The 70,473-nt window shown below is 47.0% G+C and overlaps 4 protein-coding genes and 1 long non-coding RNA gene across 7 annotated transcripts in view; 2 read left to right on the forward strand and 3 right to left on the reverse strand.

Moving 5' to 3' along the window:
- Positions 1–2,802: 2,802 nt before the first annotated feature.
- Positions 2,803–24,437, reverse strand: TROAP (trophinin associated protein). 3 transcript variants are annotated; one of them, XM_033138795.1, is made up of 17 exons: positions 24,378–24,437; positions 23,406–23,653; positions 22,030–22,225; positions 20,105–20,262; positions 18,567–18,648; positions 18,274–18,350; positions 17,663–17,787; positions 17,080–17,123; positions 15,501–15,601; positions 13,170–13,263; positions 11,795–11,919; positions 10,687–10,746; positions 9,088–9,162; positions 7,399–7,497; positions 5,984–6,344; positions 4,730–4,902; positions 2,803–3,707 (listed from the first exon to the last, which is right to left on the reverse strand). In XM_033138795.1, the coding sequence occupies exons 2-17, from the start codon at positions 23,598–23,600 to the stop codon at positions 3,642–3,644; spliced, it is 2,031 nt and encodes a 676-aa protein (XP_032994686.1). In that variant the 5' UTR covers positions 23,601–23,653; positions 24,378–24,437; the 3' UTR covers positions 2,803–3,641. The 3 variants fall into 3 exon arrangements, with proteins under 3 accessions (XP_032994686.1, XP_032994684.1, XP_032994685.1); XM_033138793.1 differs by having other exon boundaries at positions 4,730–4,905; XM_033138794.1 differs by having other exon boundaries at positions 4,730–4,905; positions 24,382–24,423.
- Positions 24,438–24,647: 210 nt separating this feature from the next.
- LOC117040792 (60S ribosomal protein L35-like) lies at positions 24,648–27,402 on the forward strand. Its single transcript, XM_033138798.1, has 2 exons — positions 24,648–24,722; positions 26,943–27,402. The coding sequence occupies exon 2, from the start codon at positions 26,964–26,966 to the stop codon at positions 27,333–27,335; it is 372 nt and encodes a 123-aa protein (XP_032994689.1). The 5' UTR covers positions 24,648–24,722; positions 26,943–26,963; the 3' UTR covers positions 27,336–27,402.
- A 1,366-nt stretch (positions 27,403–28,768) lies between these two features.
- LOC117040794 lies at positions 28,769–32,319 on the reverse strand. The gene is made up of 2 exons (XR_004425897.1): positions 31,155–32,319; positions 28,769–29,063 (listed from the first exon to the last, which is right to left on the reverse strand). It is a non-coding gene; the product is annotated as an uncharacterized LOC117040794 (long non-coding RNA).
- Positions 32,320–32,389: 70 nt separating this feature from the next.
- PRPH (peripherin) lies at positions 32,390–48,421 on the reverse strand. The gene is given in 10 exon segments (XM_033138799.1): positions 32,390–33,024; positions 35,250–35,329; positions 35,989–36,038; positions 38,740–38,960; positions 40,434–40,559; positions 42,101–42,265; positions 44,888–44,983; positions 45,363–45,423; positions 47,760–48,255; positions 48,258–48,421. Coding segments are annotated over 10 exon segments (1,410 nt in total). The 5' UTR covers positions 48,325–48,421; the 3' UTR covers positions 32,390–32,976.
- Positions 48,422–68,503: 20,082 nt separating this feature from the next.
- Positions 68,504–70,473, forward strand: part of LOC117040795 (tubulin alpha-1C chain-like) — a 9,064-nt gene continuing 7,094 nt past the window's right edge. Inside the window, exon 1 of the mRNA XM_033138800.1 lies at positions 68,504–68,609. Within this exon, the coding sequence (XP_032994691.1) occupies positions 68,607–68,609 (3 nt within the window). The 5' untranslated portion in view covers positions 68,504–68,606. The remainder of the gene's footprint in view (positions 68,610–70,473) is intronic.

Here is a 70,473-nt window from a genome sequence, read left to right on the forward strand (position 1 = left end):
TGCTCTGAACTTAAAAATGGAAAGCATAATGCTGGTGGTCAACAAAAGAGGTTTAAAGACTATCTAAAGGCAAATCTTTTGAATTGATGCTTTTGAATTATGGTGCTGGAGAAGACTCTTGAGAATCCCATGGACTGCAAAAAGATCAAACTTATCCATCCTTAAAGAAATCAGCCCTGAGTGCTCACTGGAAGGGCAGATCCTGAAGTTGAGGCTCCAGTACTTTGGCTACCTCATGAGAAGAGAAAACTCCCTGGAAAAGACCCTGATGTTGGGAAAGATGGAGGGCACAAAGAGAAGGGGACGACAGAGGATGAGATGGTTGGACAGTGTTCTCGAAACGACTGGCATGAGTTTGGCCAAACTGCGGGAGGCAGTGGAGGATAGGGGTGCCTGGGGTGCTGTGGTCCATGGGGTCACGAAGAGTCGGACACGACTGAACGACAACAAAGGCAAATCTTTTAAAAATGGAGTATAAACACCTACAACTGGGAAACACTGGCCTGCGAGTGCTCCAATTGGAGAACAGCCTTTACCAAAGGTGTCATGGGCTTTGAAGATGCTCAAACTCAGGATGGAAGGGAGAAACGTGCTAAGAGGAAGGCACGCTTGGCAAACCCTCACCGTGATCAATTCCCACCCTGAAACCTATATCCCCACTGTGGAAGGACATGTGGATCCAGAATTGGCCTCCACAGTCACTTACGGATTCACTGTTAAAACTGTGTTCATGGAAGACAATCTTACTCAGCTACGAGTGATCACCAAAGAAGACTTCTCATGACCTGTAACCTTTCCTGACGTATGTGAAGTTGTGTTTTATGACTCTGTTTGCTGTGTTTGAACTTCTATATTGGCTTTTGTTCTGAAGTGCCTCAGGGCAGACCTTCTCAACTGGCAAGTTGAGTTGAGTGAGCTCGGTCCTATTGCAATAGCTATAATAAACGCTGGGTCCCTAAATCTGAACACTGGACTTGAAAATAGTTTCCTTGGTTTTGTGATTTATTCAAAAGGTGGTTGTTCCTCACCTGGGAAACAAACAAGGTGGTGTGGAGATTCTTTTTTTAAAAATGATTTTCAATTTTATACATTTGAATAATTTTACAATCATTTTACCATTTCAAAACTCAACTTCCTTCCCCCTTTTTGCACTTTCTTGTTTTTTTTAATATTTTCTGCATATTCCAAATTTACTTAATTTTCTCATTTATTCATCTACTTTAAATACCTGCATATACTTTTATAAAACTACAGTTTATTACATTAATCCTGCCAGTGTTCTTACCTGTTTACAATTGATTTGCAAGTATACAATAAACCATTTCCCTTCTTTTATATGTTGTCTTGATTTCTTATTCTTCTGGCAAGTTTCGCCATTTCTGATTATTCCATAAGTTTTTGTATCCATTCTTCTTTCGCTGGGACTTCTTCTTCTTCCCATTTTTGGGCAAGTAACATTCTTGCTGCTGTAGTCGCATACATGAATAAATTTCTATACTTTGGGTAGTTCTGTCCCTATAATTCCCAAAAGGAGGTGAATTCTTACCACAAGCTTTCCCACCACCCCAAGTAGTCCAGGAAAACCCAGACGTATGGAAACCCTAGCATATGCAATCAGCAAATCACATACACTTTTCCTTTTAGGCCAACAGTAGTCTGGGTGTTCAACAGTATGCAGATGATACCCAGCTCTACCTCCCTTTTAAATCAGAACCAGTGAAGACAGTGAAAGTCCTATGTGAGTGCCTAGAGGCGGTTGGAGGATGGATGGTGGCTAACAGATCAAGGTTGAATCCTGACAAGACAGAAGTACTGTTCTTAGGGGACAGGGGGAGGGCAGGTGTGCAGGACTCCCTGTTCCTGAACGGGGTAACTGTGCCCCTGAAGGAGCAGGTGTGCGACCTGGGAGTCATATTGGACTCACAGCTGTCCATGGAGGCGCAGGTCAATTTTGTGTCCAGGGCAGCTGTCTACCAGCTCCATCTGGTACACAGGCTAAGACCCTACCTGCCCGCACACTGTTTTTCCAGAGGGGTGCATGATCTGGTTATCTCCCGCTTGGACTACTGCAATGCGCTCTATGTGGGGCTACCCGGAAACTACAACTAATTCAGAATGTGGCAGCGAGACTGGTGACTGGGACTGGCTGCCGAGACCATGTAACACCAGAAAGACCTACATTGGCTCCCAGTACGTTTCCGAGCACAATTCCAAGTGTTGGTGCTGACCTTTAAAGCCCTAAATGGTCTTGGCCCAGTATACCTGAAGGAGCGTCTCCACCCCCATCGTTCAGCCCGGACACTGAGGTCCAGCTCCCAAGGGCATTCTGGTGGTTCCCTCACTGTGAGAAATGAGGTTAAAGGGAACCAGGCAGAGGGCCTTCTCGGTAGTGGCGCCCACCCTGTGGAACACCCTCCCATCAGATGTCAAGGAAATAAACTACCTTTTAGAAGACATCTGAAGCCAGCCCTGCTTAGGGAAGTTTTTAATGTTTGATGTTTTATCATGTTTTTAATATTCAGTTGGGAGCCGCCCAGAGTGGCTGGGGAAACCCTGCTATATTTATTATGTAATAAATAATTATTATTATTATTATTATTATTATTATTATTATTATTATTAGCCTCTCAATTTTGCATACCCCAGCAAATAAAAGACCCCAGGAAGTGAAACCAACCACCATTCTGTTGCCAGGTAGTGTTTAGCAGAGTTTGCCCCAGGTATCAGTGCTTGAAATAAAACACCTGCAACAACTCTAGAAGTCAAACGAGCTGAAAAGGTTTTCCTTTTTAAAAAGTCTGTATTTACATCATCATTTATTTATATTGTTGTTTATGAGTCACCTTTTTGGCCAAAAAGGAAATCCCAAGGAACTTACAGTTTAAGAACTTTTAACTTAGAAGCACCGCTGCCTTAAAAAAAAAAAAAAGAAAAAAGAAATTCAGTCCATTAAGTGTTCTAAACCCAAGGACACTGGAAGATGTTACTAACCGGATCACAGCCAGAGCTTGACACCAAACCCATCTTTCAAACTTCACCCTAACCCACCATCTGTGATCAGAAATTACAGAAAGCCCCTCTCTGCCAACTATTTCTCAAAACTGTTACAGGCATTTACATACAAAGAAGGTAAAACACCCACAAAAAAATTGACAAATTGAGGCAGTTCATTACAAAGTCTTGCTCACTGGAATAATCCTTCTCATCCTTGGGGGAAGAGTTGTGCTCTTGCTTGCAAAAATAGCAATTTAAAGCAATTAGGAAACGTTTTTAATTTTTCTCCTTTCTTCCCACAATAGGTATGTTTCCTGCATACCATATTAGCGTATTGCCTTTTGTGCCAATGCTTTGCAGTTCAATGAAAGCTGAACTCCAGGTCAGCTTTCCCCTTTCACGTGCACTAGATGCTCTCGGAAAAGGAGGGGAGATTTCGGCTCCTGGTCCTCCCAGGCAACCCCACTGAGATTCAGAGTCCCAACAAGATTCGTCGGTGGTCAGGGAGTGAGCTTGAAAGGTAGCAGCTGGGGGTGGATCTTCTAAAGTTTAGAAGACAACAGAACATCGTGCGTTGGTTCTAAGGAACTTCACCACACTGTCTCTGTAATCGTGGAATTGGCAAGCAGGCATCATAACCCAGACCTTCACGAGGGCAAAACCCTTTCTGCTTCCATGGGTTGGGATGGGGTTGCAGAGATAGGTATAAAGTGCTGGTGGATAAAAACAAGAGCAAGAAGTGTTATGCAATGAGACACGCATGAGCTAACCAGGAAAAAAATATATGTTTCTCTGCACATTTGACCCAGAACAGACTGGAGGAGGGTGGCCAACTTTTAAATGCTACATCTCAAGTAAAACTTAAAAGAGTTTAGGCTCTCATCAACCTGAGCTCAGGATCCAAAGGAAAATGCCAAGTCACAGAGCTCTGATCCACAATGACAGCTCCAGCATTTAAATTTATTATTATTATTATTATTATTATTATTATTATTATTATTAATAATAATTCAACTTATAGAACTAAACCCAGAGGTCTCAGGGCGGTTCACAAGACCACAACATATAAAATCAAACCATAAGCAGTAACCCAATAACACCTCCCCACCCCAGAAAAGCCACATTCTAAAAGGCTGTTGGATGTCAATCAGATCAACCAAAGGCCTGGTTAAAAAGAAATGTTTCTGCCTGCTGCCTAAAGGTGTGTAATGAAGGCGGCAGGCGAACTTCCCTGGGGAGAGCATTCCATAGACCGGAAAAACAGTCTGTGGACAAACGCCAGCTCCCTCGGCCAGCAAAGCAAGATGAGCGCCGCAACCCCAGAGTCGTTCGCGACTGGACTTAACTGTTGGGGGTCCTTTACCTTTTTACCTTTATTTATACCCCACCCATTGGCTAAGTTTCCCAGCCAGGATCTGGAGACCTCCAGTCTGTTCACGGAGCTATAGGACATTTAAGCACTTCATGGTACATATTCCAAGTCCTGGGAATGCTGCCAAACGTTCTGGCTAAAAGCAGAGGACTGGTTCACACGGGGCAGCTTGCTATGGCACGGCATGCAGCCCATTGGCAAACCGCAATCTTCCAAACAATTCCGTCTGGTGAGAAGTGGTGCTTCCATCATGCGGTGGCACCAGAAGGTGCCGCAGAAGGTTTGACAGACCGCTGTGGCACACTGCTTGGTTCAAAAGCAACCTCGTTTACCCCTTGCTGAAGGGGACGTTGAGATGCTTACCATGGCTTCCTGGACCTCCAGCATTTTGGCCACAGGCTCTTTGCATCGCTGTGCCGAGGGCTGCGTAACACAGGCGAGGCGGGCAGTGTAGAAGGCACATTCAGCATTTAGGCGTGCCTCATGGAAGTGCATAGGTGCACTAAGGAGGTCATCTAAGCGCTGCTTGACTTGGTCTACTGGGGAAAGGACAGCAATGGCAAAGACTTAATTAATTAATTAAAATAAAATAAAATATTAATATAATAATAATTATTATTTATTTACTAGTACATTAATCCCGTTAAATTAACGGGCGCTAGAACATATGTGGTCAAACTGTTGCCCTAGCAACATCGGGGACATGCGCAGAGCTGACTGAGCGGCTCTCGCTTATCTCAGTTTTTTTTTCTAACAACGCGAGAGCCGCATGACGTAGCCAGCTCTGCGCATAGCGTCCCTGTTGCCCTAGCAACATTGGGAAAACGCGCAGAGCGTCTCTGCGCTCCAAGTCCCAATGGCTGTCCGTGGGGCACATGCGCAGTAGCGCAATCTCACGGACACAGGGACTGGACGCAGAGACACTTTATTATAGGTGATACCCTGCCCATCTGGCAGGGTTTCCCCAGCCACTCTGGGCAGCTCCAAACAGAATATTAAAAACACGAGAAAACATTAAACATTAAGATATGGACTATTTTGTAATCCAGCTCCAAACAGAATATTAAAAACACGAGATAACATTAAACATTAAGATATGGACTATTTTGTAATCCATGATTAGTTGCAATTTATTACTATAACACTTTTTAAAGTGTCCTAGCGGCAAATTTTTATGGACTATGGCCAAATAGTTCTTAACATCTGCATAACAGGAAAGGCACACAAGGAGAGCCAAGTGGAAAAGCAGGACATTTAAATTAATGTTCTTATTTTATAGAGGATCCCTACCACACCAGTTTGAAATACAGGGGAACCTCGGTTTTCAAATGTAATCCGTTCCGGAAGACCGTTCAACTGTCGAACCATTCAAAAACTGAAAACTGAAAGCAGAAGCCTCAATACAATAGGAAAACACAAAATGGAAGCTGCGTAGCATGTTCGGCTTCCGGAAATCATTCAAAAACCAGAACAGTTACTTCTGGGTTTTTGGCGTTTGTCAGCCGAAATGTACGACAATGGAGGCATTCAGGAAGTGTGGTTCTACTGTAAAAGGATATTATCACTTGCCTTAAAAAAAATTAACATGAGAATCAAGTTAATCTATCAAGGTCTTACCTGCACTATTTCCACAGGACGACATGAGCCCGAGCAAATGCATGGAGGTACCACTCCCACCGGATGCCGGGAGCTGGACCGAAGGCATCCGAGAGATGGGACAGACAGGTTGCTGGCTGGAGGTGGTGGCATGTGTCATGCCAGGTTCGGGTGCCACAGCAACAGACCCTGGCGCCAGCTTGCAAAGGTGTGGTCCGGGAGACAGTACAGGTGTAGCGAGGGGACCAGGCTTGGGAGCGTCCCGGGCAGGCGAGCAGTGAGCCGACAACAGTTTGTGCAATTCCCCCAGCGAGGGGGCAATGTCGTGATTGATGCCGTCATTCACCTCCTGTTGCAAGAGCTGAGCAAGGAGCTTGATGCGCTGGGGGAAGAGGAGGACAAGGGCTGAAATGGGGCAGGTAACTCTAGCTCAGCCGCCCGATAGGCTTTGTCTTGTCTATTGTGGGACACCGTACCCCACGAGTCCCAGGCTGAAAGTAAACCAGACCTCCCAGGACCACAAAAGCTACCCAGGGGGTCAGCAGGGACTGAGATGTTCCACTGCAGCAATGAAAGCTAGATAAGCACAATTTAAGCACAACTGGATGCCGTTTCCAATATGATTCCAAGCTCTCGTAGTAATAATAATAATAATATTTTATATATACATATCCCGCCCATCTGGCTGGGTTTCTCCAGCCACTCTGGGCGGCTCCCAACAGATTAAAAACACGATATAACATCAAACATGAAAAACTTCTCAAAACAGGGCTGCCTTCAGGTGTCCTCTAAAAGTCAGATAGTTGTTTATTTCCTTGACATCTGATGGGAGGGCATTCCACAGGGTGGGCACCACTATCGAGAAGGCCCTCTGCTGGGTTCCCTGTAACCTCACTTCTCGCAGTGTGGGAACCGCCAGAAGGCCCTCGTAGAACAGTGCTTCCTTTACAGCAGACTATTCTGTTCCAATAGCTGCCTGCTTTTCCTTCTGCAATACTCTCAGCTTCACCACCTACACCAACCCTAATAATAATAATAATAATAATAATAATAATAATAATAATAATAATAATAATAATTTGTACCCCGCCCATCTGGCTGGATTTCCCCAGCCACTCTGGGCGGTTTCCAACAAAAATCAAATACATTAAAATACTACAGGTAAAGCCAGATTTAGAACTTCATCCTTTCATTTCTTTGGGAAAATGCTTTATTTTCCATCTTTCTCCAACCGCCTCTCTGCAGTAAACTCACAATAGAAGAACAATCAAAAGTTTGAAATGTTTCAGAAAACCACGAAAGGGAATTGTGTTTAAAGTAACCACCCCATCCTTTTCGTTATCAGAATTTGCAAGCAGGGCCGGTTTAAAGGAATAGCCGAGTTCCGTGCTCGAAGCCCTTTTCTACCTGGGAGAAAAATTAACAAAGATGCTTACCTGGAGTTTTCCCATTTCTGGGGTGATCACAGGAACACCTGCCACCTTCTTTGCCGATGCTCCCATCTCATCCTTAAAGAGGCACACAGCAATGCTTTCCTGCGGGGGAAGGAAAACGTCAACTCTCCTCCCTGGGTTCTGCTTCCACTCCACTAAAGCTACCAACCATCGAGAGGGCAAGTGAGGACAAGGAAAAAGTGGGAAAGAGAGTGGGATCCCAAACCTACTGCTCCCTGCATGCCGGTACCAACAGGTGTTCTGGCTATATTCTAGGAATACAATTCAGGGGTAAGTTTAAAGTTCAGGGAGGAAAAAGCCCCACAAAAACATATCAAGCCAGGAAAATGACCATTGCATACTTGTGGGTTAAGCAAGTCTGCTGCTACTGGCAAATTAGGCAGCATGCATATAAAAATATACCCCATTTTACAAACTTTCAAAGCCGTAGCCAGGAGATATGCCTTTGAGCACCTCATAAAAATGGGAAGAGGAAACAAAAGACCTTCCCCATAACACTTTCTCCATCTCTTTACTATGGTGCCCTCCTAGAACCGCTGCTTGCAGTCTAGAGATGTAATGCTGCAAACACCTTAATAAAAAAAAAAACTTACAGAGAATTAGATCTGACAAATAATCCTCACAACCTATTTTACATGGGGGAGGGGGCAGAATGCATGATCTGTTTCAGGGTTTCCCAAACTTGGGTCTCCAGCTGCTTTTTAAAAAAAATAATATTTATTAAGGTTTTTACACCAAAACATACATATAACATACAAATAACAAAACTACATAAACAACAAATAAAAACAATACATAACAACATACATGATTCTTATACCTAATATTACTTCCTCACATTGTAGTGGGACTTCCTCATTCCTCCTCCTCCTGCGTCCCTTGTGAATACCTTTTCGTAACTTCCTAAATTCCCAATATTCATATTCTCATTGTTTGCATTTTATGGATCAATAGTCTCATTAGATAGTAAAATTCATGTTAAATTGCTGTTTTAGGGGTTGTTTTTAAAAGTCTGGAACAGATTAATCCATTCTGCATTACTTTCTATGGGAAAGCGTGCCTTGGTCTTGGAACGGACTTTCAGAACAGATTAAGTTTGAGAAGCAAGAACTCAAACAACAGAAACTGCCAGGCTATAAAGATTTACGAATCGCTAAGAAACCACATAGGGACCCAGGTGGCGCTGTGGGTTAAACCACAGAGCCTGTGGCTTGCTGATCAGAAGGTCGGCAGTTCAAATCCCTGCCACGGAGTGAGCTCCCGTTGCTCGGTCCCAGCTCCTGCCCACCTAGCAGTTCGAAAGCACGTCAAAGTGCAAGTAGATAAATAGGGACCGCTCCGGCGGGAAGGTAAACGGTGTTTCCGTGCGCTGCTCTGGTTCGCCAGAAGCGGCTTAGTCATGCTGCCTACATGACCCAGAAGCTGTCTGCGGACAGACGCCGGCTCCCTCGGCCTTATAGAGCGAAATGAGCGCCGCAACACCAGAGTTTGACACGACTGGACCTGATGGTCAGGGGTCCTTTTACCTTTACCTAAGAAACCACATACAAGGCGTTCATAAGCAGGTGCTCGAGCAAAACTTAATAAGTGACTGGAATGCATCAGAGCAACACGAATACAAACAGCTGCTCCCATGGGAAAGTGCTGCCAGTTTGATCCACATGAATTTACCCATTCCACAGCAGCGTCATCCTCTTTGGAGTCCACAGAGTCCTTCAGTGAAGTGATCTTGCTTGCCAAATTAACCTGGAAAAAGCAAAATGGACAGAGAGGTTTTTTTTGGTACCAACAGGTTTCAAACCCTGCTGCATTTTTACGGCCAGCCTAGTCACACAGCCAGAAATTAGTTTCTAGTTCTATGACCAAGGAACCTTTAGGGGAAAGTAAGAGAAATCTAAATCCTGGGAGAATTTTTGTAAGTAACACACACCAAAGTTACCACAAAGAGGGAATTTTTTTACACAGTACAGCATACCTTTGGCAACAGCTCATTGCCATGACTAATGGTAAAATACACACGCACACACTTTTGCATTTAAAGAAGGAAGCAAAAATTCAAGTACACAGCAGATGGGTTTGCTGGTGGGCAAAAATGAGGGCAAAAATACAGCCTCCATTAAGTACTCCCACACTCCAGAAAATATAGAAAAAGGGCTATACACCCTCATGTATCATGTGCTGCTGTGCTTGTGAGCCGGCTGAGGAATCTGCCCACCATAGCAAGATTCTGCATAAGAATGGATAAGGACTTGCAACAACTTGCAACAACTATTCAGGATGTTGCATTTCATTTTCCCATTCCCCACAAGGTCTTCCGCTTCAATCCCCGGTCAATCACTCATCATTCCGCAGCCACCGAGCATGTTCAGTCTTCGCGGGGCTGTTCCACCAACTCTTGTAGGTTTCTTTCTTTTTCCTTTTTGTATTTCTGCCAACGCTCGGGCTCCTTTAAACCTGCTAACATGTCCTTCTTGGGCACCTATGCTGCTGTTTCAGCTGCATAACGACTGACCCCCAGAAAACTGAGATTGTCTCAAGTATATATGACGCCTATTCCACAACCGCAAGTCTTCTGACTTACCCAGGAATTGGTATGGTCAGTGGGAACCAGGGATCTTTAAGAAGTAAAAAAGCAAAGGACCCCTGGACGGTTAAGTCCAATCCAAGTCGACTATGGGGTTGCGGCACTCATCTCGCTTTTAGGCTGAGGGAGCTGGCTTTTGTCCAGAGACAACTTTCTGAGCCATGTGGCCAGCATGACTAAACCGCTTCTGGCGCAAGAAGGACTGTGACAAGTATCAGAGCACATGGAAATATCGGTGACCTTCCCGCCGCAGCGGTCCCTATTTATCTACTTGAGCTGGTGTGCTTCGAACTGCTAGGTTGGCCCTGAGCCCGGTTTGACGGGGAAGGGCGGGGTATAAATAAAAAAATTATTATTATTATTATTATTATTATTATTATTATTATTATTAGGTTGGCAGGAGCTGGGACAAAGCGACGGGCGCTCACCCCGTTGCGTGGATTCGAACTGCCAACCTTCTGATCGGCAAGCCCAAGAGGCTCAGTGGTTTCGACCACAGTGCTGCCCACCTCTATCTTTAAGAGCATCCTACTTACTAAGGATTCCAATAGCTGCTCACAACAGTAGGAATGGGACATTTCAGAGGGTTTTTGGTAAAGGACTCTCAGATAGTTCATTATCTGAGCATTTTTAGAGTATCAGTTCCTGCCCTCCGACTTGGTTTAGATTAGGCATTGGGCACCCACCTTCTTAGCTTTAATGCCGGAAGAAAGAGCCGCACGGTTCCGTATCCAGGGACTGCGATGCTGGTCCAACATAAGAGAAAGTATTCAGAGGATGGCGCGATGGGAGTCACAGTGAACAGCAAGGCACAGAACTTGAAAAAGGATGGAACTAACAACTTAAAGAAGATGCTCAACGGTAGGGTATACACTCTCCATGCAGAAAGAAGAAGAAGAGTTTGGATTTGATATCCCGCTTTATCACTACCCGAAGGAGTCTCAAAGCGGCTAACATTCTGCTTTCCCTTCCTCCCCCACAACAAACACTCTGCGAGGTGAGTGGGGCTGAGAGACTTCAGAGAAGTGTGACTAGCCCAAGGTCACCCAGCATCTGCATGTGGAGGAGCGGAGACGCGAACCCGGTTCCCCAGATTACGAGCCTACCACTCTTAACCACTACACCACACTGGCTCTCGAAAGTCAATACCTGCCATCTCTAGTTAAGAGGATCCCAAGGGGCAATGCCCGAGACCCCAGAGAGCCACTGCCAGCCAGAGTAGATAACATGGGGCTAGGTGGCTCAGTGGGCTGACTCAGGATAAGACAGCTCCCAGGTTCTTACACCACTTTAAAACATTTCTTTCCCGCTATGCCTTTCCATTCATTTCCAACAATAAGATAATCACGTAAGTTAAAGCAAGAAGTGAGAAATGAAGTTCTGCTGATTAAAAGAAAAACAGAGAAACATGACAACTATTATTATTCACTATGAGCTTCTGCAAATATGGCCATGCAGTCAAAACACAATCGAGTGGGTTGAGAGTCAAGCATTTCTGGGGAGCTTGCACCATAGCTAGTGGGCATGGATAATATATGTTGCCCGTAGCAGGGATGATGCAGTCTGCTGGTTTCAGACTATTAAGCTCAAGACAATAAAGGATAGGGCTAGTAACTAACCTCTGGTCCCAGCCTACCAGAGCTACATTTCCCTCCCGCTTCACCCCAGCAGCGTCAACACAAACGGTGGTTTTCCAGGACATGCCCATAGCTAGCTAGGAAGTGGATGCACACTCCTGGGGGAGACTTTTAGCGACAAAGCGGCAGGGAACCTCGCCAACCCTCAAGCACAAACCAAGGATTGCACGGAAGCAAGGGGAACCCTCTGAGCTAATCCATAGGGGGTATGGTCAGCAGCTGAACATTTTCTGCCTGGTGTGTTGGCTAGCTGGGCTTCGGAAGCTTCCAATTTCTGCAGACCTGTGGAATGGGACAGAAACGGGGGGGGGGCAGTTATATTATTATTTTATGATTTTCAGTTTTATACATTTCAATAATTTTACAATCATTTTAACATTTCAAAACATGACTTTCTTCCCCCTTTTTCTGTGCTTCCTTAAAAAATGTTTCCCTCTATTTTCTGCATATTCCAAATTAACTTAATTTACTCACTTATTCATCTACTTTAAACGTATACTGTACTCTTATAAAACTGCAGGCTATCACAATAATTCTGTCTATGTTTACAGTTTATTTGTAAATATTCAATAAACCATTTCCATTCTTTTATAAAAAGTTTGCCGTCTTGATTTCTTATTCTTCCGGTAGGTTTCGCCATTTCAGCATATTCCATACGTTTTTGTATCCATTCTTCTTTCGCTGGGACTTCTTCTTTCCATTTTTGGGCTAGTCACATTCTTGCTGCTGTAGTCGCATACATGAATACATTTCTACATAGTTTGGGTAGATCTATCCTGATCATTCCCAAAAGGAAGGCTTCTGGGGTTGTTGTTTTTTTAAAACCTTATTTTAAACATCTTTCTCGATTCATAATATATCATTTCCCAGTAAGCTTTAGCCTTACCAGAAGACCACCACATATGATAAGAAACCTTTTTTTCCTTTACTGTAAGGTTCCCAGTTAGTTGCTCATGAGTAACAAGCCAACTCCGATGCTTCTTTTTATAGTTTTATTGTGCAAAACTACTTAGAGTGCAGAGCTAACAAAATACAAATCTGTCTCATCCATCAGCAGAATCTGGGAGTGCCCCTTTCTGGTTGTCCCCCCCCCAGCAAAAAAGACGCGGGGTGCGGAATCTCCTCCTCCTTGCCCTACGTGGCACCCCTCTGCGCAATTGGGGTGACAGAAGTGGCATGCCACCCTCTGCGCCCGCAGGGCGCTCTCCCGTCCTTAGAGCTTTCACTGCCCGTTCCCCTGAGAAACCTCCCCTTCCCCGCTTGAGGTCTCATTGCTGCCCCCACTGGAAGAAGAAGTGCTGCTTCTCAGGTGTTGTCGGGGCTCTCTGCAGCATCCCAAGCCCTAGTCACCCTCACTGCACTGAGCCGAGGACAGTTCCCTGACATTTACATTTCCAACACTTATTTGATTTTGTTTTAGGAAAAATCAGCGATAAGCCAGTTATAAGCCATGTGCTTCAATATCAGGAACTTGCAGCTCCAAGCAGCCGCGAGGAGGACAAACTCCCAAGCAACTCCTCTGTTAAGTATACCTTTAGGACGCTGTGTAGAGCGGCAGGAAACACGCCCAAACTTTTCTGTTGAGCGCGCACTCGTGCAGGGCAATGGCAAACAGGCACTTTCCCCCTGGAGGAAAATAAACAATCAGTTTGCAGCTCTCAACAGTGCAAGCCTTGCTCCCGGAAGGTCTCCCCCCACCCAGATTATTTCCCCAGGGTCACTCTGTACACAACTGATTAAGAAAGTACTTTTGAAGGAAGACGGTGGGGAAACGGGTTGAGCAGACAAAGAATCCAGGAGCCAGCAGGTGGTGGACCAGTGTGCCCAACTGTTTTTATAACTGTTTTTATATCCATTTAGACTGGGGAGGGATTTTTTCAGCCTAAGGGTCACTTTTTATTATACCGTATATACTCGAGTATAAGCCGACCCAAATATAAGCCGAGGCACCTAATTTAACAAAAAAAAAACACTGGGAAAACTTATTGACTTGAGTATAAGCCTAGGGTGGGAAATGCAGCAGCTACTGGTAAATTTCAAAATTTCAAGGGCTGCTTTCGGGCTGCTCGTTCCTCCACCGCCGCTGACAGCAGCCTCTGCTGCTTGCAAAGGCAGGCACAGGAGCCGTGCTTGGTAGCACGAGCAGCGGCAGCAAACAGCTAAGTGGGACCCTCACTCGAGTATAAGCCAAGGGGGGCTTTTTCAGCATAAAAAATGTGCTGAAAAAGTCGGCTTATACTCGAGTATATATGGCAATTATTATTTTAACCTTTGCGATTAACTTGCCTAAGATTCTGGACAAAGCACCATGTTTCAGAAATCCGCCCCCCCCCCCGGTCAATTCCGCCTTTGAAATCCCAGTCATGTCCGGGAAAATCCAGATATATGGATTCGACTGGCCAGCTAAACCAGGTGAGGGTAGCCCAGGGATCAGCAAATGTTTTCAGCGGGGGGGGGGGGGTCGGTCCACTATCCCTCAGACCTTGTGGGGGGCCGGACTATATTTTTTTGGGGAAATGAACGAATTCCTATGCCCCACAAATAACCCAAAGATGCATTTTAAATAAGTAGAATCATGTAAAAACACGCTGATTCCCAGACCGTCCATGGGTCGGATTTGGAAGGCGATTAGGCCGGATCCAGCCCCGGGCCTTAGTTTGCCTACCCATGGAGTAGCCGATGGGTCTCAAATCCCCAGTGAGTTAGGTACTTTCCCTGCATGCGAAGACAGGCTCTGGTGGATTGAGCAGATGAGACCAATAGTGGGCCCAACAGACAAGAAGGCAGTTTCTGCATGGGCTATAGAGCAGAAGTCTCCAAACTACAGCCCAGGGGCCAGATACGGCCTGAGGGACTCATTTATCTGGCCCCCGGCAACCCCCGGCACCTGCTTTGACCAGCACAGCGTGGCACGGCTGCCCACTTCCAGGTTGAAGGAGCACCAGAAATAGCTTTGCGCACATGCGCAAGCATTATTTCCAGTGCACATCCAGGTCGGAGGAGGCCCGTGCACATGCGCACAAGCTACTTCTGGTGCTCCTCTGACCCGGACGTCGCTGGAATGAGTGCATGCACACACGCATTGGCATGCACTCCCCCGCCCTCCAGCCCGCCGTGTGATTGGCACTGGAGACACCAGCCCACAAGTTTGCTGACCCCTGCTATAGAGGGAAGTGAGGGGTAGATGGGACTCATTAGCCTGGGAAAGTAGCCCATCTAGGAGAAGGAAACCTCTGATCCTAAAACTCTACTGCCTTGCGGGATTTCTTGGGGAGAAGAAAAGGCTAAGGAGTAAACCCTACACAAATCCAGAGCAGAGTCCCTATGACGGTTGGATGGCGGCTTGTACGCCTCCTTCTGGCAACTCCTGCAGCCAAGCTGGTGCCCAATGTATTGCTCTGCTTTCCTTTGGAGGTCTTGCCATCTGGGGCAGCCCAGGACCTCCATGTACACTGCTCAGGCTTGTGCCCCAGGGAGGTCGCTTTGGTTCTGCAAACACAGCGGCTTGACTTCACCCCCAGAGGCGCACTCTATTAACTCTCGAGACAGATGGATGCCAGCAGCAGCAGCAAGGAACACAGCAAGGTCCCACTTGTTGCATTCCAGAATGCTAATGGGCATCCTCAGCTGTTTCACACCAGACACCTTCGTTGGGATTGTTCCACCAACCCTCTGGAGACTGCAGCTGCCTCTTGCCACCTGAATGCCCACTAGGAGCAAATCAGCACCGCAGGAAGTAGAGGAGCGGGAGAGGAAGGCCCATGGAAACGGGCGCTGCACCCAGCATTGGTAACTGGGACAGGCACCTGGTGACAGGGAGGGAACTACAGAAATCAAGACCTCCCAAACTGTACTTTGCTCACCCTAGTGCTCAGATCGGCAGTCGCCCTTAGGGTTGAATGGCTCACGCCGATGTTCAGCAGGATGCTAGCTTTGGCAGCTGGGTCAGGCATGAACCCGTCATCTGCAAATACAAGGGACAAAGTTGGCAAGCAGGCAGGCAGCCTCACCATTAGCTCCTGCTGTTCACGCTCCAAAGGAAACCAAGAACAGTTCTCTGCGAAGCAGGTCATGCAGCCTTCATAACCAGTTTGGTTTTGCTCTGTGTTATTCCCCACTTGCATGCTTTGTTCTCAGCAAGACACGAGAATTTCATGAAGCGGCAATTCAGGCACAGTATACGGAATGCCAATTGAAGGCAAGGAATATGGCTGAGATAATTATTATCAAAATGCACATGCAAGCTCTATCTTTCAGGGCTGGGTGATATATCAATATACAGTATCATCGAAAAGCGGTTTGAAGTCTATATTGTGATATCCATTTCATCATCTTTAATCTTACAATACGACGCGAATAGTGCCGTGTGTGTGTGTGCATGCACGCACCATGCAAAAATCACAATGTGGGAAAAACTGAAGCCAGCCAATGCTTCTCTTGATTCTTGCAGCCTCTGTTAATTCTGCTGGCTCAGCAGTCCCCTTTCTCATGCAGGGGGCAGCGAATCACAAGAATGGGGAAAATCACAATGCAGGAAAAACCGTGGAGCCAGCCAGTGCCTTTACATAGCTCCAGCCTTATTTCAGACATTGTAATATATCAGTATATTTCGCTGGTGATATAACATGAAGTTGAAAACCAGCCCTACCGTTTGCCTCCACATAGCTCCATTCTTATTTCATACGTCGTGATGTATCTGTATATTGGTGTATCGCAATGTTTAACTGGCAATATTTTGCAATGTTGGAAACCAGAATATCTCCCAGCCCTACTGCAAACACTTGCAATCACATTTTTATCTACACCCAAAGTGGGCAAAAATGCAAGCCTGTTGGTGCACTAAAAGGGGAGAGTGGACAGTGCTGTGACAAACATATTCTTATGCACGGCACAGGCACTTTAGAAGAAGTGGTTCTGGCTGATGGCACAGTGCATGAATCAGCTGGGAATGGCAGCGTGTATGTTTTTTACATTTTTTATATACGTTAGATTAGGAAGGAAGAAAAAAGGGGGGTTGGGGGATTGGTGGAAAGGTGGGGTCGGGTGGCAATGCTTCTATTCTTCTACTTAGTGTATGTGTGGGGTTTTGTGTCAGCGTCACTTGTGTGGGGGTTCTCTTGTTGTATTTCTTTGGTGGTGAGAGAGGTTGGGGGTGTATGTTAACAGTTTAAACACTAAATTGTCAAATGCGTTATATGTGCCAAGTTTGGAAAATAATCTATTATCTTGTATCACGTCTTGTGAAGCAAGGGTTCAAAGTATCTTTCTCCGATTCAGGTTGTACAATAGGAGAAGGCAGGCAAAGTTGCTACAGCTTCACTGAAAAATGGCCTATTTGTGTTACAACACCAACCAAGCTGTGGGAATGAGTCTGGGGCATGTGCGAAAGGTGTCTAACAAGGCTTTGTCTGGATAGAAATAAATGGCGGTGCGGTCACTCACCTTTCCATGGTGTCCCTGTGGTTTCCTTCCTCTCTGCTGAGTCGCTGTTTTAAGAGCAGACAGCAATGAAAGGTTACACAAGCCTCAAAACAGCCGACATATGTGGAACACAATTCTGCTGGCACCCCCTTTACAAAGACACAACATCACACACAACATCACACACACACACACACACACCGTGGATTTATGCTGGGATGTATTATTAGCAGAGGGTAAAGGCACGATTCGGAGAGGAACAAGTCACAAACTTTTGCATTCTTCCCATACATACCTACTGATTAAGGACAAGAGACACTCTGTAACCTTGGCTGTAGACATCAATCTGAAATGTGCAGGCAAGGTGAGCATCTTCCCGAAAGAAGGTGGAGTACAGAAGAGTTGGAATGAAGGACTTTGCTGTGGAAGCTAGAAGGGAGATGGGGACCCTACCTACCACCACCACCCCAAGAAATATTGGGAAACCAGGGCAAGCAGAACAACAGAATTTTTTATTCGCCATGCCTTGTGGCTTCACAATACCCTTGCCTTTCACAAATGACGCAAACTGCCACCCCAACTGAGCAGCCAGTTCTTTCCTCACCTTTGTGTTGCAATGCCCCCCTCCACCGTGCCATTCAGACCTTTTGCCTCGGGCCTGGGGGCAGAATCTTGGTGCTTGCCCACTCCCGGGTTCTCCGTGGGTCGGCTTGGCTTCGCCACCTCCACCTGAAGCAGACGTCAAATAGAGTCAGAGGTGCAAGGCAAGCAGCCCCCAGGCACTATTCCGGAAAGAGGCACAAAGACAGGAGAGACAGCAATCACACAACGGAGCTAGCCATACGTGCAGCAGCGTAGCTAGCTGCTTGGGGGTCCAGGGTGGTGTGGGCACCATGCATGGGGGGGAGGCACTGTAGTGCAGCTGAGGGGGAGGCAGCAGGCAGAACCAAACCCTCCTGCAGCCAATCAGAAGCCGCATCGGAAATTCGCAAACCGGAACACTCACTCCCGGGTTTGTGGCATTTGGGAGTCAAAACATTTGAGTCGCAAGGCGTTCGTCAACCAAGGTACGACTACTGGCTAGCAGAGCAGCTCCAAAGCAAACATCTTCAGAGGCAAGTTCAACCTTTTTCACACCTTCCCAAATCCCAGCATTCCTTGCCAGGGTTGTCACCAGATTGTCGGAGAAAATGAAGAGAAGCATCAGTTACCCACCTGAGGCCCAGGGTTCTCAAATGTAGCCAACCGCATCTTAAGCTGCTGAGCGTTCGAGGACTGTGGCTGATTCATAGCTGTTTTGGGACAAGAGAGGGTTTTTGTTTTTTTAAGGAAACCAGAAAAAAATGTTTCATTTGTCATTTGAGAGAAATTTCTCTACATCCATAAGCGTTTGTTTTTAATATTTCAAAGTCCCACCAGATTGCAAACAAAAGGAGCTGCATGAAGACTCTGCCTGACCGAACCCTGTTCTCTCAGGTGCCAAGAAAGAAACCCAACTTCAGTCATACCTTCTGGAGTTGATCTGGAGATGTACGACATGCGGGGAAAATTCGCTGCAGGAGCCCCTGTGTATAACGATCCTCGACCAGTCTACAAGGGGAGAAAAATGGAAGTCCAGCATCTCCAAGAAAATGAAGTCCAGCATTCTCAAGTTACTGCAATGCTATGCCTGTTTCCCCACATTACAGTCACCAGGACCCCATGCAATAGCTTGCATAGCTTTGAGAAAATGGCTAACTAGAGGACACATCAAAAGCAAGGCATGCCTCTAGGCTGGATGGGCAGACTCAGACCCAAGACAGAGTAAAATCAGGACAGAGTTATGCTTAATGGTTGTGCGACTTTAGCACCAGCATGGAACACCTTTCCCAATACGCAGACGGACTATTTTGTTCACATCCCTATGGGCCAGCCTGTCAGTACTCGTTATTTATAGAACGCTTCCGACAAAAAATTGTTAAACACGCCTTAAGAACAGGTTTCGACAAACATTTCGGCGAGCCTAAATGCCAGCACACAAAAATTAAACACAAGTGCACAACAGCACAGCACTGAAGCCAAAATCACAAAACGTAAGTCAGAATTGAATCCATACACAGACACAGACAGACAGAAGCAGGTGGTCAAGCAGAATTTCAACTCTCCTTCATCGAAAGCTCCATCTCGTGAGCTAGAAGGGCAGGGCCGGCCCAAGACATTTTAGCACCTGAGGCGAACCACAAAATAGTGCCCCCCCTCCATGCCAGGAAAGAAGGGGTGAGAGAATGTCTACATCAGGAACAAGGGGGAATATCGATCTACACTGGCATCCACTGCCCTGTCAGTGGCAGATCTGGCAAGTCTCAAATTTCAGCTGTGTGATGAAATTTCAGCCCTGTGAGATGCCAAAATTTGGCGCTCCCACCTTACTCTCCATAGTTCAACATAGTGTGCTCCATTGTTCTAAATCATAGTTGTGGCGCCCTCTGCAGCACCCTCAAGACTCCACACCCAATGTGACCGAAGTGTTCGTGCTCTCCTAAATCTGCCTCTGCCCTTGTGGATCCTGCCACCTGAAGCAGTTGCCTCACCTTGCCTTATGAGTGGGCCGGCCCTGTGGAAGATAAACTAAAGACCTCCCTAAGCTCAGAGCTCTTGCCCAGAGCAGGGGAGGGACCCTATGGCTCAACTCCAGATATTGTTGAACTCCCAACTTCCAGCAGCTCCTGGCAACCTGCCCACTGGACAAGAATGAAGTTGAGGGGAGCCCAGCAGTATTTGGACAGCCACAGGTTCTCCACTCTATGCCTAGAGGTATAAACTACATACATGCTGGATACATGCTCAATTCCAGTGTTCGCCAAACTTGGGTCTCCAGCTGTTTTGGGACTACAACTTCCATCATCTCTAGCTAGCAGGACCCGTCGTCAGGGATGATGGGGCTCGTAGTCCAAAAACAGCTGGAGTCCCAAGTTTGGGAAACCCTGATCTATTCCATTTCAACACAGCAGACAAGCACACGCCATACAAATGCACAACAGCACTGATGTATACGGTAGAGACTTACCCCAACGATGGCTGAGCATGCTCTATTCCCTCTTAAAGGGACTCGTCCGGCCAAGCTGGGCTTGTGGGCTGCACTTACCATGTGGTTAGTCAGCCCTGTGTTGGACAGGATGCTGGCAAGAGCTGCTACATCTGGCACAAACTCAACTGTGCTCACTTCTGCAAGGAAAAAAAAATGTTTGGGGATCACAGCAGCAGCAGCACAGAGAAGTAGATAAGTGTCGTCGGTGGTGATGGGTAATCCAATGCAGTTGGTCAACCCACATACCTCAAAGCTGGTCTCTAAAGCTCTGAAATATTCTCCCAGCCCTGCATGGGAAGTGTCCTCAAAATGGCAAGAGCCAACACCCAGAATGATGGGATGGCATTCAATTTTGTTGTACTACAGTGGTACCTCGGGTTACGTACTTAACTGTTTCTGGGTCACTGTACGTAACCCGAAAAGTACGTAACCTGAACATTTCGGTTTGCGCATGCGCAAACAAAAAAAACCCGCTTCTGTGCATGCGCAGACTGCGAAAGTGTTCTGCGCATGCACAAATCGTGCGCGCTTTGGGTTGCGCTTCCGGGTTAGCGGAGTTCGTAACCCGAAAAGTATGCAACCCAAAGTGTATGTAACCCGAAGTACGACTGTATGTACAATGACAATAAAGTATCTGTTTAAATACCAGGATCCCCAATTGGGGATTTAAGTTTAAGATCATCCAGAGTACAGTCTGTCACAAGCAAAAAGCATGGTACAGTGCAGAAGGAGAAACTAGGTGTTTTTGCTTTTTTTTACAGTCTAAAATATGGGTTAGAGATCATTGCAGGTTAAGAAACTGGTTTAAATCTAAATAGCTGAAGCAAATGAACACAGGGAGCTATTAGAGCCACCTTACTGTTTATCCCCACTCATAAGTTGCCTGGTAAACGGCCCTGTTTGATTCCTCCGTCAGATATCCCAACTTAAGAAACAAACCCTTTTTTCCATTTGAAAAGTTGCATTAAAAAAAAAGGTAACCTGGATGGTTAAGTCCAGTCAAAGGCGACTATGGGATTGGGCGCTCATCGTACTTTTCAGGCCGAGGGAGCCAGCATTTGTCTACAGACAGCTTTTGCAGGTCATGTTGCGCAACAGAACACGGTGATGGAAACCAGGGCACACCGAAACGCCTTTTACCTTCCTGCCACAGCGGTAGCTATTTATCTTATTGTACTGGTGTGCTTTCAAACTGCTAGGTTGGCAGGAGCTGGGACAGAGCAACGGGAGCTCACTCCGTCGCGGGGAAGTTGCATTAATCCACTAGTTAAAACCCAAACACGCAATTTTGTTTTCCCTTCAAAGACACTGGCTCTTTCAAAACCAATAGTGAGTCTTCTCAGTTGTGATCAGCCACAGTTTAAGCACCCTGTTGCACCTTCACTTGTGTGTGTGTTTCACTTGTGTGTGTGTTATCCTTGAAAGGAACTGAGCAAGATGGCACATGATTTTTGCAGTAAAACAGTGAATATGCAGAAAAGGCTTATAGCCACGCAACCACCCTTTCTACCTCGAGATATTCATTTGTGCTACTTTAGACTCAAGGACTTTTCACAATGACTCTAAAGCAGCTTATCTTTACCAACAGCCATCAGAGGCAGGTTAGGCCAAGACCACCTACCGGTAACAAGGATATAGAACAATGTTTTCTACATCGAGCGCCATATTCCAGCTAGCCATCGTCCCCAGGCCGAGGTCAATTCGCCTCCCTTACATTTTATGATTTAGCAAGCAACAGAGCCCAAGCAATCAGAGCTCAGCCAAAAACCCATCAGCATGGACCGCTCATTCTATCAAGTTAAGGCCAATTGCAAAACATGGTTCACAATGATTCATCTCTGCCAAAAACGAAAACGAAACAGCAGCAGCACACTAAGAAGTTCCTTTGCTGTTGCAACCAATACCTTTGCCATTGGGCACGCGACCTTCATTCCTGTGACCCGATGTGCTCAGATGCATCTCCCCCAGGGGTTCTCTGGAAAGGATATTGGGCATTAACCCAGATGCAGGTTCCAAAGCAGCAGCAGCAGCAGGTACTAAACCAGAGCAAGGCATCTTGCTCCTCTCGATCCCTTTCCTCCTCGCGTTGGACGTACATGCCTAGAGAGAAAAGAAGAGAGGCAAGGATTCTATTCGTGCCAGTGCTATGTTCCAATCAAAAGGCTTGTCGCGGTTCAGGAAAGGGCAACCGAATTCTGGAAGAGGGCTAGCCTGCAAGTGGGAAGAAGGCAGGCTCCCTGCGAGTGAGGCCATTCTATTGTCAGAGCAATAACTCCTGAGTCCCGGTGCTCAGCACTACCTTTGCTGGACAACCAGACCCCCAAGGTATACAGTGTTTCCCAAACTTGGGTCTCCAGCTGTTTTTGGATTACAGTTCCCATCATCCCCGACAACTGGTTCCACTAGCTAGGGATGATGGGAGTTGTAGTCCAAAAACAGTTGAAGACCCAAGTTTGGGGAACACTGATTTAGATAAAAGGCAAGGAAGGGGAGATGTGATAGATAGATAGGGTATGATTATGCACGCATTGAAAAAGTGGGTGGATAAAAGTTTTTCTTCCTCATAATACTAGAACTCAGAGGCATCTGATGGAAATGAACAATGGAAGATTCAGGACAGACAGAAGGAGGTACTTATTCACTTCCACAAGAAGCAACGATGGCCCCCAAGTTGGAGGGCTTTAAAAGAGTATCAGGCAAAGTCAAGGAGGACAAAGCTATCGACGGCTACCTCCAATATCAAAGGCAGTACATCTCTGAATATTAGTGGCTGGGATTCGCAGGTGGAGAGAGCGCTATTGTGCTCATGTCCTACTTTCAGACTTCCCATAGGCATCTGGTTTGTCGCTTTGAGAACAGAATGCTGGACTAGGTGGGCCTGATCCTGCAGGGCCGTTCTTATGGGGAATGCTGACAGCCGTCTGCACTAAGGCTGTACATCAAAAGTGTTTGGCAAGGAAAGTGCTCTAAAACGGCAAAGGAGGATGCAAGGACTGGTTTGATACAGCAGGGACAGGATCTAGAAATGGGAGATCAGCACAGGGCATTTCCGACTGCTGAAAATCCTACCCAGGTTTCTATTTGCAGCCTTCAGCAGCTACCACCCAGGCCGATCTCAAGCTTTTTCTGAAAACCACGAAGGCTAGAAACCATTTCATTAAGAAGTGATTATCAGCACTGAAAGAGTGAGAGGCTGCAACAAGCAGGATGCAACACAGGTAACCATTTTCTCAAAACGGAGAGGGAATACCTAGCCTAAGCCAAAGGCAGCTCCACTCACCTGCTGAAGGCTATTCTGTGGCTGCTGCCTGGACTGCTTCGCCTCTTGTGGGATTCTGTTTCTGCACAGCACTGGGATCTTGCTGCTGCTCAGGGCACCTGCAGCAAGCGATGCACTTTTCTCCTGTCCTACTTCTGCAGAGGTCACAGGAAGGGGCAAGATTTCTTGCAAGTTTTCCTTCCCAACTCGAGCCATTTAGAATTCCTGTGCTGATCCTACAGTCGAATCCTTTGTGGCAGTATTTGCACCTATGGGTAGGGGAGAGAAAAGGCTTTTGAAGCAAGGAAAGAGCGAGTCGGAGGCACAAGGAAGCCACCCATGGAGCAAGACTCATGCAAATAATATTATTTGTTCCCCACAACAAGCGCTTGGTTTGCTGTTTTTTAGCTGGAGAGCACAGCAGGCTATGTGTGTGCCTTCAAAAGTGTACTGAAGAGCTTTAACACAACCAGGTACCCAAACTGGACTGAATAGCAAACCGTTCCTTCCTTTGCCAGCCGTCACCTGGCAAAATTCTTTTCAGCAGTTTGGTGTTTGGTCACAGAAATCGGACAGTGAGAAATATTCGAACATACAATCGGCATCAGACACCCACGAAATGCTCACAGCTGTGTACGGAGATGAAGCTGTAACTCAAAAGACACTGTAAGGGTCTTTTGTTTTTTTTTGTTTTGTTCTGCCTTTGACGTGACGTTAGGAGTCCGGGAAAATCCGGACGCGTGGCAGGGCCCCCCCCCCCGCTGGATGACCCTTTGCGGCCCCTTCCAACTCTTCAATCTCCCTCCGATACCAAAGAACCAAAGCTTGACTCGCTGGGGATTTGGCTCCCTACCGAATCCCGGAGGCCAAACGCTTCGAAGGACGCTTCGGAGCTCAGTAAAGGCTTCCCATTCATTCATTCATTCCCTCAGTCCCCTTCCCTTGAACCCCGGACCCTCTTCTCACGCGCAGCCCTCCCCTCCCCTCGCCCACCTGCCTCCGGCCAACTCCTTTCCTCCTCCGCCTCCTTCTCCTCCTTCTCCTCAGGCGAGGCCGTTGACGCGCAGCCATCCGCCCCCCTCCGCCTCTGCCGAATCAAGTTCATAAAGCAGCGGGACGAGCTGATTGGCCTCTCCGCTCCCTCACGTGGCCCGGCGGAAGGGGCGGGGCCGAAGGGAGCAGCCGCAGGGAGGGGCCGGAAGCGCCGGCCGCCGAGTTTCGTGGGAAGGAGGAAGCGGAAGTGCGCTAGGAGGGAGTTCCGGAAGGCGCCTCGTTCACGCACGGACACCACGCGCCCCTCAGTTCTCCGCACCGCGCGCGCCTCAATTATCCAGTCAGGTACTGCAGTTTTCACGGGCGGGAGTGTTTCTGAGCATGTATAAGTTCGTTTCCCCTTCGCTACTTTTGTAAGAATTTACAATTCTTTCATATATATATATATTATAATTGTTATTAATTTTCCAAGCAAACAGGCCGCATGTCTGAGGCAGACAGGCCTCACACCATTTTGACTCTCAAAATGACCAAAATGGTCCTCTGCAAGGAAGGAGGGGTGAGGGATTTAATTGTTCCAGGAATTAAAGAAGATTACCATCTCAAAGGAATGGCCAGGCTACTGAGAAGAGGCATCAGATAACTTTTTTGTGTGGTGTAGGTGTGATGCATCTGGGCGATAAGCTTGGGTTACACCTCTTCTGTGATTGATGTTTCTGGGGGTGGGCTAGACTCCAGGAGGGATTTTGAAATGTCTTTATAAGAGCATGGCTGCATTGTTCTGGGTCTTTTCCCTGAAAACACCGTTGTTGCAACAGCTTCAATAAAGTTTGTTCTTGGTATGAGCTTTCGTGTGCATGCACACTTCTTCAGATACCATCTGAAGAAGTGTGCATGCACACGAAAGCTCATACCAAGAACAAACTCAGTTGGTCTCTAAGGTGCTACTGGAAAGAATTTCCTATTTTGTTTCGACTATGGCAGACCAACACGGCTACCCACCTGTAACTGGAGCTTCAATAAAGATCAAGCTTACTAGCTGCTTTGCTTCTCAATCTTCTCTGGTTGGCTTCTGTTTTTTACTCCTACCAATGGAGAACCTGCAAAAGACTTTGCAAGGGCTCTTGTGTACCCCATAAAGGAATAAGGGCAGACTTTATTTTTTCTTACAAGACTACCCAAGTAGTGGCAGGAGAAAGAGAAAGGCAGAGAGGGAGGGAGCAGCTAGTTTGGGTTGTTCATGAAGAGTGCTATTAGCGTGGTGGATTAGCACCATGAATTCCTACCAGGTCTGAGTAGGAATATGGGAAACTGGCAACATGGCTATCAAAAAGAGGAGAAATCAGCACCAAAGCCCATAAAGGGGGACCCCTGTTTTCTAGGCCTATTATCACAAAGGGATAAGGAAGTGATGCAAGCAAGGCTGAAATGGTTATCAAGCAGCAGAACTTGGTAACATGACAGCAGCATTGTTTAAGGGAATAATCCTAAAGAAATGCTTATCTTACAGCCTTACCTCAAATATCTGAGGCAGAGCTTTCCAAACTTTTCATGTTGGCGACACACTATGCATCATCTTGCAACGCAGTTATTTAGTTTTGTATCTTCTCACAGCGCCTTCGTTCGGTTTTGCATCCTTTCGTGACGCCGTAATTCAGTTTTGCATCCTTTTGTGATGCCTTCAGTTTTGCGTCCTTTTGCGACGCAGTAATTCAGTTTTACTAGCAAACCAGAGGTTAAACTAGCCCCTTTCCAGCCCCAGAAGGAGCAGCACAGAGAGCATTCCCTTGACACACATACACACTGCAGCCAACACACTTAACGTGTCGTGACACACAGTTTGGAAAGCTCTGATGAGGGAAAAGGAATAGTTTCATGACTGTAGTCCGACTCTTGGCAGTATCTTATTACATATATTTATATGTGTGTGTTTGGATAAGGTTATTTCATACCCTCTAATATTTCTCCAATGAAAATAGGAAGGTCCTGTTGCCATTCTAGGCAACTTCCAAAATATATAAAAACATCATAAAACATTAATCATTAAAAAAAACTTCCCTGTACAGGGTTGCCTTTGGTCGTATAGTTGTATAGGTTGTATAGTTACTTATCTCCTTGGCTTGGGGGTCGCATAACTCCACTCCATACATAGGTGTACCCAGGATTTTTTAGGGTTGGGTGGGGCAAAACCTCAGATTTGTATTACGGTAATTTGTCTTGATTTTTGCTGATGTAGGGCAGGGGGGCAGCGACACCCATGAGTCCATACCCTCCCAACATTTCTCCAATAGGGACACCCTACATTACCCTCCAACATTTCTCAGATGAAAGGGAAATCCTCAGGAAAAGTGGGACATTGCACTGCACAGTTCCTAGTTTGGGGAAAAAAACATGGCAACAGACTGAGCTACACAGCTGCAAATAAAACATTATAAATGTGTTGTAAAGTGAAATATACAATTGAGATGCTAGGTAGCGACACCGAGCCATGCCAAATTCAATGTCTTTTTCAAAACTTTTGTTTAAAAAGCATTTTCTCCTTTTTTTTTCTTTTCGCGTTGGTAGCCTAGGACCGTTGTGGACGCCATGGCCAAAATCAAAGCCCGTGATTTGCGAGGGAAGAAGAAGGAAGAGCTGTTGAAGCAGCTAGATGACCTCAAGGTGGAACTCTCTCAGCTGCGCGTCGCCAAGGTGACCGGTGGAGCAGCTTCCAAACTCTCAAAGATCTGGGTGGTTCGCAAATCCATTGCCAGAGTGCTGACAGTCATTAACCAGACCCAGAAGGAAAACCTCAGGAAGTTCTACAAAGGCAAGAAATACAAGCCTCTAGACTTGCGGCCTAAGAAGACACGTGCCATGCGGCGCAGGCTAAACAAGCATGAAGAGGGTATGAAGACCAAAAAGCAGCAGCGAAAAGAACGCCTGTACCCGCCTCGGAAATATGCTGTGAAGGCATGATCCCTAACTGCGGCATTCTGGTCCTCTGGCCAGCATTTTCCTATTAAAGGTGTTTTGGCTTTTAAAAGCATTTTCTTCTGGCCAGCATTTTCCTATTAAATGTATTTTGGCTGTTCAAAGCATTTTCACAGCGTTTTTAATATGTGTGTTGATTCCACCTTTGTTATGTTTTGAATCGTGGTTGTAAATTTCATAGTGAAAACTTTCGTTTTCTCTTTTTTGAAAACTGCTTTGACTTTCCAGGTAGCATGGAAACAACAGGGAGTGGAGTGTTGCCGTATTTTTCTATGTATAAGACGAGGTTTTCCCCCAAATTCTCAAAAGTTTAAAATTGGGGGTAGTCTTACACACGGAATGTTGCAATTAAATATATAAATAAATACCATACACGCTCTGGCAGTTGCAGCTCCTCGCAGGGGAGGGGACGGGTTCACCGTGGGGCCTCCGGAGTCTGCCTGCCCCCTCCCACTCACCCGCCCTACAGCTGGGGGGGGGGAGGCAGCACAGGGGTGAGATGACTTCGATCCCCTCGGCTAACTGGAGTGGTGGCGGAGCTGGTGCGGAGCCGGGCAGCTGAGCATGAACGAGCGTGTCCCTAACGGCCAGGAACTGCAGAAGTCAAATTGATTTTTTTCTGCTCCAAGCTCAAACATCCAGGGGAGCGAACTGTACTCTGCCCCTTGGCTACACGCAAGCTCTGTGCTGCCTCCCCCCCCCCCCCAAGCTGTAGGGCGGCTGAGAGGGAGGGGGCAGGCAGACTCTGGAGGCCCCGCAGTGCGCCCCGCCCCTCCCCTGCAAGGAACTCAGTGATGGCACCCAGGGTGGGCTGAGAGGAGGAGCCGCCATTACACAGCTTGCCTCACTGTTTTGATGTTTAAAATATTTATTTCTTAATTTTGGGCTCAAAAAATAGGGGTCGTCTTATACATGGGGGCATCTTATAGACGGGAAAACACGGTAGTCACTTTTCAGTAGTGTGTACTAGTATGCTGCGCATCCATATTGAACCATAGTTTGTTTTGATACGATGCACGAACTGTGTGCCACCTTTTTTATTATGCCCCTTTCCCTTATGCCTTTTACAGCAGTGCAAAAATTAGGCAGCTGAAACTTTTTCCAACGTGCAAACGGACAAATGGTGGGGGGAAGCCTCACAAGCTCAGTTTCCTTGTCAGGCTCCCCCTCGAGGCTCAGGCACAGAGCAATGCATGCCTTTTCTGCATGTCAAAACAAAATAAAAAATACTTTCCAGTAGCACCTTAGAGACCAACTAAGTTTGTTCTTGGTATGAGCTTTTGTGTGCATGCACACATGTTTTCTGCATGTGTTAGAGTAGCTTGAGCAAACAATACATTTGAGTTCAGCAGGGAGTCGCAGGGAGACCACCAAACATGAGGGAACGAGAGAGAGAAAAAGCACAGAACACAGAGGACTTCTCAGTATGTTGTTTATTGGCTGGCTGGAAGCAATACATGGCCCATTTCACACAATGGCCACTTTTCATCAGATAACTGTCACTAGTCAGGGGAGATTGAGAAGCACCAGAAACAGGTCTACTGCAACCATTCATAGAGTCTCCATGTACCCTGTTTCTTCATAGGAGTGTGGGAGACAAGGAATTGTCCCGTGGGGTTGATACTACATCATTATTCCTCAAGCTAGACATCAGTGAGGCAAGCCAAGTTGTAAGGGAAGGATGTTTTGGAAAGCCGGTTGTATGTGCGCATGCTGGGAAAGAGCACAAAATAGTGGGATTACTGGGGAATTGGCATAAAATAGTGGGAAGAGAAAGAGAGAGGAGCTCGTTTGGGTTGTTCATGAAGAGTGCTATTAGCATGGTGGAATTAGCACCATGAATCCTTATCAGGTCTGAGTAGGAACATGGGAAACTGGCAACATGGCTATCAAAAAGAGGGGAAATCAGCACCAAAACCCAAAAGGGGGATCCCTGTTTTCAAAACCTATTATCAAAACGGGGTGATAAGGAAGAGATGCAAACAAGGCTGAAATGGTTATCAAGCTGCAGAACTCGGTAACGTGACAGCAAAATGGTATAAGGGAATAATCCCAAAGAAATGCTTATTGTACAGCCCAGCCCTGTACCAGATTTGATACTTGCCAGACTCTGCATGGGATTGCAGGTTTTGAGGTCCGAAAGTACTTTTGCTGCTTTCCCCGATTTGAGAATTTTACAACCAGAGCATATTTGCAAATGTTCCTTGATTGTCATGACTATTATAAGATTGGATCTAAAACAAAAGAAAAAAAATCCCTGATTGGTGTCCCAAAGGAAGGGGTTGTAGGCAGAAAATATGCATCACGGCTACTATAAATGAGTATTCTTCATTTTGAACCTTCGGTGACAACTTCAGTCCTGAAATGTCAAATTTCTTGCAATCAAGAGTAAATAATGAAACTTTTTGTCAGCTAGATGCTCACAAAACACTAAATGCCTCTGTCGTAATTATTTGTTCTGAAAGGCAACAAATAGATTCAAGTGCTAGGACCCCTGCAGCAGGATGGACAGATACAATTGACAGGATGCAACCTAAAAAGCTGCTGTGGCCTCACATTATACTGCCTTAGTGGTTGAGTCTGTCGCATTGCACCTCTTAACAGCTAAGCCAAAAGTGCCTCTTGAGAAGCCACATTTTTCTGTGTGTATTATTTTCAGAATAGCTGCCCAGACAAATGAATCATGAAAGTATTACTTACAAGCTGGTAAGCATTTTACTCATGTGATAGGGTAACATTGAACTGAAGAGAGAGAAAAGCAGGCAAGCATTTCTCTTTATCTCTGGTCCTAGTGCTGTGAGGCTACAGCACTAAGATCAGAGATGAGCTTCTGCCTCCTCATGCAGCATCAACGTTGAGTCATATGACATCAGGTGATTGACAGGTGGGCAGTTCCATTGGGGGGTGAGTCAGTTCTGGATTGGAGGGTATGAAATGTTAAGGGGAGAAAGAGAGGAAGAAGAAAAATCAGCCGACAGAGAGCTGAAGTGAAAAGACAGGATGTCAAAAAAGGTAAAAATCTGAGTATGTGTGCAGCTGTGGGAAAGGTGGATGTGAAGGAAGAAAAGTTGAGAAGCCACTGTTCTCCAGTTGGAGAACCGTTCATGTCATTATATATCATGTTTCGATGGGCATCTGCAGGAAAAAATAATGTTTTCGGAGGGAGTAAAACATTCAAAGGTGGATGAGGCTACTTTGTCACCCAAAACAAGAAGGGGGGAAAGGTGCACATTTTGCCTTATATCTCTCATGCTAAAAATTTGCTTTTTTATATAAAAAAGAAAGAAAGCTGGGAATCTGAATTATTGTTCGGGGTGGCGGCAATTCCCCTTTGCTCCATTCCCACAGACACCCATGGGTTAGTATTACCGAATCAAAACTTATTCATGTCAAGGAATCGGGATGGATGGATGTGTTTTCCCCTCTTGTTTATTAGATATTACAAGCGTACCTTGGTTGACGAACACCTTGCGACTCGGAACGTTTGGCTCCCGAACGCCTCAAACCCAGAAGTGAGTGTTCCGGTTTGCGAACGTTCTTTGGAACCCGAACATCCAACAGGGTTTCCGCAGCTTCTGATTGGCTGCAGGAGCTTCCTGCAGCCAATCGGAAGCCATGCCTTGGTTTCCAAACATTTTGGAAATCAAATGGACTTCCGGAACGGATTCCATTCGACTTCCGAGGTACGACTCTAGTTATTTTAACCATGTTAGCTCAGGTTGTACTAAATAGCCATGCCTAGGTGTTTCCCCGTATTCCAGGGACTCTTTGTTCAGCTGCTTTCTTCAGGCCTATAGGACTAACCTGTATGCGATACAGATGATGGGGAAGTTCCAGCTGTGTTCTTGCCTGATAAGACCAGAACCATCCCTTGTGGAAGTTGCAGAAAGTGCAGGCAGGGGTAGGACAGGGGTTGCACAAGGAGATAAGGAAGGAAGCAAAGGAGAGCAAGACTGTGTGGGAGGCCATCCTAGGGGATCTGTAAGGCAAGGGTCATTGTAGCCATGGCCTGCCTAATGCTGTTGGACTACAACTCCCACAATCCTTTGCCCTGCTGGATGGGGCTGAAAAAGTCCAATCCCTGGGGGTGGAGGGAGGACGCAAATCAGCCTGTAAGAAGTTCAGCCTTTGAAAAGTTGTCTTTCTCAAGGACCAAATTTTGTCTGATTGGAGAAAATTAATTTAACTTAACCCTATGGATTGCCTCTAAAGAAGAGGCAAGGAAATATCACTTTAAGGCTGTGGGATTTACTTCTGAGTAAACAGAGGGCTGCATGTTAAGATTGTCACTAGGACCCTTAAGCGTTAAGGATAAAAGAAACCGCAGAAAAGCCAGGGTGGGGGGGAAGCTTTTTTAAAGAGCCTCCTGCAAAATTTGATTTCTTTAAAAAAAATGTAATTCTGTTTTCTAGCTTGGGTACACTTCTGAAGATTTGGGGGACAAAATAATGATAAATAGAATTTGTATAGAGCTTTCAGATGCTCTAAGCATATCATGTGAATTATCTCATTGTAGTTCTTGCCTTAGAGGGCTGCTGTAAGAATTGCAATGAGATAATTCACGCGATGTGCTTAGTCAGTAGTGTTATCTGCCCATATTGCAGATGGGGAGGGGAAACACTGAGGCTCAGAGAGAACAACTTTGCCTAAGGCTACCTAGCGAGTTCATGGCAGAGGTGGGATTTGAACTGGGGACTTCTCCATTAACATAGCTCACTTTCTTATCCAATATGCTACACCAGCTCACACTTAACATTCTTGATAAAGGAGATTCTCATTCGTGAGAATCCCTGAAAGCGGCGGTTTTCGTCTCAGTGGCCGGTACACAGAATCGGTATCAAGGCCACCAGGGGTGGGCGGTAAACAATGGACTGCGACCAAACTTTCAGTCCTCTTTGGTGTTTCTAGGCTGACTTGACTTGCCAGATGTGAAGAGCTTACCAGCTGCAAAGCAGTGAATGCTCTATGGCAGGCACCCCCAAACTTGGCCCTCCAGCTGTTTTGGGACTACAACTCCCATCATCCCTAGCTAACAGGACCAGTGGTCAGGGATGATGGGAATTGTAGTCCCAAAACATCTGGAGGGCCGAGTTTGGGGGTGCCTGCTCTACGGACTTGATCTCGCAATCGCCACCAGGGTTAGGCTCTACACACAACTGGCAGATCTGTGCCAGCCAAGCCTGGGCTTTCATGGATTAATGCCCGAAGCCCTGTAGAAAGGCAACGCTCCTCTTCTTTCACGGCGACACCGGCTGGAACGGGCAAGGCGAGAGACTGTGTGGTTAAAAGAGGTAGGAGGCAGCTGGAAGAGGAAAGCGGGGACGGAGAAACTCCCCGCTCTCCAGCCCGTGTGTGGTTATTGCTGGGGTCGCAACCAGGCTGCCCCCCCAGGAAGGCTAGAAGTGCACATTGAAGGAGCAGGGCTGGCTGGGGAAGCCTGGTACAGTGGGGGAAGGCGGTCGGAGGTCAGAGGTATCATTCACCATCATCATAAATAAGGCCAGTGCGGCTTGGGGGGGGGGTTGTCTGCTGCTGGGACTTCTGCACATTGGATAGCTGAGTGCCCGTCTCCACGGCATTGGGGGGTGTGGGGGAAGGAGGGAGGAGGTGTCTGGGGTTCCCCACATCACTTCTCTATCTCAGATCTCTGCTCTTTCCTCGATTCAGTCACCACCTGCAGGAGACAAGATGCAAATAAATGATAGAAAGCAGGTCAGAGCCGAGAGAGAAAGGTGAGACGCCTGACAGGTATATTGCTGAGCATGGAATGGGCAATGCTCACAGGATCATAGACAGGGCATTCCACAGTTCCTTGCATGGAACACACCTGAGCACTACATTTGGGACAGGTTTCATTTTTTAAAAAAAGTTTCTAGTCCTTAGATGGTCAGCCATGGTTTGACCAGTTGTGAGTTAACGAAACTGGAGGGAGGAGGCTGGGTAGGATTTTTTGGCATTAGTGGGGAGACTTCAGTCTCTTGCATCCCGCTCTGCCTCTCCCCATGGTTAATGTAAACAGAAAAAAGGTTATGCAAATATATGTAAATTTGCACTACTTGCGTGATGTATACAACAGGAGGTGTCGGCATGCCACTGTACCACTATGGCTTCTCATGCTTTCTGTGTCGCCACCCCCAAATCCATGTTTCTGTCTCCCACCCGAAATCCACAACACATGAGAGCAGGGGTGCCAACTTGAATAAAATATTGTGGGTAAGCCTCGCCCCACACAATCGATGACGCAGCACAGCGCGCACACGCCATTTGAATGGGAATGCCCATCAACTTTGTGGGGGCCCAGCCCCCTCAAATATTTTATTGTGGTGGCCAAGGCCCCTAGGAGTTGGCTCCTATGCATGAGAAAACTGTTTGCATTTCCTGCAGAGTTCGTTTTTTGCATTGCCTCATCTGCACCTACACTGAAGCTATTGTGCCACAACCCTGCGCAGCCATTTTGTGCCGTGCTGTGCCCCCACCACAGTCATTCCAGAACTGGCACCTGCAGCACTTCCTCAAAATTCCAGTGGTGTTCACTTCTCCCCACCCTACCCCCAAAAAAGGTTGGAGATCTCCCTTGCACAGAGACCAGAACTTAGAGTACCTTGTTGAATTTCTTCCCCTCCAAACACACACACACACACCACACACACACACAGAGAGAGAGAAGAGAGAGAGAGAGAGAGAGGAGAGGAGGAGAGAGAGAGAGATGAGAGCGAGAGGAGAGAGAACCCTGGCCAAAGGCAATTCAGTCTCAGCCCCAAACAGCTACATGTCAGGTGCTCATATAACATCTCCCACATGTAGAGCCACACAATCTTGACCAGCCAAACTGACTCCGTAATAATTGTCTGGAGCAAATGGCATTGTGTGCCTGGGGCCTCCTGCAGAAAGGTGCAAACTTCAGGAGAGGATTGAGCCTCCCTGAGCTGTAGTAAACCCGCACATCATCATCAACATCATCATCATCACATCATCATAAGCGATAGAACATCAACATTAAAAACTTCCCTAAAAAGGGCTGCCTTCAGATGTCTTCTAAAAGTCAGATAGTTGTCAGATTATTTCCTTGGCATCTGATGGGAGGGCGTTCCACAGGGCGAGCACCACTACCAAGAAGGCCCTCTGCCTGGTTCCCTGTAACTTGGCTTCTCGTAGGGAGGGAACGGCCAGAAGGCCCCTTGGAGCTGGACCTCAGTGTCCGGGTCTGAACGATGGGGGTGGAGACGCTCCTTCAGGTATACTGGGCCGAGGCCATTTAGGGCTTTAAAGGCCAGCACCAACACTTTGAATTGTGCTCGGAAATGTACTGGGAGCCAATGCAGGTCTTTCAGGACCGGTGTTATGTGGTCTCAGTGGCCTGCTCCCAGTCACCAGTCTAGATGCCACATTCTGGATTAGTTGTAGCTTCCTAGTCACCTTCAAAGGTAGCCCCACATAGAGCGCATTGCAGTAATCTAAGTGGGAGATAGCTAGAGCATGCACCACTCTGGCAAGACAGTTTGAAGGCAGGTAGGGTCTCGGCCTGCGTACCAGATGGAGCTAGTAGACAGCTGCCCTGGACACAGAATTGACCTGTACCTCCATGGACAGTTGTGAGTCCAAAATGACTCCCAGGCTGTGCTCCTAGTCTTTCAGGGGCACAATTACCTCATTCAGGACCAGGGAGTCCTCCACACCAGCCCACCTGTTGTCCCCCTAAAACAGTACTTCTGTCTTGTCAGGATTCAACCTCAATCTGTTAGCCGCCATCCATCCTCTAACCACCTCCTGCTTGAACCTCCCCTTCCCCTTTGCTCTAGGCCTAGATGCTGTCCTCTTCTCCTGCTTAAGATAGCACCGAGGTCTGGGCGCTTCTTATCCTCCTCCTCAATTTGGGAGAAAGAAAGGTAATGAACTTGCCTCTCCATCCCGGGTCTCAATGGTTTTGATCAGCACTGTCTTCCTAGAGTGGCTCTCCACCGTTGGCTCTGGCTCTGAAACTACAAGGGAGGGGGGGGCATTCAGGACAGAGGGCATGGCAGCTCAATACAATACGCATCTCCCCCTGCAGCACCAGCATCAAACCCCCCCCCCCAAAAAAATACTCCAGGCAAGCTGGGTGAAATCAGAAGGGATGGAAGGAGGGAGGAGATAGGTGTGATTTCTTCCTGCCAGTTCCCAAGTTAAAACAGCAATAAAGCTAAGCTCAGGTGTGGTCTCTGGTGGATGAGGAAGATCTGATCCAAGGTAGATTCTTGCAATCAGTCGGTGTGCTCCCAGAAATGTTAACCATAAATCCATCCTTTGGGTGAGGTGGAGCTCAACAGCAGGAAAGGGGTGTAAGTCAGAGCAATGAACATGGTCTCTTCAAAAGTCCATGTTCATAGAATCATAGAATCATAGAGTTGGAAGAGACCACAAGGGCCATCCAGTCCAACCCCCTGCCAAGCAGGGAAACACCATCCAAGCATTCCTGACAGATGGCTGTCAAGCCTCTGCTTTAAAGACCTCCAAAGAAGGAGACTCCACCACACTCCTTGGTAGCAAATTCCACTGTCCGAACAGCTCTCACTGTCAAGAAGTGAGCATGTGCAACAGTGTGCATAAGCACACATGATGCATTTTTTAATGTTTCCCGAATATGGAACTATAAGCTTACCTGTCGTTTTGAAGCCGAAGGAGGCCATGGACTGAACCGGCACTGCAATCCTGCAGGGAAGAAGCCACAGTGAGCTCTACAATGAAGTCCCCCAGGAAGTACTTGGCTGGTTCAGAGAGATGCTGAAAACCCCTCTTGGCAACATTAGGGATAAATTCCAACAGTGTAAACGGGTTTCATTGGATGTATAACAGTGGTATCTTGGTTCTCGAACGTAATCTGTTCCAGAAGTCTGTTCGACTCCCGAAACGTTCGAACACAAAGGCACGGCTTCCGATGGCGCAGGCGCCCTGGAAACAATAGTCTACAGCCGCTTCAGACATTCGGCTTCTGAAAAGCGCTCGAAAACCGGAACACTTCCGGGTTTTGGGCTTTCAGGAGCCGATTTGTTCATCAACTAAGCCGTTTGAGAACCGAGGTTCCACTGTAATGGAATACTGAATGGTTTAGTTTATGTAAAATATGCAGGGATTTATGATATTCAGAATGAACCATGGAAAGAGAAGAAGGGAAGTCACTGACATTTTAAGGTTGTTTAAATGAATATCCTAAAGCACGCTTCCTCAACCTTTGCTCTCCAGATGTTTTAGACTACAACTCCCATCATCCCTGACCACTGGTCCTGCTAGCTAGGGATCATGGGAGTTGTAGGCCAAAAACATCTGGAGGGCCGAGGTTCAGGAAGCCTGTTCTAAAGTGTAAAACAGAAAATTTAATGAAAAAAATATAAATAAAACGTCTCTCTGGAGCATAATATGTGCCTTCTTCCCAATCAGGAATTGATGTTTGTATCAGCTTTGTTTTGGAGAAATCCTTGACATGCGTGGAAGTCCGTGCACTATTATAATATCCTGTGGTGTGGGAACTAACGGATCGACAACAAAAAGGGAACCTGTGAACACTTATGGTAGCAGAGCCATTTATACTGCAAGGCTGGAAGGTCAAATACCCGCCCCACCCAATCTACTACTACTCAGTGGCCTGAAGATCTCACTGCCCTTTCTACGTTTAAAATGCATGGCTTAAAATACAGGCATCTCCCACTTGCGCGAGCGGGGAATTCCCCTGTTCGTCCCTGCCCCACCCCATTGGGACGTCAAAAATGGTGCGCATCTCAAGATGGCAAAACTGACTGGGAAACTCAGAAATCAAGAGGACAATAACTTTATATTCAGCCACGTATTATTGAGGGGAACTGTGTTGAACAGGTCTTGGTGTTTTGATTTCTGGGAATGGAGTAAGACCTGATGAAGAGAGCACAGCAGAGGTTATATTTTCTGAGAATCCTCTGGAAAAATAATCTCTCAAAGGACCTGTTGATGGCCTTTTACCATTGTACTGTTGAGAGTGTATTAACTTATGGTGTGTGTATGTGTGTGGTTTGGGAGTTGCACGGTCAGGGAAAGAACAATGCTGTCCAGGGTTGTAAAGACTGCGGAGAGAATTGGGTGCCCTCTTCCCACCTTGGATCAAATCTATGCCTCCAGGTGCCATAAGAAAGCGGCAGAGATAGTGCAGGATAGTGCACACCCCGGAAATGATCTCTTTCAGCTTCTGCCTTCTGGAAGAAGGTACAGAGTTATAAAGACCAGGACTTGCCGCCTAAGAAGCAGTTTCTTTTTCCCCCCTTTCTTTCTTTCTTTTTTTAATTTAAAATACTTTATTAGTAGATTTGTCCTTCCAGTACAAAGTAGTTTGTTTCTGGTCTTTCATAGCACATAGTTTAGGAATATCTGCATTAAAGTCCTTTAAAAAAAACCACTTGTCTACAGTCACTGTAGGCTATATATGAAGGAATAACATTTCTTACCAAGGGTATTTCTACAGAAAAGAAGCAGTTTCTATGCAAAAGCGATTTTGGTTTTAAACGCACTGTAAGGTAGTCTCTAAGTGAGTATCTGTATTTAGTTGTGGGGCATCAGAGTTTTTAGGGGGCTAACCAGGTGTTTTTTTTCAATTTCTTTGTTCTGTATGGGACAATGACAATAAAGATTATCGTATCGTCCTGCTGACGTGAGGGAGGGAAGTCGAAGCTCGGCAGAGCGAGGTTTTGTGTGTGTTTATATCTTTATGATTTGTTTAATCTATTTAATTGGAAAATATAATAAAAAATATTTTTTTTAAAAAAAGTATCATATCGTATCAAAATGGGGGAGACATATAAGTTATTTAAGAGACCACTGTAAGCAGATGGAAACAATGGCAGGATTTTGATCGCGCTTGTAGTGTAATAACTACCATGGACAATAGGGTTTGATAAAAAAAATTGGAGTATGGAAAAATATGCAGTTTAAAATGGGACTCCATGGAGGGGAAGGGGGGAAGTCCTGAGATTTGGAGGAATCTCCACATGTGGATTTTTTTTTTATTCTTGGCATATAACTTTGTACTTGTAAAACAAATAAAAATGGTTGCAAAAAAGAAGAAGAAAGAAAATGGTGCGAATCTCAGCAGGAGCATGTGTGATGATTGGGGAGTTGCCCTCATAAAGTATGCTTATTTAAATCTTGACATTTAAATTAGAAATCATGTGATGTTCCTGTTGTTGATGACAGCTGGCGGTGTTTCTCTCTCTCTTTTCCCTCTCATCTCTTTCCTTCTGTCATATTTACAAAAATAAAACATAAAGACCTTGAGAAACCAAAACCAACGCTCCTTTAAAACCGCCTCCTCCTCTGATCCTGCAAAGGCAGAGATGGACCCACCGTGGGATGGGCCGAACCATGCAAAGAGATATAGGGGAGTCCTCACCTGCTCTCCTCCCCCTCCAGAAGCTTGCGGTAGGTGGCAATCTCGATGTCGAGGGCCATTTTGACATTCAGCAGGTCCTGGTACTCCCGCAAGTGCCGTGCCATCTCTTCCTTCATGTGTTGGATCTCCTGCTCTAGCCGTGCCACCGTGTCCTGGTACGAGCCCATCTCTACCCCGTATTGGTCCTCCAGGTCTCGCATCTGCCTCAGCAAAGCTTCGTTCTGGGGAGGAAAACAGAAGCGGGGCTTACATGGGGGATGCAGGGAAGCAGGTCTCAGACACCTTACCCAGAAGCCATACCGACTCCCAAATCCTGCTGCTAATTCTCAACCGAGTGAGAACAGGCAAGGCTGTGGACTCAAGGCTAGCAAGTGCTGAAAATGGTTGCCCTCTTCTTTCCCAGCTGCAAAAATCGGACACAGCCACAGAATCTGGAGCATAGGCATTCCATTATTATTATTATTATTATTATTATTATTTTATTATATTATTTTACAGTTGCACCTTGGTTTTCAAACAGCTTAGTTCACGAACAACTCAGAACTCGAATGTCACAAACCCGGAAGTAGGTATTCCAGTTTGCAAACTTTGCCTCGGAAGCCAAACGTCCAACACGGCTTCCGATTGGCTGCAGGACGCTCCTGCAGCCAATCGGAAGCTGTGCCTTGGTTTCCGAAAGTTTCAGAAGTCGAACGGACTTCCAGAACGCATTCTGTTCGAAAACCAAGGTATGACTGTATTGAGTTTATTTACCGCCCTATACCCAGAGGTCTCAGGGTGGTTCACGGAAAAGATCACAACATATATAATCAGAATAAAAACAACAACCCAATAACACACACACAGACACAAACCCCAGAAAAGAGCCACATTTTAAAAGGGTATAGGATGTATACATACACAATCACACTGCAAAATGGGGCACTGGGCAGAGAGAAGTTGGAATTTCCAATGACCTCTGTGCTCAATTACACAGCATATATTGTTTTTCAACCTTTATGGCTTTGAAGATAAACTTGAAAATGTATGATGGGGAAGATATCTAGTAAAATCCCTGGTGAACTCGCAAAGGCCAATGGCATCATTTGCTCAGATTGCAGGTTTGAATCTTCACCCGAGAATACAAAACATTTTGCATGACTTCTATCTACGTTATGCTTGGGTTTCCCCAGCTGAATTAATACCGCACAAATATAACATCCTATTCTGCTTCATTGCCAGCAGCGCCCATCATATAGGTGTTTTTTTTTAAAATCCATATACATTTGTGGGTTAACCAAAAGGGTTTTAACAAGAATCAATAATAAAACCACTACCCCTTTAACCGCAGTGTTATCATATCTCTAACTTAACCCAAATTCAAGGACCTTAAGGTAGGGTTTGTGGTTCTAATGCGAAACTTTATTTTCACAACAACCCTGTGAGGGAGTGTGGCTGGGGAAACCCAGCCAGATGGGCGGGATATAAATTCATTCTTCTTCATTCTTCTTCTTCTTCTTCTTCTTCTTCTTCTTCTTCTTCTTCTTCTGACTGAACCTAACCATCCAGGGGTCCTTAATCTTTACAGAACAATAGGGCAGCAAGCACATTTGGACACAGAGACAAAAGTTTCAGCAAAGATGGGAGGCTCCTTGGCTGCTGCCTCCCAGGGAACAGGGCAAAGGGGTTCAGGACGGAAAGGGCATCCTACTGACCGTTCCTTTGAGTCCATCCACTTCACAGGTGAGGCTCTGGATCTGGCGCCGGGATTCGTTCATCTCCTGCTTGGCCTGGCGAAGCGCTTCGTGGTTCCGGTTGGCTGCGTCCGACAGGTCAGCAAACTGCAAGCGGTTGGGGGAGTCAGTGGAGAGAAAGGAAAGACCCGCCCCCAAGACCATCTCCTAGCCTATCTCCTATATCAGGGGGTCTGGAAACCAAGCCATATGAGGAGCGGTTGAAGGAGACTGATATCTTTAGCCTGGAAAAGAGGACTGAGAGGAGATAGGATAGCCATCTTCAAATATGAAGGGCTGTCACATGGGAGAGGAAACAAGTTTGTTGTCTCCTGCTCTCCAGAGCAGGACTCAAACCAATGACTTCAAGTTAGTCAAACCTCAGTTTTCGAACCCTCAGCTGCCAAACAATTTAGAAGCCGAACGCCAGAACCCGGAAGTGAATGCTTCTATTTTTGAACTTTTCAGAAGTTGAACAGACTTCTGGAACGGATTACATTCGAAAACCAAGGTTCCACTGTACAAGAAAGTAGATTCCCACTAAACATAAAGAAAAACTTTCTGACAGTAAGAGCAGTTCGACAAAGGAACAGTCTCCCTCAGGAAGTTGTGGACTCCCCTTCCTTGGAGGTTTTTCAGCAGAGGTTGAATGGCCACTGTCGTGGAAGCTTTAGCTGATTCCTGACCCTAGGGGTACCTTCCAACCAGTTCTATGGTTCTGTAGTTCCTAGCAATAACGAACTCTTTCTGTGTATGTTTTGAAATGGCACTGTAGTCATAGCCGTCCAACCCAGACTGTACTCCAAAGAAAGGGGAGCCTGTGGAGTTTCCAGAAGTCATTGGACTCTAGCTCCCATCCTTCCCAGCCAGGAAAGGCTCTCCATCAATATGTAGCCCACCATCCTGCCTGTCAAGGCTTCAGGGAATCCTATCCCTCCCACGGTGGGATGCCAAGAAGCAGAAAAACAATGAGTTCTTACCGAGTAGTTTATTCAATATTCACAGAGAGAGACGAAGGAATGCGGTCTCTCTTAGAAAATGGTGTTGCTCCAAGTAAAGTCCCACCCCCCAGTCCCTCTATTCTACGTCACCCCTGCACCAGCTGATCTGTGCTTTCTGCCTCTGAGCTTTCTGTTCTGCTACTCTCACGGCATGCCTGGTCCTGGGAGAGTGGGGGGGGGGTCAGGAATACTTTCAAGAGACACTGAGCCTGTTAACTTTCTCTCCCCCGGTGCTTCTCCTTCCTGCTGCTTCCCCAATACAGTGGTACCTCGGGTTAAGCACTTAGTTTTTCTGGAGGTCCATTCTTAACCCGAAACTGTTCTTAACCTGAAGCACCACTTTAGCTAATGGGGCCTCCTGCTGCCACCGCACGAATTGTGTTCTCATGCTGAAGCAAAGTTCTTAACCCGAGGTACTATTTCTGGGTTAGCGGAGTCTGTAACCTGAAGCGTCTGTAACCTGAAGTGACTGGAACCCGAGGTACCACTGTATTTCCCAGCTTCTCCCCTCTGCAGCCTCTGAACTGTGCCTTTCTGCAAACCACGGTTCTAAATCTATGCTGTCCTCCTCTTCCTGGGGAGGGCTCTCAGTATTCCTCCCAGTCCAGCCCCTGACACCACCCTTGTAGCTGCACCCAGTTTAGGCACCTTGGATTTGTACCACTCCTCGGCCTCCTGCAGGTTCTTGACCGCGATGCTCTCATACTGGGTGCGGATGTCCCGCAGGGCGGCTGTCAGGTCCGGCTTAGCCTGCTCCACCTCCACTTGCACCTGCTGCTGGCTGTGCATGCTCACCTGCATGTCGTGCAGCTCCTGCATGTGCCGAGACATCAATGGGGACAAAGATACAAAGATGCAAAGGAACACAGACACAACAAATTGCACACAAGAGATTGAAAGAGGAGATACTATGAAACGAGAGAGCACAAATGCAGAGGAGCACAGCCACAAGGAGAGGCAGGCCCATTATATGTAGCCTCCCTAATGTGAGACTACGTGGCAGAGAAAGTATGTTTCTCGGTTTTTGTCTCATTTATATACCACTTTTTGGCCCCCAGGCCCCCAAAGTGGTGAACAGCATTAATACATATCATGAAAGAAATATAAAGCAGAAATGCAATACGTATGCTAGACTGAGCAAAACAATATTTTAAAAATAGCACGGAAATTTGGTCAAGAATAGCGGTTCGGCAACAGGATTAATCTATAGGTGTGGCACATCAGAGGTGGGAGAAATCTGCCATTTGACTTTGCTTTTCCGCCCTCTTGTGTAAGGAAAGGACTAATCAGAACTTCTTATACTGCCTGTAATGTGTTAGGCAATCCTAACATCTTCCCCAAGTCATTGGGGAAGTTTAGGGATAAGATGGGATGCTGAGAATGGCTGGAGAAAAACAACCATTTATTCTCTCTCTCTCTCTCTCTCTCTCTCTCCACCTCTCCTCTCTCTCTCTCTCTCTCATCTCTGTCCCCCTCTGTCCTCTGTCTGTCTCTCTGTCTCTCTCTCTCTCTCTCTCTCTCTCTGTGTGTGTGTGTGTGTTGTGTGTGTTGTTTCTTCTTTCTTTCTTCTTTTCTTTCTTTCTTTTTCTTTCTTTCTTTCTTTCTTTCTTTCTTTCTTTCTTTCTTTCTCTTTCTTTCTGAGGGTTACCAAATTTGGCACTGTTTTATTCCAGCTGCTGGAATAGCTTCATGTGTGTCTGCATGAAGATTTTGGGGAGAAAGCGTGCTTGTATGTGGCCGAATACTGAAGAAAAAAACAGGTGGGGAGGTCACTTACTGGCGTAGAGGAAATGCATGGACTGACTTGATTCAATTCAGGAATTTATTGGGCAAGGCTTGTGGAAAACTGATTGGGCATAAAGTTCCTATTATAAGATATATGTTATGGTATTCTTATGGTATTGTATTCTTAGGTGGCACAAATCTGTGCGTGGAATAAAATACTATGAGGTTGGTGAATACGCTATGTGTATACCTTATACCATGACCCACAGCTTTCCGGGGGGGGTGGGGTGGGCATCAGTCTTGTCTTATCTTGTTTTTCTTCCACTTTTTTATTTTATTGGCTTGTTAACGAAAAAAGTGAAAACATAACAAAAAGAAAGAAAACAAAAGAATCAAAAATTTAAAGCTTAAAGTATCACAGCCTTGAATGATAGAGGGACACATTAGTACAAAATTCCTGTATACGGCACAGTTACACACCCAAGAGTGGGGCCGTGGGTGCAACTTCTCTGTTATTCACTGCTAGAAAAGGAAGAAGAAGAAGCAAGTAACTATCCGCTGCATGCAAGGGTTTCTCAGCTGCATCAGTCCTGCAAATCTACATCCATAACCCTGGATACAAGCTATCCTGCTCACGCACCCAAGGGTGGGGCTGGGGATGCAACTGCACTTCTGCTGTTTACCACCAGATGGAGCACAAAAGCAAAACCGCTTCTGCAAGCACCTCAGGACATCAGAAATGTTAAAGGACTCTAAATGGGATCCCCATGAAACCTGTGTGTGAAATCTTCCCCTACCCCATCCCCACTTTTGCTGCTTCTCCTGCTTCTCCTGCAGCCCCTTACCTGTCTCCCAAGGCTGCCACCATCCTCAGGAGCAAGCCATGAGTTTGGGATAAAACATAATTTCTGTTGCAAGGTATGTACAGATAGGGTATGAGCCCAGTCTTCTGCCCTCAGAGGAAGCAGCAGCTGCTGCCATCAGGACAAATGGCACACCTGTCCAATGGATGGACTGGTTGCATAAGGTTCAGCTGAACTCTCAAAAGCCTCTACATAAGCCAGTCACAGAACTAGTTGTAGTTAGGTTAAAGCTTACTGGGAAATGATATATAATGAATCAAAAAGGATGTTTAAAATAACATTTGTAAAAAACAAATAAACAAACCCAGAAGCTTTTCTCTTGGGAATTATAGGGACAGAACTACCTAAATTGTATAGAAATTTACGTATGCTGCTACAACGGCAAGAATGTTACTTGCCCAAAAGTGGAAAGAAGCAGAAGTCCCAGCAAAGGAAGAATGGATACAAAAACTTATGGAATATGCAGAAATGGTGAAACTCACCAGAAGAATAAGAAATCAAGATAACAAACTTTTTAAATAAAATAATGGAAATAGTTTATTTAATATTTACAGATAAATTGTAAACAGATAAAAACATTAGCAGGATTAATGTAATAACCTGCATTTTTAAAGAGTATATATCTATAGTAGATAAAGAAACCAGTTAAGTTAAATGAATTTGGAGATGCAGAAGATAGAAAAATGAATTCAAAGAATTGCAGAAAGAGGGAAAGTCAATTTTTGAATGTTAAATTGATTGTAAAACTATTGAAACGTATAAATTTGAAAATATAAATAAAAAAACTAAAAGAGGAGGGTTTCAAATCTTCCCTCCATTCAAAGGCCACCCCTGTTATTTCCCCTACCTCTTCATGCAGTTTCTTGAGGAATTCAATTTCATCCATGAGGGATTCGATCTTGCGCTCCAGCTCCAGGCGCGAGAGGGTGGCATCGTCCACATCCTACCATGCCAGGGAGGAGAAACGAGCCATGATCAGAACCGCAGCAAGCCCCTTTCCATTTCAACATGAAATACATATGGGTCAGAGAAGGATCGGGAAAAGCAAACAAAGGAATCCCAGCCCATCCGCCAGGCTGCGATGGTGGGCTGAGGGGGAGAGAACAGGGTGCCTCAGTTCAGCACCACGGACAGCAGCCACAGCTGCCCAAAGCTGCTTTCAAGAGCTTGGCTTGAGCCTTTACTGTTCAAGAGGACCCTTCACCCATGTATGAGTGCAGGGGCTGATACATACAGCAGTTTCCAAACAGCAGAGAGTGCTGGGACCCTGCAGGTACTCAAGGGTAAGTGGGCCAGCCTGCCCCGCCTATAGCCTCGCTTACCTTGCGGAACAAAACCAGGTTCCCTTCAGCATCTTCGCGCTTGTGCATTTCCTCATCCAGCCTGTAGAGGACAAAGAACAGCCAAGAATTAGAAACAGGGCTAACTCCATAGTTTGTCATCTTCCCCCAGGGTGATACACTCCCCACTTTGGGCACACTTCTGCTCTGCTGCATAAACTCTAGGCATCTTTTCCCTTGCACCAGAAACAGTCTGTCTGTTTTTATTTGTTTGTTTGTTTGTTTGTTCCTCCCTCCCTCCCTCCCTCCTATGCTCTGGACTCTGCTTTTAGGGGCCGAGCAGGATGCAAGAACAAGTCAAATGAGCTGCACCTAGGAGTTCCTGCCTCTACCCTCCCTTGCTGCCATCCGCCACACCCCTACAACGCAAGAACACAATGCCAAACAGACTTCTCCAGCCCCCTGACATCAGCCGACCCTGCGATGGCAACACCCGCAGGGCTTACCTAAAGCAGATAGCCAGTGCAGGGGAAGTAGGGGAAAGTCACAGAGAAGTATCAGGAATAGGGAACATTCAGTTACAGGAGGAGATGGAGATCAAGTGAAATTGAGACCGTTCCAGAAAAGCTTTGCAATGGCATCAGAAGCGTTCGTCCATTCCATGTTTATTCGGGTTGCATTCTCCACCTTGGGAATCAATAGTTTTTCGAGACACAGACGGGTGCAGTCATTTGGCCACACCCTTCCCCAGTGATGTATTCCCTGAGCTGACGCAGATGACAGAAGGCACTATTAGGGCAAGGAGACTGGAGAACATTGCAAGTCCCACGTCACTCTGCATGCCTGAAGGGGACCACGCCCCACCTCTCTCCCAGGCTTCAGCTCCTTGAGCATGCCTTATCCATCCCCTTCTCTTCTTCCCAAAGAGCTCACCCCCACTGCACCCCATCTGCCACAGCGTGAGCAATGCCAGGATGCAGAAATTCAAACCCCACCCCACAGTGCCAAGGGGAATGCAGTCTCGAGGCTGTGGCTTTGCTTGCTTTTCCTTTTCAGCACAGCGATGTGCGCATGGAAGCTGCAATGCCCTGTGAGGAACCCCTCTCACGTGTGCCACATGGGACCCCATTCGCGCCGCATGCCCCCTTTAAGGAGGCTGCCGCTACCCCACCCACACTGGCTACCCACCTCAGGCAATTCCTTGCCAGCTCACATGGATTCCCCCTGTCCTCATCGTACTGCCCTCTGGAATAGAGAGCTCTCTGGCTAAGGGCATTATTGCTGTGGCAGAAGCTCCCTCGCCACACCCCACTGCTCCCCCTCTACCAAGTACCAGAAATAGCCATCTCCTTGCACCCTGCCCCATCCAGACATCTCATGGATGACACAAAGTGGCAGAAGTTCAGCTCCTCCCTGCCACTCTCCACCATCGCCTTTCTGTTTCCAGGAACCATATGCCCACGGTCCCACACTCCATGTATCCAGCTCTTCTTCTGTCCTGCATCACTTGCTTTATTGCCCTTTGTCACCAATCATAATCATAATAACAATAACAATAATTTATTTATACCCCGACCATCTGGCTGGGTCTCCCCAGCCACTCTGGATGGCTCCCAACAGAATATTAAAAACACGATAAAACATCAAACTTTTAAAACTTCCCTAAACAGGCTTGCCTTCAGGTGTCTTCAGGTGTATCTGAAGAAGTGTGCATGCACAAAAAAAAGCTCATACCAAGAACAAACTTAGTTGGTCTCTAAGGTGCTACTGGAAGGAATTTTTTATTTTATTTTGTTCTAAAAAGTCAGATAGTTGTTTATTTCCTTGACATCTGATGGGAGGGCGTTCCACAGGGTGGGTGCCACTACCAAGAAGGCCCTCTGCCTGGTTCCCTGTAACCTCGATTCTCGCAGTGAGGAAACCTCCAGAAAGCCCTTGGAACTGGACCTCAGTGTCCAGGCTGAAGGATGGGGGTGGAGGCGCTCCTTCAGGTATACTGGGACGAGATCAGCACTCTTCCCTATTCCCAAGCAGAGAGAGTTAGCAGAGCTTTCTGAATATTCAGGGAGTGGGATAAGGGACTCTGCAGGAGCTCAGAGGCAACCATCTTCATCTACTCCAAATGATGCGTTTGGGGGCGGGGCTGACTTCATCTTCATCTACCCAGAAGGATCCCTTTTGGGGGGGCTGACTCCAATTGAGCTCTGGCTTGTTTTGTTTCATCTTTCTCAGGACCCTCCCACCACCCAAAGGAGAACCCAGGAATCCGGGGCGCGCCTGCCGCGATTAACCCCTCCCGCCCCGCCCCAGCCACTTTAAACAGCACACAAGGCTGAAGTTCCGTTTTGTGCACAGGATGTGGCTCGGCTTGCCCCCTCCATCTTCCGAGGAGGACCCAGGCGTCCTGGCACGCCCCTACCTCCACCCCCGGCGCCTCACCTCTGCTTGAGGGCGGCAAGATCCTCGGCCATGTTGTCCCTCTCGACCTGCAGACGGTCGCGATCCTTGCCCAGCGCGTCCACCTGCCTGCGTAGCTCGCGGAGCTCGTCTTGGAAGAGGTCGGCGGCGCGCGTGGTCTCCTTGGAGCGCGCGTGGCCCAGCTCGGCCAGCAGCGCCGCGTTCTGCGTCTCCAGGTAGCGCACTTTCTCGATGAAGCTGGCGAAGCGGTCGTTGAGCTCCTGCAGCTCCTGCTTCTCGTTGCTCCGCGTGGCCAGGAACTCCTGGTTCAGCGCCTCGGCTACCGAGAAGTCCAGCTTCTCGGCGGCCCCGTAGGCGTAGCGCGGAGCCGGCGCGCTGGAGGAGCGGAAGGTCACCGCGCCGCCGCCACCGGCCCGGTAGGAGCGCAAGGATGCCGCCGTCGAGGGCGTGCTCAGCAGCCGCGTGGCCGAAGAGGACGAAGCCAGGCGGGACGAGGAGTACGACAGAGGGGACACATGGGCGGCGGCCCGAAAGTGCGGCGGTACGAGGTGGCGCGGATGGCACCGGAGTGGTGGTGGTGGCTCATGGCGCAGCGGCTGTGCCCGGAGAGAGATGGAGAAGGAGAAGAGGAGGCGTCGAGGCTGGGACGGAGCCGCGAAGTTCTCGACGGGGGAAGAAGGCGCCGCCTTCGGAGATGCCGCTTTATAGGCCCCCAAGTCGCGAACTGGAGGGGGAGGGGGGCAGCAGGAGGAGGAGGAGGCTCCTCCTCTCTTGGATGCGGCCCAGAGCCCCGCATTGCAGCCCCGTCGTCTGGGAAAGGGAACACCCCGCCCAGGCTGCTCTGCAAAGATGCTCTCGCGGGCAGGAGGGGAGGGTGAGTGGGATCCCAGGCCCTGCTCCGTCCTGTCCGGTCCACCGCCCTCCATGTCATACGTGCCAACTCCCTGGGTGCCCGAGCACCCACAAAATTCCCCATGAATGGGCCGGGGCACCCACCAATTTCGGTGCCAGGGCATGCATGGCACCCAGTCGCGGGGCCAAGTTGGCACGCCTGCTCCATGTTGTTGGAGAGACAGAGCATCGCACTGCAGCTCCCCCCTTCCCTCCTATGCACGCTTCTGCAAAAGTAGATCCCCTCGATTATCCGCGGCGGACCAGACATCGGACTGGGGCATCAGGGCCGAGCAAGAACGGAGAAGTATATCGTTCGCGGTTGGGGTCTCTCTCTACCCAGGGTGGGTGGAAGTGCGTGCGCGGGGGGGAGCTAGGGCACAAGGTGGATTTCCCCCCTAGATCTGTCGACAAAAATGGAATGGGTTGGTTAAATATGTCAGGGCAGTGGTTCCCAATTAGTTAAATACTGTTTTTCAAAAGCCAACCCATGGATCCGCTACTTTTGAAATATTTTGATTCCTCTATGGTGGTTTTTGTTCTGTGAATGGTGCCACAGACCCCCGTGGGTGGTTCACGTGGACCCCCTGGGGTCCGTGGACCACCAATGGGAAACCATTCTGTGTTAGGGGGTTCTGAAGAGGGAGCAAGAAGGCAGGTAAACTAAGTGAGATGGATGAGCCACCATTGCGTGGCAGAAAAGAGGCATTAAAATTCAGCAGTGTAGGTTATTATTATCAGCAGCCAAGCAGGAAGAGTTTTCTGTGGCTCCCTGAAACATAGGCTTGTAGAATTGTAGAGTTGGAAGGGACCCCAGGGGTCATCTAGTCCAACCCCCCTGCAAAGCAGGAATCTCAGCTAAAGCATCCATGACAGATGGCTGGAGCGGGTGACATTTTGGCAATATTCAGACCCAGTGGGCACTCAAGCCATTGCATCTTGCGCCATCTGCACTGGTCCAACTGCACTGGCTACCAATTAGTTTCCGGGCCCAATTCAAGTGCTGGTTTGACCTATAAAGCCTTAAACGGCTCAGAACCACAACACCTCAAGGACCGCCTCTTTCCATATAAACCTACCCGGACCCTGAGATCATCTTCTGAGGCCTTGCTTCGTATGCCTCCCCCATGGCTTGCTTAATAAGTTACTTTGCATTTGCCAGCTTCCACCTGAGAAGCAGGAGAGAGAGAGAAATTGATCACAGCAGCAGCAGCACTGTCAAGTACTTCAACTTCCATATCCAGCAAGCATGAAACTATGGGGATGCATGCACACACACACACAAAATGCAAGTCATGGGTGATGCAGCCAAGAGAGCTCACACCCCAAGCGACTCACTAGGCCTAGTACTCATCCAATTTACCAACGCTTGCCGTCTGCATAGAAATCAACTGCGGTTTCAGGAGACGTCATACGCCAAGAAACCTCTTTAAAATCTCGTATGCTATCATATCGCAGCTGGTCTTATCATTCCTGACCACTGCTCCGCACACATATATATTGGGGAGGCTAGGTTTTTTTTTGGAGCTGAAGAGCTGCATCAGAAAACTTTGACAGAAGCCCTTCTTTTTCTTTTCCCCCATGTAATATTTTTTATTATTATTTTACATAAAGTTATACACAATAGCCTAACCATTCCAAACATGAGACTAGAGAAGGTTCTTTCGAACCTTCAGACCTCCTTCCTTCCTCCGTGGGTTCCATTTCAAAAAGTTTAATCTTTTTTTCCCTGCGTCTTTATCGTTATCAATCTATTATATAATCATAATAACCAAAGTTCATTTCACTTTACAGGTGTCATTCTAACCCTACCAATGACTTCAACTGTCTACAGCGGTCTTTTAAATATATTACAAAATTATTCCAGCCTTTTAAGAATACTTGGTCTTCCTGGTTTCTGATCTTTCCTGTCAATCTTGCCATTTCTGCCTATTTCATCAATTTGGTCTCTGGTCAGTAGAAGACGAAGAAGAAGAAGAAGAAGAAGAAGAAGAAGAAGAAGAAAAGAAGAAGAAGAAAAGAGTTTGGATTTGATATCCCGCAGCGCTCATATCAGAGGTACGACTGTACAGTGGTGCCCCGCACGAATGCCTCGCTAGACGAATGCCTCGCTAGACGAAGGCATTCATCTAGCGGAAGGCTGCCCCGGCAAGACGAAAACTATGGGGCTGCCTCGCAAGACGATTTTTTCCCCCATCTAGCGAAAAACCGTGATGCATTGGTGCTTCGCTAGACGAAAAAATCGCTAGATGAAAATACTCGCAGAAATTATTTTCGTCTAGCGAGGCACCACTGTATACAGAACACCACACCAGAAGGAAGAGAGATAGAAAGAGAAAGTGAAACCCAGGCTCTGTTTTGGCTTACTTTTATAGTCAGCACGACTTGACAGAAGAGATAACAGAACTAGTTTAAACCAGCTGTACTCAGCTTCTCTGAAGGATAACCCAAACATCATGAACTTTCTGCTTGTTTCTTTCACACCCTCTTGAATTAAGTAGAATAAGAAAGATCTACACATCAGATCAATACTTTCTGCACTAAAAATGCAGTGACAGCCTCCCCCCCCCCCGAGTTGATGGGCATTGCCATTAAATGTGTGTGGTTCCGCCATGGTCACGTGATCCTTTTTACAGGGTGGGGTATTCTGCGATACGTCATTGATGCAATCATAGGCATCAGCAGGGATTCATACTGGATCCTCTACACATCATTCTACTTTTATTTGAAATTCTGTGATGCTTCCTCAATGTTATTCCAGAGAGGGCAGTCTGATATTAGAGCATGGCAAAAGTAGGACACACACACACACACCACACACACACCGCACAGCCACAAATGTTTGCAAACGATACATGATTTCAACAGGAAGCTACAGAACAGGTGTCCGCTCTCTCCCAGGCACAAACAATATTGGGAGTTGGATCATGTATAACTTCCCTGATACCGTAACTTATGAATGCATAATAAAAATGATGTCAGGAAGGGTAGGGCCTACATCTGTGCCACAGTTCCTTTGGAGCTGTGTAAGCTGACATGCACTTCTGCCAGGGCCGTCTTAAGCATAACCGGCGCCGTGCTGCAAAGATCCCTCCGGTGGGGGGCCCCCCATTTCCCAGAGTTGTCGACCTTTCCCAAGCCTCTGCAGGGATCGCTCTCCTCCCGTGGAGGCTTGGGAGGCAAGCTGCATGCCCGCCAGCCATATAGTTGACGGTGCACAGCTGGCAGGCTTGCAGGGAAAGGGGAAGCCGGCGGCAAAGCCGTGCAGCTCCCCCACTCGCTGGGGCGCCCCTGAGAGGCCAGCACCGTGGCACAACGCACCAGTAAGCCCAATAGCAAAGACGGCTCTGGCTTCTGCCATCAGTCCTGCCTCTTTCCTGCCTAAGCTCCCTTTTGTTTGTTTGTTTGTTTTGTTCTTTTAATATTTTTATTGAAAGTTCAAAAAGTACGTACATAACTATATGTGCTCCAAACATGGTGAGACGCAAACAAAAAAGAGAAACAGAAAAAGAGAAACAGAACTTGTGCATAAGGGAAAACAAAGGGGGGGGAACACAAACCCAAAACTATATTTTACAAGGTACTTCACCAGATCTTACCCTATTACAGTATTTTTATTTATTTTTATTCATTTTTCATTTTTAGAAAACATTAGACATAACAAAAAAAGAGAACATAACCATACATTCCTTCATAATATACTAAACTCTTTTACAAAGACTGGATACATGATTTTCTTAATCACAAATTTTTTACAATATTTTATACAGTATAATGTACGAATTCTTGCAGTATTTGTAAGAATGGATTCCAAATATCATTGAATTTGTCCATGACAAGTCTGCGTTTGAATGCAAGTTGTTCATATGTTGCAAGTCTGTATAAGTCTTCAATCCAATCGTAGAAGGCAGCCACATTTTTATTGTTCCAATTCATCAGCATCAGTCTTTTTGCTGTGGTAAGGCCACAGAGAGTCCACTCGTATTGTCCTTTTGTAAGGTTCCATGTGCTGGGTATATAATTCAAGCGGACATTTTGCTCTGTAATGTTAGGTTGTTTCGTGCCATTCTTTTGATGGTTTCAGTTACCTTCTGCTAAAAGTCTTTCAGTATAGGGCAATGAAAAGACATATGTTTTAGAGAAGCTTATCCCTATTGCATCTCCAACAGTTAGAGGTACTAGGCAAGCCCAAGCTCCCTTTTGTGGTGAGATATCAACTGGGAACACTGGCCTGCGAGCGCTCCAATTGGGGAACAGCCTTTACCAAAGGTGCCATGGGTTTTGAAGATGCTCGAATTCAGGGGCGAAAGGGAGAAACGTGTCTAAGAGGAAGGCACGCGTGGCAAACCCTCACCTGATCAGCTCCTGCCCAGAAACCTATGTCCTCCACTGTGGAAGGATGTGTGATCCAAAATTGGCCTCCACAGTCACTTACAGACGCACTTTAAAAACTGTATTTATGGAAGACAATCTTACTCGGCCAAAAAGGAGACGACGCTAATACCTCTTTGACTGCACAAAAAGGGGGAAATAGAAATCTACTCCCTTATGGCAACACCACTCATATAATCCATCAGCCTGCCAGAGGGAGTACTCTCAGTGGGGGGGGGGAGGAAAAGGGAGGGAGAGAGAGAGAGAGAGAGAGAGAGAGAGAGAGAGATGAGAGAGAGAGAGAGCGAATAGCTGGAGGGGTTGTCCAATTCTTGACCCACCTGCTGAGGCTGCCAATATCTAATTAATGCCATATACAGAGTAGAGGTCCATTTAATGGGGCCTTCCAGGCTCACCAGCTGAGTAATGTCAAGAGCTGGAATATTTTGAGATCTAACAAAACCTATTTCATATGTGGCATGTCTTAGTCCAGTGGGCAAAGCCTTGGTGGTGAGGATCTTTAGGATCAATGCTGCAATTTCTATAAATCCATGGGATCACAGCCATGTTTATATTGTAAGAAAAATCAACTTCTCTGCCCTGGAATGTTTGAGCCGTACAATCCACTGTCAGCTGAGATATCAAAAATGCACCGAGATGGCAAAACCGACCAGAAATCTCAGAACCAAGAAGACAAAACCTTTAAGAAAGAATGGGTGGAAATTTACAATTTATTTAGGGGACCACTTTAAGCAGGTATAAACATGGCAGGATTTTAATAAAACTTGTAATGTAACAAACGCTGTGGATGATATGGAGAGATACAATATGTGGATTGTGAAATAATATGCAGTTGAAGATGTTGACAATTGGACCAACGGAGGGGAGCTGGGAAGTTGGGAGACCTCCGAGAAATCTCAATACTATGATAATGTATTTGGTATTGTTATAACTTTTTGTTTGTAACATCAAATACTTTTTTTACAAATACTGTAAAATAAAATGCATATGCATATTTACCTATCTTGGCTTAATTTAATTTAAGTGGCAGGTAGGTAGCTGTGTTAGTCTGCCATAGTCAAAACAAAATAAAAATTCCTTCCAGCAGCACCTTAAGAGACCAACTAAGTTTGTTCTAGATATGAGCTTTCGTGTGCATGCACACTTCTTCAGATAGGTATCTGAAGATAGGTATCTGAAGAAGTGTGCATGCACACGAAAGCTCATACCAAGAAAAAACTTAGTTGGTCACTAAGGTGCTACTGGAAGGAAATTATTTTTATTTTTTTATTTGTTTTAATTTAAGTGGGTTTTCCTGGGGGGAAGTGTGGCAACAGTGTAAAGCATTCTGAACATGGAAAGTATAGAAATCATGGCAAATGTGCCCAGGATTTGATGGTGGGTGGGTGTCATATCATAGCAAGCATGGAACAAGCTGGGTAATCACATTGCCAAACATTTCCTGCAAACCCCTGTGGTTCTTAATGATTAATGGAGCTTTGCTTTAAAAAAAACACAACAGGAAAAAAAGAACCTAAGAGATCTGATCCTTCATTAGCAGGAAGTGCTGAAGACAAAGAGCCAGCCAGACAGCCGCAGATTAAAAGACAAGCAAAAATAAAACCCTGCCCTTGCTATTATTACAGTTCTTATTCCCTGGCTGCTTGAGACACACACACAAATATATCCCTCCTCAAGAGCAGTTTATAAAATCGGCTGAGGTAGAATGTTCCACTGGGGCTGCTGATCTCATTGCCTGGCAAGCGATGTGATGTTGGGGTGGCCTTTCTTAAGCCGGTGCAGATTTTGCCTTCCTCAACGTTTACTGAATGAAACCACATAACACCGGTCCTGAAAGACCTACATTGGCTTCCAGTACATTTCCGAGCACAATTCAAAGTGTTGGTGCTGGCCTTTAAAGCCCTTAAACGGCCTCGGCCCAGTATACCTGAAGGAGCGTCTCCATCCCCATCATTCTACCCGGACACTGAGGTCCATCTCCGAGGGCCTTCTGGTGGTTCCCTCACTGCGAGAAGTGAGGTTACAGGGAAACAGGCAGAGGGCCTTCTCGGTAGTGGCACCCACCCTATGGAACGTCCTCCCATCAGATGTCAAGGAAATAAACAAATATCTGACTTTTAGAAGACATCTGAAGGCAGCCTTGTTTAGGGAATCTGAAGTATATCTGAAGAAGTGTGCATGCACACGAAAGCTCATACCAAGAACAAACTCAGTTGGTCTCTAAGGTGCTACTGGAAAGAATTTCCTATTTTGTTTCGACTATGGCAGACCAACACGGCTACCCACCTGTAACTTGTTTAGGGAAGTTTTTAATGTTTGATGTTTTATCATGTTTTTAATATTCTGTTGGGAGCCGTCCAGAGTGGCTGGGAAAACCAGCCAGATGGGCGGGGTATAAATATTTATTATTATTATTATTATTATTATTATTATTATTATTATTATTATTATTTGAGGGGTAGAGAACTTGTGTTCCTCCTTATGCTCTCAAGGCTCCAACTCTCTTCATTTGCAGCCAGAAGGCATGATGGGAGTTGGAGTCCCAACAACATTGGAGGTCCACAAATTCCCCACTCCTGGTTTACTCCATCATGGAGCAGGGGAAAGGGCTCAGCCTTTTGTGGTGATAATAAATGCTCCATGTGAACAACTTGCCACACAGTGGTAATGGACCCCACCAGTTTCAGGTGGTCATTGAAATATTTCTGTATCGCTTTTCATTTACAAAAAGAATTAGCGAAGTGGTTCACGCTATGAATCTGACATCTGATGCAGAGAAGGAGAATTAAATATCCAATACCGATAATCAACAACAGGATCAGTAAAAATAATCACAATGGCCAAAGGACATCAGGAACTGATACCGATAATATTAAAGGTCAAGGAAAGGGTGGGTAAAGAGGAAGGTCTTCAACCAGCAATGAAAACGCCCTACAATTGGTGCAATTTTTCTTTTTACATATTATGTGGTTCATATCCTGTCCTTCCTCCTGAAATGTTCTCAAAGGGGTTTTGTTGTTGTTGTTCAGTCGTTCAGTCGTGTCCGACTCTTCGTGACCCCATGGACCAGAGCACGCCAGGCACGCCTACCCTTCACTGCCTCCCACAGTTTGGCCAAACTCATGCCAGTCGCTTCAAGAACACTGTCCAACCATCTCATCCTCTGTCGTCCCCTTCTCCTTGTGCCCTCCATCTTTCCCAACATCAGGGTCTTTTCTAGGGAGTCTTCTCTTCTCATGAGCTGGCCAAAGTACTGGAGCCTCAACTTCAGGATCTGTCCTTCTAGTGAGCACTCAGGGCTGATTTCTTTGAGAATGGATAGGTTTGATCTTCCTGCAGTCCATGGGACTCTCAAGAGTCTCCTCCAGCACCATAATTCAAAAGCATCAGTATAAATTTGGCTCTAAAGTAATAATGCTTCGTGTACATTTAAATCTGCAGCTGCGAGCAGAGGATCCTGGCACCGTCCATACCGCGCTGGAGCGCCGTCGCCGGCAAACCGCATGCCTTGTCACCCCCGGAGACGTGGCAAAGGGAGCAGACCGCCCCCAACACACACCCCCATTGCTACACCACTGTCTAGGGAGGAAGAATAAAAAGAAGCTGACCAATGGATCGTGAGCCTTGGAGCAAATGAGGTGGGTGAGAGAGGCTTGGGTCCAAATTCCTGCTCAGCAGCCACTGTCCAGCATGAGCTTTGGATAAATCTGCCCTTCTTCCTTTCCCACTCCTTCAGCTCTGAAACAGACAATATGAACAACATACTAATGTGAAGATCGGAGAGGCAATTGCGGTGGCGCCTTTGAAAGCACAAGGAAGGAAATAAAAAAAAGGAAATGGCTGTGGCACAGAATTTACAGGGACAGATCAGAGAGGGCAGGCCCAATTCTACTCACCCGCCTTGTGTTCCAGAAAATGGTTTTGAGCACAAGACAGGACCAGTCCTGCCATTGGGCAGAGAGAAGCATCCGCCTCATGCTTATTTCAAGATAAATAGGTACCGCTCTGGCAGGAAGGTAAACGGTGTTTCCGTGCGCTGCTCCGGTTCGCCAGAAGTGGCTTAGTCATGCTGGCCACATGACCCGGAAGCTCCCTTGGCCAGTAAGTGAGATGAGCGCCGCAACCCCAGAGTCATCCACGACTGGACCTAATGGTCAGGGGTCCCTTTACCTTTATGGACACAATGGAGATATAAAATTTTGGATTATTATAAAAGGTGCAATAGAAAGTCTTAACAATGGGACCTACGGAGGGGGAGGGGAAAGTCCAGAGATTCGGCGGGATCTTGTATTTTTGGATGTGTTGTGGTATGATTGTAAATTCGAATATGTAAAACCATTTTTTTAAAAAAATAAAAAAAAGATTTAAAAAAAGAAGAACCAACGGCAGCAACAGCAGCACCTCCCCCCCCCAAAAAAAACCCTGAACACAACACCCCGGGCCCTTCATGCACGCTAACAATCAAAGCTAATCCCATTTTCCTGATGCTGCTGATGGTTTTGCTGTTAGTGGTACCACCACTCTAATCTGTCTTGGGACAGATTATGAGGTCGGCATGATGTGATGCGGACACAGAAAAAGATTAATCATTCCTGAAACAAAAGCTCTGAGGAGGGACGCAGGCAGTCAGTGGTGGACATTTCTGAGATCACTCATTCTCGGAGAGGTCTATCCGCCATTCCCTGCAGCTCTAGTCTGCCTGCCACTGCCGCCAGACGCCAGCCAGGCCCCCTCCCATCTGAGAACTCTGCCAGCTACTTACGGGAAAGCCGGGCAGATGAATATATCTGCTGAGGGACTTGAAATGCGCCCAAAGCGCAGCTAAAGGGGAGGGAGAGGGCAGCGAGCGAACGAGCTAGAAGCAGAGCAATGGAAACTTCCGTGAAATGGCAACTATATTGGATTTTCAGCCTTAATGGATCCGCCGCAGGCCACACCAGCCTGGGGAAAAGGATTTTTGCTAAAGGAAGGGTGCTGAATCAAGTGGAATCCTCATTTTTATTTTTATTTTAAATTGCTGTTTGTTGGAGAAACAGGAAAGGAAATGCTTGCATGCGCCAGCAATAATAACAAAATCCTTGGTGGGGGGCAGTGTTAGAAACTGGGATAGGAAAGCTAGGCGCCAAATGGCTCCTGGGACCTGGGTTGTGGGTGCCAAAACAGAATATCTGGTTGCCATTTTTGGGAGGCGGGGTGTCGGCAACGCTTTCTATTTATTACTTTGAGAAGCATGAACTAATACACGATTCACGTGACACAATGCTAATAGCACATTTTTAACAGAAATTGTTAATACATGTTTAATTTGGTGTTAGCAATAAAAATATTGGTACTGTACTTCAGTTTTCTAAAAACTCCACTCTTTATTGTTAAACTCCTTAACATGCAGTATTGTCTATCCTTAACATATACTTTGAGACTTAAAAGCAAAGATATTTCAGTAATCCTTGAGTGCCAGCGCAAAAAATGGCACCCAGACTTTTTGAGGTGCTCGCAAATGGAGAATCTTTAGGTGCAAAATGCGCCTGGCACCCTGCTAATTTCGAACCCTGTTGAAGGGACAAGTTGTGCCTCACATATGAAGCTCAGAGGGTTGGGGGGAATAGCAGTATATAGAATCCATCAGGGAAGTTCTCGGTTTGTGGGCTCAGCTGCCACATCTGAGCAGTGTGTTTTATTCTATGCACCCTGAAAACCTTTAGGAGCGTCCTGCAATTCCAGACCCTTCAAGTATCCCTGTTTTCCAGAGATGTCCCGAATTGAGAGAAGCCATCCTGGTTTCTGATATGATCCCGGAATGTCCTGCTTTTCCTTAGGATGCCCCTGTTTTCATTGGAGAAATGTCAGAGGGTATGGGGTTATCTGACCCCCAAACCATCTGAAGGCAATCCTGTACAGTGGTACCTCAGGTTACATACGCTTTAGGTTACAGACTCCGCTAACGCAGAAATAACGCTTCAGGTTAAGAACTTTGCTTCAGGATAAGAACAGAAATTGTGCTCTTGCAGCGCAGCGGCAGCGGCAGGTCCCATTAGCTAAAGTGGTGCTTCAGGTTAAGAACAGTTTCAGGTTAAGAACGGACCTACAAAACGGATTAAATTCTTAACTTAACCCAAGGTACCACTGTATATGGAAGTTTTCTTAATTTTTAGTGTTTTGTTATGTTTCTTATGGGACGCGGGTGGCGCTGTGGGTTAAACCACAGAGCTTAGGGCTTTCCGATCAGAAGGTCGGCGGTTCAAATCCCCGCAACGGGGTGAGCTCCCGTTGCTCGTTCCCTGCTCCTGCCAACCTAGCAGTTCAAAAGCACGTCAAAGTGCAAGTAGATAAATAGGTATCACTCTGGCGGTAAGGTAAACGGCGTTTCCGTGCGCTGCTCTGGTTCGCCAGAAGCGGCTTAGACATGACCCGGAAGCTGTATGCCGGCTCCCTTGGCCAGTAATGCGAGATGAGCGCCGCAACCCCAGAGTCATCCGTGACTGGACCTAACGTTCAGAGGTCCCTTTACCTTTATGTTTCTTATATAAAATATCTTGGAAGCCGCTCCAAGTGGCTGGGGCAACCCAGTAAGATGTGTGGGGTATAAATGGTAAAATTATCATTATGGAATGTGATGTCCCTGTTTTCATTGGAGAAATGTTGGAGGATATGGAGTTATCCAACCCACCCGCCCTCCAGCCGTCTGAATGCAATGCTGCACAGTGATATATTTTTTTTGTTAAGTTTAGTGTTTTATTATTTTTCTTATATATCTTGGAAGCTGCCCAGAGTGCCTGGGGCAACCCAGTCAGATGTGCGGTATAAATAGTAAAATTTATCATTAGGGTATGCAATCCTGTCGTGCCCTGCGTCCTGGCGCTGCGTCTGGCGCCAATCCCAGAGCCACTCATCTGGCCAGATCGATCCCTACTCGGGGAGGGGGTGAGCCTCCCCACAGCCCCTCCTTGGTGTTAGCACAGGGCGCTTCGTGGTGGGAGCCAAGCATTAGCTTTAGTAAGAGGCTGGCTGGGACGTGCTCCCTACGCCTCCCTAGCCAACCCCACCTCACCTCCCCAGAAAGATTACCGTGTCTCGCGTAAGCGCTAAGCGAAAGCTGCAATGCGGGGAGAGCGCCGCTTCCCACCCCCGAACCCCTCTTCTCGCCTAGGCGAGCGCTAGAGGGCGCTGTTGTCAAGCCAGCTGTGTCTATGGCGGGCGGCCGACGTCGCGGACCTCGACGGCTAAAGGAGCATCTCTGAATTGGAAAAGAAACCGTGAGCTTCCGCCTGCTGCAAAGGGAGAATAATATCATGGGAACCTTGCAAAGAGGGTAGGCGACGCTTTCAGAAAATCAGCCATCTGCCCCACACTCCGTGTCCAAAAGGGGCACGCTCTCCAACATTTCTCCAGTGAAAATTGAGACGTCCCATTCCATAATGATAATTTTGCTTTTTAATATATATATATATATATACATATATACATATAATACATATAATACATTTAATATATACATATAAGTAAGAGAGAGAGTGTGTGGGGGGGGGAGAGAGAGAGAGAGATTCTTAATTTACAAAAATACGTGCATTGTCTCTTTTTTCAAGTTGCGTTTTTTACAGATCAGTTTCATTTGTTGAGAGACATTAGTGTTGTATACAACGTTAAAGGGGCAAAGAGGAGGAGGGGGGTAATTTTACTATCTAGACCCCAAACATATTACTGGGTTGCGCCAGCCACTCCAAGTGGCTTCCAATATGTATAAAAAATAAGGAAATATTAAACTTTTTTTAAAAAAAATATTCCCTATACAGGATTGCTTTCAGACAACCCTGGGGGTTGGATAACTACATACCCTCCAACATTTCTCCATTGAAAATAGGGGCATCCTACCATACTGTCCAGCATTTCTCCAAGGAGACGTCTTAAGGAAAAGCAGGACATTCTGGGATCAAATATCAGAAACTGGGTTGGCTTCTGTAAATTTGAGACTGTCCCTGAAAAATGGGGACACGTGGAGGGTCTGCTATTGTTGGGGTTACAGGTGGGTAGCCGTGTTGGTCTGCCATAGTCGAAACAAAATAGAAAATTCTTTCCAGTAGCACTTTAGAGACCAACTAAGTTTGTTCTTGGTATGAGCTTGTTCTTGAGTTTGTTCTTGGTATCTGAGTTTGTTCTTGGTATCTGAAGAAGTGTGCATGCACACGAAAGCTCATACCAAGAACAAACTCAGTTGGTCTCTAAGGTGCTACTGGAAGGAATTATCTGTTTTGTTTCTGCTATTGTTGGGGTTTTCCAAACAGCTTATGGAGAAATCTAATGCTCTTGACTTTCCCATTCAGCTTCCTTTTTCACTAAACCCCTCATTTTTGTCTAGCGCCAAATGTGGCTGTTATACTTCCTTGGCAATTGTCGCCTTCAGAAAATACCTGAAGGCAGCCCTGTTTAGGGAAGTTTTTAATCTGTGACATTTTAATGTATTTTAATATTTGTTGGAAGCTTCCCAGAGTGGCTTTGGGGACCTAGCCAAATGGGCGGGGTACAAATAATAAAATATAATAATAATGATGATGATGATGATGATGATGGTGATGATGATGTATGCACTGAGTTGAACAACACTTGCATCTAACACCAGGTCCTGGGCACCACATGGCCCAAAATTGCCTCCCCTCTGGTTGCATCCTAGGGCAGAATCATTTAAGGTAGAAATTTTACTTCTGTGCATGCCTGGAACACACATCTTCCCAGTCTCATTCCCTCCCAACATTTCTCCGATGAAAATAGGGATGCCCTATTCAATAATGATGATAGTGATGATGTTATTTACACCCCACCCATCTGACTGGGTTGCCCAACCCCAGCCACCCAAATCAGAAGCTGGGACGACTTCTCTAAATCAGGGACACCCCTGGAAAACAGGGGCACTTGAAGGGTCTGAAGGTGGGGCGCAGGACAGAATATTCTGTCTGCACCCACCTAGCTCAGCTACGCAGAAAAAGAAGGGGTTTCGGGCTTTGCCAGGCAGCCATTGTTGCTGCAGTCGTGCTCTGAAAAGCCTTGTCCGTTACCATAAGCCTTTGCTGCGATCGGGCGAAGAAACGCCAGCAAACTGGACTCATCTGCAGCGGTGGCTGAAGTGCTGGGTTTGGTCCTGCGTTGCCTTGACCCTGAGAAACCAAGAGCTAAAATCCACAAGCACCCATAAGAGCCGACCCCTAGGGGCCAAGGTCCCTTCCGCAGCCACCAATAAAATATTTGAGGGAACCGCCCCTTCCCAAAGCTGGTGTGTGTGTGTGTGTGTGTGTGTGTGTGTGTGTGTGTGTTTGTCTTCTGATCGATTTTGTGGGACGCGGTTTTACACCCACCCACACCCAATACTTTATTCAAGTTGGCACCCTTGCAAGCACCAATGCACCAGCTGCTCCCGAAGCAATTGAATTCAGGCTGCTTTTAGTATGGCCAACAAGACAGAGGCCCATAGACGTAGCCAAAGGGGGGCAGGGAGGTAAAAATAAAAAAAATCAATAAAAATACATAGCTAACTGAGGTTCTGCCCCATCTACACAAAAGGCCTCCCCCCCCCAAACAAAAACCCTGGCTACGCCCATGTAGAGGCATCGGGATAGGGAAAGACTCCTCTTCTCAGTGCCGTCTGAAAGCAAGGGTCAAAACAAAATAAAATAAAAAATTCTTTCCAGTAGCACCTTAGAGACCAACTAAGTTTGTTCTTGGTATGAGCTTTTGTCTGCATGCACACTTCTTCAGATACACGAAAGCTCATACCAAGAACAAACTTAGTTGGTCTCCATGGGGTGAGCTCCCGTTGCTTGGTCCCAGCTCCTGCCCACCTAGCAGTTCGAAAGCACGTCAGAATGCAAGTAGATAAATAGGGACCGCTCCAGCGGGAAGGTAAACGGCGTTTCCGTGCGCTGCCCTGGTTCGCCAGAAGCGGCTTAGTCATGTTGGCCACATGACCCGGAAGCTGTCTGAGGACAAACGCCGGCTCCCTCGGCCTATAGAGCGAGATGAGCGCCGCAACCCCAGAGTCGGACACGACTGGACCTGATGGTCAGGGGTCCCTTTACCTTTAAGGTGCTACTGGAAATAATTTTTTATGTTATTTTGTTTTGACTATGGCAGACCAACACGGCTACCCACCTGTAACTGAAAGCAAGACGTTCGTATACAGGGGGTCGACACCAAGCAGTGGCCATTTGCAGAGTGACGATGCCGCAAGCAGGGGGGAACCAATGTCAACAATGCACCTGGAAGTGCTGTAGTGGGAAGGGAAGCTCACGGGGTCGTGGGGGCACTATGCAGAGTCACTTGCCTGCTGTATAAATTGTGGGCTGTAGCATAAGCAGTCAAGTACAACAGTTCCTGTTTGCCCAGAGTGGACACGCAAGGGGTGGGTGTTACTCTCGCCAGGAGCTTCCTCCCCCTGCGTGTGACCAGGTAGGTGGGCGTGACACTGGGAGACCCCTATAAGAGGGGCTGGTCATGCAGCAATCTCTCTCCTTTGACTCTTCTTCCTCTTGATGCCATTTTCTCTTTCTACTGATGTATTTTGCTGTCTGCTGGCTCTCAGCAACCAGGACATGGGCTCATTCCCCATATGGGATGAATTCAAACCCTCTTCTGTAACTCTAAGCCAGGCATGGCCAAACTCGGCCCTCCAACTGTTTTGGGACTACAACTCCCATCATCCCTAGCTAACAGGACCAGTGGTCAGGGATGATAGGAATTGTAGTCCCAAAACAGCTGGAAGGCCAAGTTTGGCCATGCCTGCTCTAAGCTAAAGCCTGCCTTCAGGGATCCAGTTGTGAACTGAATGTGAATAAACTTCTTCTTACTTTTAAAAGAAGTTTCTTGTGTCTTTATTCTTTTTTTTAAAAGGAGGGATAAAAGGGGACTTACCGGGAACACAAAGGCAGATTGGATTGCTTAAGTAAAGAGATTCAAATGAATCTGCCAATTAGCTTCCTGCTTTTTATTGGGGAAATGCACTCTGCTGCTGACTCACAAGCGCAAGTTAGGATGGATATTATTAAATCAATATATCCTCTGCTAGTATCTACAGCATTCCCACATAAATAAAACTCTGCTTTTATGTAAGCTACTTTATAAAGGATGAATGTTGGAAAAGGCATTGTGATGGATGAAATGGCCTTGACTGCCCCCTCCTGGACATAGTTTTTTTTTAAAAAAGGTAAAGGTCCCCTGGACGGTTAAGTCCAGTCAAAGGCGACTCTGGGGTTGCGGTGTTCATCTCACTCTATAATTTGAGGGAGCCGGCGTTTGTCCGCAGACAGCTTCCAGGTCATGTGGCCAGCATGACTAAGCTGCTTCTGGCGAACCAGAGCAGTGCACGGAAACGCCATTTACCTTCCCGCCGCAGCGGTACCTATTTATCTACTCGCACTGGTGTGCTTTCGAACTGCTAGGTTGGCAGGAGCTGGGACAGAGCAATGGGAGATCACCCCGTCGCGGGGATTCAAACCGCCGACCTTCGGATCAGTAAACCCAAGAGGCTCAGTGGTTTGGACCACAGAGCCACCCACGTCCTGGACCTGGTGCTGCATAACACTCTGTAAGTGGAGAATCAATATTCTAGGTGGGCTTTGGGCTCTCCGTGTCATTCCCCTGTTATAAGGGGCGGGTAAAAATGCCAGGGATGATTCAAACCTTCATACATGCAAGAATTCCTGAGCCAGTCTTTGTTCAAGCTACTGTGTGGAGACCCAGTGTGTCACCTCGGAAGGCTGCTTTTCGCAGGGCTTCAAGATGCAGTACAGAGGCTGACACAATTCATCAGACTTATGGGCTGCTATCCAAGTCCTACAAATGCATGTGAGAGTGAACGATGCAACCTTCAGTGGCTCTCAAAGGACTAGGAGGCGCTAAGGTAGGAAACTGAAGGACTCTGGGGGCACACAAATCATGTTTTCCTTGCTCCTTCCCACACTGTTTTGCCAAAGGCAAATGGATTCTTTGCGAAAGGAGCTCTGATGCAAAGGTAGACCACCAGCGGAGGAGCAAGGCTGAATTTTATTGGGCAAAATGACTTCACACAACACAAGGGTACAGAACACTTCCAAGGATCAAACAACAGTTCTTCCTTTGCACAAGGACACACTACAATAATACCCAGCCCTCCGTTGCACGAGAATAGACAGGCAAACAACAAACAAACCTTAACACAGAATACTAACCAAACAACCAACAACCCCTCATTGCCTGATTACCAAATGGGCAGAGTAGGAACCCACATCTTATAGGGTTCCCGCGACAATGGGTCAAAATAAATATTGATTTGTTTTGTGTAATAAAATTGGTTTTTTAAAATTGTTGGCTGGTAAAATCCAAAATTTATTAGGAGATAATTTGCGAGGGGGGTCCTGAGATTTTGATTGCCTCTGGGCCTCCACAGGGTTTATGACTGGTGACTGGGAGTGGCCGCCGGGACAGTATAACACCGGTCCTGAAAGAACTACATTGGCTCCCAGTATGTTTCTGAGCACAAGTGAAAATGTTGGTGCTGAACTTTAACGCCCGAAACGGCCTCGGCCCAGTATACCTGAAGGAGCGTCTCCATTGTTCAGCCCAGACACTGAGGTCCAGCTCCAAGGGTCTTCTGCTGGTTCCCTCACTGAGAGAAGTGAAATTTCAGGGAACCAGGCAGAGGGCCTTCTTGGTGGCGGCACCCTCCCTTCATATGTCAAGGCGATAAATAACTACACAACTTTTAGAAGGCATCTGAAGGCAGCCCTGTATTGGGTAGTTTTTAATGCTTGGTGTTTTTATTATGTTTTTAGATATGCTGCAAACCAGGGTTGAGGCTAAATGACTCTGCTACTTCCAACCGGGCTTGATGGCTTCGGGGGGGGGTGTCCCATGATCCAGGCCAGCAAAGCCGTCAACCCACAGTTGGGCCATCTCCAAGAATAGGAGTGCTCCTGCAAGCACTTAAATCAGTGTTAAATGAACGGTTACTTGTGCATGGCCACCTACACCTCCTCAAATGGTGCACGCTGGAGATCTCTGTGGGGGGCGCCTGGTTCCTGTGCCCCCCCCAGATTGTGCGCCCAAGCCACACACACCCTCCACACTACTCCACTGGTGGCAGGAGAGGATAGCAAGTGTGGCAGGAAGATGCAAGGGCAAAGAAACACTTAAAACACTTATTTTGTGGGTTTATATTTTGATTTTGTTCTGTGAACCACCCGACAACAACAACAACAACAAACAACATTTCAGCGTAGTATAGGATAGGATAGTATTTTTTAAAAGTTGTGTAATAAATCAAACACAGCTATGAGTTGTTTCCTTCAAGGCAGCAGAAAAGACTTTTTATGTATGCAACAACAACTTTCCGCCCAGAGATAGAAGGAAGATGAAAGTTGCAACCAAAGAAGAATGAATATTCAATCAAGATGATGATGAACTATGCTGAAATGGCAAAACTGACGGGGAGATTTAGAAACCAAGAAGACAAAGAATTTAATAAAGATTTTGGGGTGTGTGTGTTATAGATTACCTAGAAGAACACTGTAAACATTTAAAAACGTTAGCAGGATTGATATAACACTTGTAATGTAATAATGATAAGGTTAAAATAAGATAGAAACAAAATTTGGATAAATGTCCTCAGGTGCAGTAGGAAAAGATTTGCAACAGAAACCTTGAGGGGACGGAGGGAGGTCCAAGGATTCGGGAAATCCTATATATATATATATGTATAAAATTGATTACATTTGAAAGGAAATGGTATTTGTAAAAAGGGGTTTTTTTAAAAAAATATGAGTTGTTTCCCCCCCCCATGTTATTTCTTTATCAATTAAAGAAAAAAATCTATTTTTTATTCTGAAAGTGTGGCGCACAGGAGGAAAAGTGTGAGAAGTGCTGCTTTGCTGCGTCAAGAGTCTCTTCCCACCCATCTTTTGTGTTTGTGTGTGTGGCTTTCGCTGTAGCGCACCAGCAGGGCTTTCCCTCTGGAATGTGCAGCGCCGGCAATTCCGAAGCAGGAAATCAGGGGGAACAGGAGCTCGCCTGCTGTACCCAACCCGGCGGATTCCTCGTTCGTTGTTCTTCTTGGGCTCCTCCCTCAATTACCTCATTCATCACCCCCTTCCAGATCTCCACCCCCCCCCCGCAGCTGCCCAATGGGCGTAGCCAGGATTTTTGTTGGGGGGGGGAGGCAGGTCTTTTGTTAGGGGGTGGGGGGAGGCCTTTTGCTAGCAGAAGGCAGAAAACCTCAGCTGCGTGGTTTTACTGATTTTTATTGATGCACCTCCCTCTGCCCCCCCTGGCTACGCTCATGCGCTGCCCCCCCCCATCCCGCGGCGCATCACCACCAATGGGGCGCAGCAGGAAATAGATACTGGCGGGAAGAGCAAGGGCGCAAAGCGCATTTTGCGCAATTTACGCAGGGGCGGGTCGCTTTTTGTTCAACACATTTAGTTGCCTGCCAGAAGAATAACGGTCTGTTAAGCCCCACGAATGCTCACATCCCTCTAGTTAGGTTGGAATATTTCAAAATAAACAGGCTTCTACTCTTTGAACAGCTATATTGGGGGGGGGTGCCTACTTGAATTAGGGCTGTCACACGTCCGGAATAGATAGCCCCGGACATTACCGGGGGAAATTGACGGGAGGGGGGGATCTCTAAATAGCGGCTCTTTATCTTGGATCTTTGACAAATCGCGGTGTTTTTTTTAGTGCCTTGGTAAGAAAAAGCTCGACCATTTTGGGGGCGTCCTGGTTTTTACTTTTTTGAACTATGGCAAAAAACCAGCTTGAATGAAACATTTGGAGGTGGGGGGACCGGGTAAGCCCCGCCCCACTTCACCCATCACGTGACACAGTGCACGCACACCATTTGAGTGGCAATGCCCATCAACCATAGCAGCCAACTCCTAGGGGTCTTCGAACCCCCTTCAATAAAATATTTAAGGGGTTTAGGCCCCCCCCACCCCAGTTTATAGGCATTGCCATTTCAAATAGTGTGCGTGCACCGTGCCACGTGAACGATGATGCGGGCTGAGGCTTACCTGTTGCCGTCCCCAGTATTTTATTCAAGTTGGTACCCTTGCCATCAATTGGGGGGGGGCTCAGATATTTTAGCCGAAGGGACCTTGCGCAGGATCTTTGTTGGGGAGGGGCACAGAACCTCAGTTAGTGAAGTATTTTTATTGCTCTGTGGGGGCAGCTGCTCTCCCCTTGGCTACGCCCTTGGCTCCTATGGATTCCTATGTGAAAAGCGGGGTCCATGTCCTCTTCCCCCCCCCCTCCATTCATGGCGGAGCCGCTTCTCTCCTCATTCGCTCGCCCGCCCGCCTTCACCTTTCGGGAAATTCGAACCCGCCAATCAGGGGTCGGTGAAGGGGCGGGGCAGGGCGCCTCCCTCCCCCCTCCGCCAAGCCCCGCCCCTGCTGCCGACGACACGCTTGCAGCCCTATAAAAAGCCCCGCCCCAACCCATCCTGCAGTTCGGACGTGGTTTTTGCTCACCGGTGGCTCCCTGAACGGGTCGACTAGTGAGGAAGACTCGGTTCCTCCTTCTCCCGCTCCTGCTTCGTTTTTTTTCCTTCCCTGCCGTCGAGGAAACATGGTGCGTAGCGCGGAGGCTTGGAGACAAAGGTTTCGCGGGGATTCGTGCCTGGGGACCCGGAAAGCGAGGCAGGGTGGGGTGTAGCGGTGGCAACTTGGCCCCACAACTGTGGGTGCCCGGGGCCGTGGGTGCCCATGCAACGTGCACGGCCCTGGCACCCAGATTAGTGGGTGCCCTTCACGGGGAATTTTGTGGGTGGGTGTGAGGCGAGGGGTTGTGCGATGGAGCTGCACCCTGTGGGTGTCGATAGCCAGCTCGGGGCTCCCAGGACGCGGGTGTCGAGTAGCGGATGACGCTCGCGGATGGGGGCCAAAAGGCGCTGGCGAGGCAGCGATGCCTTCTCCCTCGTTGTTCCAGGAGGAGCTCCATCCCGGGGTGGGGCGCCACCCTCCGGCTCCCGGGAAGAGCGTTTCCGCGTGTAGGAAATCGCGGCTATGCTAGCGCGCAGACACGTGTCCGCTTGGCTGCGTATGCGCACATCCGGATGAGCGTTGCCCGAGTCGTTTCCGCGCAGTGGGTTGGGGGAGCCAAGGGAGCGAGTGGCCTGAAACTTGCGCGCACGCGGTGGGACGCCCAGTTTCAGCTTCCTTGGTGTAGGAAAAACCCCTAAATGGACTTACTCGTCTCTTTAACCTTTAACGCGCCATTTAGAAGCATAAGGTACCTTAATTGCCTGGGTTTTGATAATTCTTGAGTGGGCGGGCCGCTTGGAATTCGATTGCGTCTCTACGGGGCTTGCTAGGATCAGTGCCAGAAGCGGGTTCTGGGGTGCATTGCTTAGTCCAGCCGCTACCAAACTAGGCCATGAGAATATTTGAATAGTCTCTGTGCGCCTCGATTTACCCTTTCTAGGAAATGGGTCTATGGAACAAGGTCTTTTGCCAAAAAAAAGCTTCCGGAACCTTAAGCAGCAGGATGTAGTCGCTTAAGCCCGGCATGGCAGCCCCTTCCACACCCATGTGCGTAGCCAAATGTGGGTAGGTGAGGGCAGCTGCCCACCCCCCCCCCCCCAGATCAGGTAAAACAATAGAAATACTTAACTGGCCAATCACGTCGGTTCTGTCTCCCTAACAAAAGGCCTCTCTCTTCCCCCCCCCCACAAAATTCCTGGTTACGCCCATGTGACCAGACCTTTTTTTTTCTTCCTTCCGTAACTACGTGTTGAGTCACTTCTTCCAAGCAGCGTTCGAAAGCGAGAGTCCAAGGCGAGCGGCCCGCCAGAGAGAATGCGCGGGAAGAGCCTCGTTGAATAACCAGCTTGTTGCGTCATTTCCCCGGGCAGTTGAACGCGGAACCGTGTGCGTTTCATTTGCCTGCTGGCAAAAGAAGGAAACGCTGCAAACCAATCCTGCCCCCCCCCCACCCGCCCATGCAAGAAAAAAACACACACGCCCTTGTCCCCAAATGCCCATTGCGAATCGGCCAGGCTAAGCGGCTTAGGTTGCGCTTAAGAGGCATCCTTAGGCAAGTTAATCCTTTTGGGTTTGGGTAGCATCTTGAAAGCAAAAGTGACCAAGTTTGAACTTGCCAGCTGCGAAGCTTGGCTCTGGCAAATAGATGCTACATAAGAAGGGGCTTTATGTGGCATTGCATAATGTCCAGCTACCAGCAGGCAGGGCAAAATATCTTAGGAGTTGCTGGAAACAAAGGCATGTTCAGCCTAAGTTAGTTAGGAGGGACAGATCCATTTTATGGCTTGGTTGAAAATAATACAAAAGATGCAGTTCCAGCATCAGTTCGTTGTTGTTGTTTTTTTAAAGTATGGGATTACTCAGAATCAAGCTGTTGAGCAGACAGAATTTTTTTTTTTTGTTTCTAATCTGAATAAGTAGGGCCTGTCCTAGCTGTGGAGGAAATTAAGGGC

Source organism: Lacerta agilis, chromosome 2 (assembly GCF_009819535.1).
Source record: "Lacerta agilis isolate rLacAgi1 chromosome 2, rLacAgi1.pri, whole genome shotgun sequence".
NCBI classification, from domain to species: domain Eukaryota; kingdom Metazoa; phylum Chordata; class Lepidosauria; order Squamata; family Lacertidae; genus Lacerta; species Lacerta agilis.

What these genes read in the sequence shown, in the direction of transcription:
- TROAP (XM_033138793.1), bottom strand. Translation starts at nt 23,600, where the DNA reads ATGGCTCGAGTTGGGAAGGAAAACTTGCAAGAAATCTTGCCCCTTCCT. An exon ending in TCGCGTGCCCAATGGCAAAG is followed by an intron (nt 20,263 to 22,029) that starts GTATTGGTTGCA and finishes TTTTCCTTGCAG; the next exon opens with AAGTGAGCACAGTTGAGTTT. An exon ending in TGGAGGTCCAGGAAGCCATG is followed by an intron (nt 3,708 to 4,729) that starts GTAAGCATCTCA and finishes TTTATCCACCAG; the next exon opens with CACTTTATACCTATCTCTGC.
- LOC117040792 (XM_033138798.1), top strand. Translation starts at nt 26,964, where the DNA reads ATGGCCAAAATCAAAGCCCGTGATTTGCGAGGGAAGAAGAAGGAAGAG.